The sequence below is a fragment of the Drosophila subpulchrella genome, unplaced genomic scaffold (assembly GCF_014743375.2).
Source record: "Drosophila subpulchrella strain 33 F10 #4 breed RU33 unplaced genomic scaffold, RU_Dsub_v1.1 Primary Assembly Seq43, whole genome shotgun sequence".
In the NCBI taxonomy this organism is placed as follows: domain Eukaryota; kingdom Metazoa; phylum Arthropoda; class Insecta; order Diptera; family Drosophilidae; genus Drosophila; species Drosophila subpulchrella.
The window spans coordinates 751,401-823,029 of record NW_023665646.1 but is presented as its reverse complement, the minus strand read 5'-3'; the positions used below and the strand labels follow the sequence as shown (position 1 = coordinate 823,029).

Genomic DNA, 71,629 nt, shown 5'->3' with positions numbered 1-71,629 from the left:
ATGACGAACCAATAGACTTTGATGCAGATGAAGAAAATAACGCTGCTGCACAAAGTTACCAAATGCTGGATGGGACTGGTAGAGTAAAAAGACGTAATCATGCCCTAATTCTTAGGTGGGTTCGCTTCAGTTTAAGCTCTTCTCCATCAGATTATATTAGAAAGCACGTAATGCTCTTTTTCCCATGGAGAAGTGAAGAGACGGAACTCATTTCAAACGACATTGCAGTGGACAAGTGGTGAAAAATCTAGACGAAAGGTCTCAATACATAAGTATTCCAATTCATTCACTGTTATTGGCAGTTTGGCTTTGGATAACAAGTATAGAATTCTTACGTTAAACTGTGGATCGTTGTTTATAGTCTTGGCCAAAGCTTCTGAAGTAATCATGGTGCACGGATATATATATATATTAATTATAAGAAACGAACCGTGTTCCGACGAACTTACCCTCCTTTTAATCCTGGGAGATGAGATCTCGACGCTCCGGATCCTGGGCTTTGGGAGATTTTAGAATTGGTTTATACATATATATACGTGCAAGACTTGATGGTGGCTTACAAAAACAAAACACAAAAATTACGTTACACAAAAAAAAATAACACTATCGCTGTATAGATATGTATGTACATATGTATGCATCGTATGAGAGTTCCACTGCGGCACACGTCAGTTCCAATGCTCGGGCTGGGGCTGGTCGGTGCAGCTCCAATTTCTTGTTCAGCGTATGTAATTGGGGATTCTGTTTACACTTGCATTCAGAAATGCATGTACTCGCAAATTGTTTTTGATTGTTTTGGCGATTCACTTTTTGTTTATTATTTTATTGTTTCTATTGTCTTTTTTCTACTTTTATTGTCTTTTTGTGGTTTCACTTCACTGTATCTGCTCGGCTTATGCTCCAATGTGGGTCACCACTTTCTCCAGGGCATGATGTTGGTCGTGGCGTCTCTGAACAGAGCGCTTGTACATCTTGACCACTTTAAGGATCACTATAACCAGTAGTAGTCCAACGATGAGCTTCATGGTCCTGTTGACATCTTGAATATCATCTTGGTGGTCAACGATCTCTACTGTGTTAATCACATTGGCGGTGCTGCCAGCAACTTTTGACGTTTTGCTACCCATCTTGGGGTCCTTAGGCCATTCACTTGGTTCACTAGTTCTTTTCGTCCTTCGGGATTTGGCAGGTTGACTTCCTCCAGACTGTGGTCGATCGCAGGACCGGTTATCGGGACTTTCTCCTGGGTGAGGTTGATCCTAGGGAAAGGTCTAGACATCCTTCTGGACACCAGCTTTCTTCCAGTCGTGGTCTGTGTCGATGGGAGTTGTACTTCTAGACCACCGTCAGGGAGAGATCAGAACAATTTCTGTCTGACTTCTTTATTTGGCTGGGGTCTTTTATACCGGACTAGAGCTTTCGCTAGCCCCCCATATTGGATGAATTAACTAGGTGTTCCCACCTAGGGGTACTGTTTCTCCATTTCCCCTATTTTAGGAGTCAATGGCCGGCTGGTGCACTTTGCCACCTTACTGGTGTACGGTTACGAGCAGGTCGATCGTTGTCGTTGTTCTGGCCACGCGACACCCATGAGTTGTCGAATTGTTTTTGCTGTTTTGCCTTTATCAATCGCAGTCATTACGGCCCCTACCCTCAACTTATGGCAGTTGTTTTGCCGGGGTTAATCTTGGTATGGGGGAGGGCGTACGTAACACATGTTTAATAATTTTGAATATTTTCTCAGCTATCTTGAAATTCCATAAGAGGAGTACAAGTTCGCCATTCGGTCTAGCTTAAAAAAGCCCAAAGTATTTCTTCGTCGCCAATTTTCTGAAAGGTTGCTAAATGCTTACAATAGAAATATTTTAGGCTTGCATAGAGCAAACATGGATATTCAATTCATTCTAAATGCTTACGCCTGTTGTAGTTATATAATTAACTACATAAATAAATCCAACCGTGGCGTGTCGCAACTGCTTCGAGAAGCAATGACAGAAATAAGCCATGGAAGTGTTTCCGTCAAAAGAAAATTGCAGCATTTAGGGAGCAAGTTTATTAACGCTACAGAAATATCTGCCTAAGAAGCTGCATACAACATTTTGCTAGTGAAGGGAATGTTTTTATTAACACTTGCCATCCAGATAAAAGGGTCCGGATAGTCCGATCTAACAGAGAATTAGAACAGCTTCCCGCAAACTCAACAAATATTTTTGAGCGAAATTTACTTGATCGATACGTGCAAAGACATGAACAACTAGAATCGTTATGTCTTGCGGAATTTGCGGCTTGGTTCAAATTCTCCAAGCTAAATGCACGATCAGAACAGTCAAACGAAGAATATGACGAACCAATAGACTTTGATGCAGATGAAGAAAATAACGTTGCTGCACAAAGTTACCAAATGCTGGATGGGACTGGTAGGGTAAAAAGACGTAATCATGCCCTAATTCTTAGGTGGGTTCGCTTCAGTTTAAGCTCTTCTCCATCAGATTATATTAGAAAGCACGTAATGCTCTTTTTCCCATGGAGAAGTGAAGAGACGGAACTCATTTCAAACGACAATAAAAGCACATTTATAAATAATTTTGAATTTATTAAACGCAATAAAGAGCAGTATGATGTGTTTGACGACATGGAGTTAGAGAGAGTTCTTCAAGATCTGCAACATGTGGATAGAGAAGAAAACGGCCCCCTTCCCGGAGGGCCAGCCTCTCAATACCTTGATGATACCTTCAGAGCTTTGGCAGTCCACGACGTCGGCCAAAACGTAAATGTACTCCAAGATGAAAATGATTCAAATGGCGAACTTCCTCTTATAAGAGTTCCTCCTATAGTATCTGACGATAACCTTTGCTCGCTTACCCGGTCTCTCAACTTTAAGCAACGCCAGTATTACGCCCACGTAATGTATAATGTTGCAGCCAAAAAAACATTTTATGAATATGTTGGTGGAGGGGCCGGAGTGGGAAAAAGCAGATTAATTTCTACAATATTTCAGTCTATAACTTGGCGAACAAATAAACTTCCTGGGGCAACAGATTCCGCAAAGGTTTTACTTTGTTGTCCTACTGGAAAAGCAGCTTTTGGGATTGGGGGACTAACGCTTCATTCAGTTTTCTCCCTTCCTGTTAATCAAACATCTGGTCCTTTAAGACCCTTAAGCAATGACACTTTAAATACAATGCATTGCAAGTTGATTGATATCCAATTAATTATTATAGATGAGATCTCGATGGTCGGATCAAAAATGCTTGGATACTTAGATCAAAGACTTTGTCAAATTTTTAGAAGTCAATATGTAAGTTTTGGGGGCAAGTCTATAATAGTGTTTGGAGATCTGAAGCAGCTTAGCCCAGTTGGAGATCGTTGGATATTCGCAGAAAATACATCTAATCCCTATAATATTCTGGCAGGAGCTAATCTTTGGAAAGACTTTAAGTTTTTCGAGCTAACGGAAATAATGCGGCAACGTGACGACCACGCTTTTGCTTTGGCTTTGAATAATATGTCTGAGGCCAACATGACAGATGCAGATATTGAGCTTTTCAGGACAAGAGTTCTTCCAGTAGCCGATGTTCCTGACGATGCAATTCACTTATTCTGTTCTAATGCTGACGTAAACCATTACAACTCCCTAAAACTTGCCCAAATTAGAACTGAAGAATTTGTGTCAACTGCAGTAGATACAGTTAAGTCAGCTAATATGTCTGAAAGAAGTCGAGAATCAACTCTTAGGCATGCCCAAAACATGAAGACCTCTGAAACTCAGGGTCTACCATATATTTTACACCTAAAGACTACTGCAAAATATATGGTTACCGTCAATATTGACACAAATGATGGACTTGTAAATGGGGCAACTGGTCAATTAATGCGAATTGACAACTGTATGGTTAACGGCTCATTATTAGTTACTGGACTGTGGATTAAGTTTACAGATGCCACTGTCAGTACTATAGCTAGGGCAAAAGTTCGATGAAATGATCACCCAGACTGGACTCCAATTTATAAAACATCCCGAGTATTCCAATGCGGAAATTCGGGACATTCTTCTATTGGTCGAAAACTATTTCCAGTTGTTCCTGCTGAGGCTATTACCATCCATAAGAGCCAGGGAGCAACCCATTAAGCGAGCTTCGTTGTACGTAGGTTGCAGCAGAGCAACTAGCGCATCGGGCCTTTTCCTTTTGGGAGACTTTGAGACCCGCCAACTAGATTTGGAGCTACAAATGTCCAAGTAGAACTTGAACGTTTAAGAGGGGAAAAGGCTTTGACTAAGCATTATGAATTTTTGGTCAATGAAAATGAGGATATCTCTTTATATTACCACAACGTGGAATCTCTTCGCGCTCATCGCGAAGATGTTGCCAACGACAACATTATTTATTCTGCCAACTTTTTATGTTTTGTTGAAACCTGGACTCTTCCACAAAAAGAGTACACTTTAAGGGATTTCGACATTATAAGAAGAATAGATTGCAATCGTTTGAATGGTATTGGGAAGAACGGAATACTTATTTATGCTAAACAAAACATTTCGCAAAATGTATTATTTCTGTTTAAGACAAAGAAGTCCACAAACACAAGGGCAACGTATCAATCGATTGCATTTAAATATCTTGACACGTCATTTATAATTGTTTATAGGAGTCCCGGATTTCTTATTGCAAGATTTCGAAATTAAATTAAAGCTGATGTGGAAAAAGTGCGTAGAATGGATAATACTAAAGTAGTATTAGGAGATTTTAATACTTGCAGATTTACAGGGACTGATATTCTGGAGGAACATTTGAATGCCTATAACCTCTTTTAAATCAATGATTCTCCCACAACAAAACAAATAACACAAATTGATTGGATATTTTCAGATTCTCGAATTCCACAAGCTCTTGCCATGTAGTAGGTAATATAATTAAATATATAAATTGTAAAAATTGTAATAGGTTAGAAAAAATTATTAATTGTATATAGCATATTGTATATATGTATTCTTATGGTATTATTAATTTATTTATTTCTATCTATCAACGTAGTTTTCAAAATTGTATATATATATAAATGATAATATTTTCCCCCTCGTGGATTGTGACCTTGACGTGGTGTGGGGGCTGAGTACGTGAAATTGTTTTAATATCACTGAAGCTAGCAACAATCCTTAAAATGTAACATAGTGTTACTAACATTGATTATTTCTTATAACTGCAAGGGTATTCAAACTTCGGCTTGCCGAAGTAAACTTCCTTTCTTGTTTTTGTTTCATATTATTTTCCCACCAATTTTACGATCGTTCCTATGGCAGCTATATGATATAGTCTTCCGCTTTTGATAAAACTTAATTTGAAATTCAAAACTTGTTAAAAAATTTTATTTCCAAGCTTAGGAGGTTATATGTTAAAAAACAACAAAGATATAATTTTTTTTTTCCGATTATTCGTATGGGAGCTATAAGATATAGTTGTCCGATCCGGCTGGTTCTGACTTATTTACTACCAGCAAAAGATATAAGACTTTTGGGAAAGTTTCAGCCCGATAGCTTTAAAACTGAGAGACTAATTTGCGTAGAAACGGACGGACAGACGGACATGGCTAGATCGACTCGTCTAGTGATGCTGATGAAGAATATATATACTTTATGGGGTCGGAAACGTCTCCTTCACTGCGTTGCAAACTTCTGACTGAAATCATTATACCCTCTGCATGGGTATAAAAAGCTAAAATGCAAATTCTCTCTCCTTATTCCAGGGAAACTGACAGTACTAATTCTGATTATGAAATTATTTATTTCTTGACCATTACTTTAAAATTACATTAAAATATATGTAAGTATGTGTATGTATATGTATATATATATATATATATTGGGTGGGCAAGAAAATCATGTCGTTTTTTTTAGTAATCGTTTTTAATCTAATTTATTTACGACTAATCGAGCACCAGGGTCACACTTTTTAGTATCGTTTTAAAGCTTATTGTCTTAGGTACTATCGACGAAAATTTGGTAATTATTCGATAACATTTGTGGAAGCTATAGCAAATTAAACATGGAGGACCAAAGTGAGCATTTTCGGCATATTTTGCTTTTTTACTTCCGAAAAGGAAAAAAAGCGGTCGAAGCTCGCGAAAAATTGTGCGAAGTGTATGGTAAAGATGCCATGAGTGATCGCCAATGTCAGCGCTGGTTTGCCAAATTCAGGCTTGGAGATTTTGGAGTTAAAGACGCCCCACGTTCTGGTCGACCATCGGCCGTTTTTGACGAACAAATTCAGGCTTTGCTGGATGAAAACCGGCGCTATTCAACGCGGGAGATGTCAGAGAAGCTCAGTGTGTCGCATACAACGGTTGAAAACCATTTGAAGAAACTTGGCTACGTAAGCAAGCTCGATGTTTGGGTTCCGCATAACTTAAAGGAAATTCACCTAACTAAGCGTATCAACATCTGCTATTCTCTGCTGCAACGGATTAAAAACGATCCTTTTTTGAAGCGGATCATTACTGGCGACGAAAAGTGGGTTGTTTACAATAATGTCCAACGAAAAAGATCATGGAGCAAGAAAGATGAGCCAGCCCAAGCCACATCAAAGGCCGATATCCATCAGAGGAAAGTTATGCTGTCTGTTTGGTGGAATTGGAAGGGTGTAGTGCACTTTGAGCTGCTGGGACGGAATGAAACCATCAATTCAGATGTGTACTGTCGCCAGCTATCCAATTTGGCGGAAAAAATTAAAGAAAAGGAGCCGGCACTAGCTAATCGCAAGGGTATAGTCTTTCACCATGACAACGCTAGGCCCCACACATCTTTGGTCACTCGGCAAAAATTAACGGAGCTGAATTGGGAAGTGCTACCACATCCACCTTATAGTCCGGACTTAGAACCTTCAGATTACCATTTGTTTCGCTCTCTTCAAAACTCTTTGAATGGTAAAAACTTTGATTCAGATGAGGCTGTCGAAAACCACTTGTCTCGATTCTTTGCTGGAAAAGACCAAAAGTTCTTCGAGCGCGGAATTATGCAGCTGCCCGAGAGATGGTCATTAGTGGTCGAACAAAACGGCCAATACATAATTGATTAATTATAAGTCCTGATATAAATAAATCATCTTTGAAAATATTGAAAAAAAACGACATGACTTTCTTGCCAACCCAATAACACGAAAACTAATTAAAAAATCTAAATTGGTGTAGTTACTCTGCCGCGAAGCTTTTCATCTCTAAATGCAAGCAAGAAAAACCAAATGCAATTTCAAGATCAACTCAACCGCTTACCCTCTAAGCTCAAGCGACCACATAAAGGTTCTTGGTTTAACCATAACCAAGAGATACAGATGGAAGGAACACATTGACTCACTGACAGACCAAATCTCCAAGCGTCTCAACATCATAAAATGGTTGGCAAGCCAGAAATACAACTGCGACTATTATAAGCCTCACAAATGCCCTAATAATGACCAAAATTGACTACTGCCTCCCATTCTACGGAAATTGCCCTGCATCGTACTTAAAAAAACTTAATGCCAATTACCATTCAGCCTTAAGGCTGGCGTTTGGAGCATTTCGCACCACCCCCATCAACAATCTCCTTTTCGAAGCCCAATTGATGCCAATAGAGCTAAGGTTTGAAATGAGCATAGCAAAGATGTGCATGGCATTACTGTTCTCAGCAAACACCCCAATCCAAACCATCCTACAAAAAATAAAGAAGTCTAAACGAAGACCCAGACTCCAATCAGTCTTACGTAAAGCATTCCAATGTTCCAAAGATAATGGCACATTTACGCCACCTATAAAACCATACAAACAAAAGACACCACCATAATTTTTCTCAAAAGACACGGTTAACCTTTCTCTGCACCATACAACAAAGGCAATCACTCCGCCAACAGTATACCAACAAAAATTTATATCTCTCAAGGAAAACTTTCATAACTACGGATTTATCTACACGGACGGTTTCAAATCAGCCCAAGGAGTATCCTATAGCGTCACGACAGAAACAACTGTAATTAAAACTGCCATTCTTCCGACACTCAGCTCAATTTATACAGCAGAGGTGGCAGCCATCTATGCTGCATGTAAATACGCTGACACACAAAAGAAAAAAGTGGTTATCTGCTCTGACTCCCTATCTGCTGTAACTTCAGTTACCAACACCAATAACCAATCTTCCTATACCGTTCGTATTCGAGAAATCCGCAACCGCCAACAACCAAAGATTATATTACTGTTTATTCCAGGCCATAACAATATTCCTGGTAACGACACTGCAGACCTAGCAGCAAAAGAAGCTCACAAATTCCCACAGGTTATGGAATGCAACTATAACTTTTCAGACACAAAGTCATTCATTAAAAGGACTTTCAAAAAACACATGGAATCGATCTGGCAAAACGCATCTGACCACTACAAATATTTCAACGAAAAAAAATTATTTATCAAAGATTAGGATTGAGGTTGATCCTAGGGAAACGTCAAGACATCCTTCTGGACACCAGCTTTCTTCCAGTCGTGGTCTGTGTCGATGGGAGTTGTACTTCTAGACCACCGTCAGGGAGAGATCAGAACAATTTCTGTCTGACTTCTTTATTTGGCTGGGGTCTTTTATACCGGACTAGAGCTTTCGCTAGCCCCCCATATTGGATGAATTAACTAGGTGTTCCCACCTAGGGGTACTGTTTCTCCATTTCCCCTATTTTAGGAGTCAATGGCCGGCTGGTGCACTTTGCCACCTTACTGGTGTACGGTTACGAGCAGGTCGATCGTTGTCGTTGTTCTGGCCACGCGACACCCATGAGTTGTCGAATTGTTTTTGCTGTTTTGCCTTTATCAATCGCAGTCATTACGGCCCCTACCCTCAACTTATGGCAGTTGTTTTGCCGGGGTTAATCTTGGTATGGGGGAGGGCGTACGTAACACATGTTTAATAATTTTGAATATTTTCTCAGCTATCTTGAAATTCCATAAGAGGAGTACAAGTTCGCCATTCGGTCTAGCTTAAAAAAGCTTAAAGTATTTCTTCGTCGCCAATTTTCTGAAAGGTTGCTAAATGCTTACAATAGAAATAAATTGCATAGAGCAAACATGGATATTCAATTCATTCTAAATGCTTACGCCTGTTGTAGTTATATAATTAACTACATAAATAAATCCAACCGTGGCGTGTCGCAACTGCTTCGAGAAGCAATGACAGAAATAAGCCATGGAAGTGTTTCCGTCAAAAGAAAATTGCAGCATTTAGGGAGCAAGTTTATTAACGCTACAGAAATATCTGCCTAAGAAGCTGCATACAACATTTTGCTAGTGAAGGGAATGTTTTTATTAACACTTGCCATCCAGATAAAAGGGTCCGGATAGTCCGATCTAACAGAGAATTAGAACAGCTTCCCGCAAACTCAACAAATATTTTTGAGCGAAATTTACTTGATCGATACGTGCAAAGACATGAACAACTAGAATCGTTATGTCTTGCGGAATTTGCGGCTTGGTTCAAATTCTCCAAGCTAAATGCACGATCAGAACAGTCAAACGAAGAATATGACGAACCAATAGACTTTGATGCAGATGAAGAAAATAACGTTGCTGCACAAAGTTACCAAATGCTGGATGGGACTGGTAGGGTAAAAAGACGTAATCATGCCCTAATTCTTAGGTGGGTTCGCTTCAGTTTAAGCTCTTCTCCATCAGATTATATTAGAAAGCACGTAATGCTCTTTTTCCCATGGAGAAGTGAAGATACGGAACTCATTTCAAACGACAATAAAAGCACATTTAGAAATAATTTTGAATTTATTAAACGCAATAAAGAGCAGTATGATGTGTTTGACGACATGGAGTTAGAGAGAGTTCTTCAAGATCTGCAACATGTGGATAGAGAAGAAAACGGCCCCCTTCCCGGAGGGCCAGCCTCTCAATACCTTGATGATACCTTCAGAGCTTTGGCAGTCCACGACGTCGGCCAAAACGTAAATGTACCCCAAGATGAAAATGATTCAAATGGCGAACTTCCTCTTATAAGAGTTCCTCCTATAGTATCTGACGATAGCCTTTGCTCGCTTACCCGGTCTCTCAACTTTAAGCAACCCCAGTATTACGCCCACGTAATGTATAATGTTGCAGCCAAAAAAACATTTTATGAATATGTTGGTGGAGGGGCCGGAGTGGGAAAAAGCAGATTAATTTCTACAATATTTCAGTCTATAACTTGGCGAGCAAATAAACTTCCTGGGGCAACAGATTCCGCAAAGGTTTTACTTTGTTGTCCTACTGGAAAAGCAGCTTTTGGGATTGGGGGACTAGCGCTTCATTCAGTTTTCTCCCTTCCTGTTAATCAAACATCTGGTCCTTTAAGACCCTTAAGCTATGACACTTTAAATACAATGCATTGTAAGTTGATTGATATCCAATTAATTATTATAGATGAGATCTCGATGGTCGGATCAAAAATGCTTGGATACTTAGATCAAAGACTTTGTCAAATTTTTAGAAGTCAATATGTAAGTTTTGGGGGCAAGTCTATAATAGTGTTTGGAGATCTGAAGCAGCTTAGCCCAGTTGGAGATCGTTGGATATTCGCAGAAAATACATCTAATCCCTATAATATTCTGGCAGGAGCTAATCTTTGGAAGAACTTTAAGTTTTTCGAGCTAACGGAAATAATGCGGCAACGTGACGACCACGCTTTTGCTTTGGCTTTGAATAATATGTCTGAAGCCAACATGACAGATGCTTTGAGCTTGAGCTTTTCAGGACAAGAGTTCTTCCAGTAACCGATGTTCCTGACGATGCAATTCACTTATTCTGTTCTAATGCTGACGTAAACCATTACAACTCTCTAAAACTTGCCCAAATTAGAACTGAGGAATTTGTGTTAACTGCAGTAGATACAGTTAAGTCAGCTAATATGTCTGAAAGAAGTCGAGAATCAACTCTTAGGCATGCCCAAAACATGAAGACCTCTGAAACTCAGGGTCTACCATATATTTTACACCTAAAGACTACTGCAAAATATATGGTTACCGTCAATATTGACACAAATGATGGACTTGTAAATGGGGCAACTGGTCAATTAATGCGAATTGACAACTGTATGGTTAACGGCTCATTATTAGTTACTGGACTGTGGATTAAGTTTACAGATGCCACTGTCAGTACTATAGCTAGGGCAAAAGTTCGATGAAATGATCACCCAGACTGGACTCCAATTTATAAAACATCCCGAGTATTCCAATGCGGAAATTCGGGACATTCTTCTATTGGTCGAAAACTATTTCCAGTTGTTCCTGCTGAGGCTATTACCATCCATAAGAGCCAGGGAGCAACCCATTAAGCGAGCTTCGTTGTACGTAGGTTGCAGCAGAGCAACTAGCGCATCGGGCCTTTTCCTTTTGGGAGACTTTGAGACCCTCCAACTAGATTTGGAGCTACAAATGTCCAAGTAGAACTTGAACGTTTAAGAGGGGAAAAGGCTTTGACTAAGCATTATGAATTTTTGGTCAATGAAAATGAGGATATCTCTTTATATTACCACAACGTGGAATCTCTTCGCGCTCATCGCGAAGATGTTGCCAACGACAACATTATTTATTCTGCCAACTTTTTATGTTTTGTTGAAACCTGGACTCTTCCACAAAAAGAGTACACTTTAAGGGATTTCGACATTATAAGAAGAATAGATTGCAATCGTTTGAATGGTATTGGGAAGAACGGAATACTTATTTATGCTAAACAAAACATTTCGCAAAATGTATTATTTCTGTTTAAGACAAAGAAGTCCACAAACACAAGGGCAACGTATCAATCGATTGCATTTAAATATCTTGACACGTCATTTATAATTTTTTATAGGAGTCCCGGATTTCCTATTGCAAGATTTCGAAATTAAATTAAAGCTGATGTGAAAAAAGTGCGTAGAATGGATAATACTAAAGTAGTATTAGGAGATTTTAATACTTGCAGATTTACAGGGACTGATATTCTGGAGGAACATTTGAATGCCTATAACCTCTTTTCAATCAATGATTCTCCCACAACAAAACAAATAACACAAATTGATTGGATATTTTCAGATTCTCGAATTCCACAAGCTCTTGCCATTACTTATGAGACACCATATAGCCACCACGATGGAATTTTTTTTAAGTATAGCTTGTAGTAGGTAATATAATTAAATATATAAATTGTAAAAATTGTAATAGGTTAGAAAAAATAATTAATTGTATATAGCATATTGTATATATGTATTCTTATGGTATTATTAATTTATTTATTTCTATCTATCAACGTAGTTTTCAAAATTGTATATATATATACACTGGTCGGCATATGTATTTTGACAAAATAAAAGTTAAGTATACTCATAACTTGAATTTACTTCTTGTAAACTATAGGCATCAATGGAAAGGTAATTTCAATGCCGTTTGAATGATACAATACATTTCTTTACCCATTCAGTACTTATTGAAAAGGACGAATTTGTGTAAATCAACTTTTAAATTTTTTTTAAAAACTTTTTTCCTCGTCTTGAAAACTTAAATTTTTTGATGCAAAAAGTTTCTTCAAACAAAAACAATAGTAACTGCAAAAAGAATTTTTCAAAAATCATTTTTCTTATATTTTTTATGAATTTTTGAAAATGCTTAAAAACAGGCATTTGAGCCATATTTTTGTCTTTTTCATACAAATTTTTTCCGACATTGTCACCTTCAAAAAATCATAAAAAATATAAGCAAAATGATTTTTGAAAAATTCTTTTTGCAGTTACTATTGTTTTTGTTTGAAGAAACTTTTTGCATCAAAAAATTTAAGTTTTCAAGACGAGGAAAAAAGTTTTTAAAAAAAATTTAAAAGTTGATTTACACAAATTCGTCCTTTTCAATAAGTACTGAATGGGTAAAGAAATGTATTGTATCATTCAAACGGCATTGAAATTACCTTTCCATTGATGCCTATAGTTTACAAGAAGTAAATTCAAGTTATGAGTATACTTAACTTTTATTTTGTCAAAATACATATGCCGACCACTGTATATAAATGATTATATTTTCCCCCTCGTGGATTGAGACCTTGACGTGGTGTGGGGGCTGAGTACGTGAAATTGTTTTAATATCACTGAAGCTAGCAACAATCCTTAAAATGTAACATAGTGTTACTAACATTGATTATTTCTTATAACTGCAAGGGTATTCAAACTTCGGCTTGCCGAAGTAAACTTCCTTTCTTGTTTTTGTTTCATGTTATTTTCCCACCAATTTTACGATCGTTCCTATGGCAGCTATATAATATAGTCTTCCGATTTTGATAAAACTTAATTTGAAATTCAAAACTTGTTAAAAAATTTTATTTCCAAGCTTAGGAGGTTATATGTTAAAAAACAACAAAGATATAATTTTTTTTTCCGATTATTCGTATGGGAGCTATAAGATATAGTTGTCCGATCCGGCTGGTTCTGACTTATTTACTACCAGCAAAAGATATAAGACTTTTGGGAAAGTTTCAGCCCGATAGCTTTAAAACTGAGAGACTAATTTGCGTAGAAACGGACGGACAGACGGACATGGCTAGATCGACTCGTCTAGTGATGCTGATGAAGAATATATATACTTTATGGGGTCGGAAACGTCTCCTTCACTGCGTTGCAAACTTCTGACTGAAATCATTATACCCTCTGCATGGGTATAAAAAGCTAAAATGCAAATTCTCTCTCCTTATTCCAGGGAAACTGACAGTACTAATTCTGATTATGAAATTATTTATTACTTGACCATTACTTTAAAATTACATTAAAATATATGTAAGTATGTATATGTATATATATATATATAACACGAAAACTAATTAAAAAATCTAAATTGGTGTAGTTACTCTGCCGCGAAGCTTTTCATCTCTAAATGCAAGCAAGAAAAACCAAATGCAATTTCAAGATCAACTCAACCGCTTACCCTCTAAGCTCAAGCGACCACATAAAGGTTCTTGGTTTAACCATAACCAAGAGATACAGATGGAAGGAACACATTGACTCACTGACAGACCAAATCTCCAAGCGTCTCAACATCATAAAATGGTTGGCAAGCCAGAAATACAACTGCGACTCTTATAAGCCTCACAAATGCCCTAATAATGACCAAAATTGACTACTGCCTCCCATTCTACGGAAATTGCCCTGCATCGTACTTAAAAAAACTTAATGCCAATTACCATTCAGCCTTAAGGCTGGCGTTTGGAGCATTTCGCACCACCCCCATCAACAATCTCCTTTTCGAAGCCCAATTGATGCCAATAGAGCTAAGGTTTGAAATGAGCATAGCAAAGATGTGCATGGCATTACTGTTCTCAGCAAACACCCCAATCCAAACCATCCTACAAAAAATAAAGAAGTCTAAACGAAGACCCAGACTCCAATCAGTCTTACGTAAAGCATTCCAATGTTCCAAAGATAATGGCACATTTACGCCACCTATAAAACCATACAAACAAAAGACACCACCATAATTTTTCTCAAAAGACACGGTTAACCTTTCTCTGCACCATACAACAAAGGCAATCACTCCGCCAACAGTATACCAACAAAAATTTATATCTCTCAAGGAAAACTTTCATAACTACGGATTTATCTACACGGACGGTTTCAAATCAGCCCAAGGAGTATCCTATAGCGTCACGACAGAAACAACTGTAATTAAAACTGCCATTCTTCCGACACTCAGCTCAATTTATACAGCAGAGGTGGCAGCCATCTATGCTGCATGTAAATACGCTGACACACAAAAGAAAAAAGTGGTTATCTGCTCTGACTCCCTATCTGCTGTAACTTCAGTTACCAACACCAATAACCAATCTTCCTATACCGTTCGTATTCGAGAAATCCGCAACCGCCAACAACCAAAGATTATATTACTGTATATTCCAGGCCATAACAATATTCCTGGTAACGACACAGCAGACCTAGCAGCAAAAGAAGCTCACAAATTCCCACAGGTTATGGAATGCAACTATAACTTTTCAGACACAAAGTCATTCATTAAAAGGACTTTCAAAAAACACATGGAATCGATCTGGCAAAACACATCTGACCACTACAAATATTTCAACGAAAAAAAATTATCTATCAAAGATTACACCATCTCATCCGAAGACAACATCAACCGCAGAGATCTCACAAAATTCTTAAGACTATGTTTTGGACATACAAGATACACCCATGAAGCATGTTCTTAATAAACAACCCACACACCAGTGCGAGCACTGCGGTACGCGAATCAGCATGCGGCACTTTTTCCTAGAGTGTACAGGCCATAAAAATACAAGAAGCAACACCCTCTCCATAAAGTCACCTGATGCCCTATCCCCAAAATCCATCAATATCGTCCGCTCCAATAATTTTACCAAGACCATACGCTTGTATAATAATATATAATTGGTTAATAACTATAAATAAATACACCTTTGCTGAAAATATGTAAATAACACCCTCCTAGCTTAGGGCCCAGTAGCTATAGCTAGAATAAGTGGTTGGTGGCAATTTGCAATTGTCTCAAAACCAGAATATAAATTAATAAGTAAATTTAAAAACGTACCAGACATTGCCTTAACATTGAGACAATTAAAACATGAAATCAAGGGAATTACTTCGTCATCGAGAAAAACGGGGATGAATTATCTTTGTATGGACAGCTCACAAATATCTATTTGAAACATTAACTGAAGATGATAAAAAAGAGTTGGAAGATAAACTACAAAACTTACAAGAAATAATAATTGAAAACATAGAATTTAATGATATAATTCAAATAATAAATGAACAATCCAAAGATATAAACAGACTTGTAAAAGATAAACAAGAAGAAGAGGCTTTGCACATTTTTAAACATTCCTTAAACACATTTCTAGAATACATTAAAGATTTAGAAATGAGTTTACCATTAACAAGAGTAGAGTAGTAGAGAAAATATTAAAACATGAAGAGTTAGAGAACTTAGACGAAGAAAGAATACTATCAATCAAAACTTCAGTTTGGTTAAGCCGTCAAACTAAAGACACTTTTATTTTAGCCCATATACCCACATCATTTAAAGAAACACAAAAATATAGAATTATTAAATACCCAGATAATATAGGCCGACAAATTGATATAAATGATAATTATGAATATTTTGTAAATGACGAAAAGAAAGTATTTTACGTTGAAAATTCACCAAATTCATTGGCAAATATATTAGACCAAAAATTTATAATCACTGATCCATTTGCAAATGTTATACAATTAAGTCAATGTACTTTAGAAATAAGAGATATAAAAATTACAACTTCAAGGAATAAACAAGGAAGAACGCTATATTCGAGTACCTCGACTATCAGATACTCGTTACTCAGCTAAAGGGACCAAAGGGAAATGGAGATATGCTAGCAGCAAAGCGAGATTAAAATGCGCCACCTACCGGCGGTAAACAGATTTAAGCGTTATGGGCGTTAGAGTTGGCGTGGAAAACTTTTTTTTGATCATTCGATAGGTATTGACGAGACCAATACATTTCAGTGAAAATTGTGGGCGTCATAGGCTTGGGCGGTTTGTGGGCGTAAGAGTGGGCGTGGCACTCTTCTGAAACAAACTTGAGCTGCGCAGAAATCTCAGGAATCTGCATGCCTAATCCCAGTATTGTAGCTCTTATAGTTTCCGAGATCTCAGCGTTCATACGGACAGACGGACATGGCTATATCGACTCGGCTAGTGATCCTGATCAAGAATATATATACTTTTTGGGGTCGGAAACGCTTTCTTCTGCCTGTTAAATACTTTCCGACGAATCTAGTATACCCTTTTACTCTACAAGTAACGGGTATAAAAATTATATTATCCAGAAGATGCGCAAACTTCAACACAAAGCTATAGAATATATTCGAATTTCGTGCAACGTATCTTCACTTCAATTCTTTGTAAATCTAAACGACCTAAAAAGGTATATATGTACATATGTATACTCTTGATCAGGATCACTAGCTGAGTCAATCTAGCCATGTCCGCCTGTCTGTACACATATTTTAGGACTTAAATTAAGTTTGCAATCGATATTAAAACAGACAGACAGACATACATGGCTGTATTGACTTCACTGTATAACAAGTTTCTAATTAAAATTGCCATTCCCTACTGAACAAGTCCCCGACCTCAATCGATGTCACAGATGAAGCTGATGAGTTGAAAGAAAACCTCAATCTTCTTTCCAAGAAATCGATGCATACAATACAAAGCCTGTAAATAAGACTACAAACATAGTGGCTTATTGGGAGAAAAAAAGGTTTATTTACTCTTATCCCAATGTTGAGCGCACATTTTCGCTGCTTAAAGTAGTGCTAACAGACCTTCGAAGCAATCTTTCACCAGATTCCATTAAAATCCTTTATTTTTAGTTATGAGTTTTACGTAATTGTTCTTCTATTCCGCCATTAACTCCAATACTTTGAATTAAACCGTTAATTATACCCGCTAAAGGTAAAAGGGAATATTGTCTTAGGGGAAAAGTATGTGTTGAGCTAATTAGCTAATTAGCTAAATGGAAGAATTGTGAAGTTCTTGACTTGGTTTATGTACTGGCTAACAATTTATTAGCGAAAGATTACAATCAGTACGGCAACTCGAGCAACGCCGTCTCCACCGGCCAGAAGCTCCACCACTCTTGCCAGGGGCCACTTCATGGGAGGCCAGTTTTCATCTTTGACCAGGACCAAGTCATGGACGATCAGGCCAATTTTTGGTGTGCGCCACTTGGAGCGCTGATCCTGCAGTGTTAAGTATTCTTCCTTCCATCGGACCCAGAAGATCCATCAAGGCGATTGAAGTTAAGGCTGGTCACATCAGGATCGACGAATGAGTAAGGTCGACCACCATTTAAAAAGTGAGCTGGGGCTAACACATCCAGATCAGCAGGATTCTCTGAAATCGAGACAGATGGTCAAGAATTAACTACTGCAGAAATATGGCACACAAGGGTCCGCAATTCATCAAAGGCTAGAACTGAAGGGGCAACAGCCCTGCTAAGCCAATTATGCTTAGCAATCTTCACAGCCGCATTCCAAAGACCACCTAAGTGCGATGACCTGGGAGGTAGAGCTGGAAATAACATCGGCGATGTATCGATACATCGATGTTTTCCAAAACTCGGGAAACATCGAGGTTTTCAATGTCGATGTTCGATGTTTCCTCTTTACCCATCACTACTTGGCAGGAAAGAATCTTGGTAAGCTAAGCACATTTTTGATCAATTAAGTAAAATAAACTAAAATATACGTTCAAATTGGTATAGATTTCGAGAAATATTGGTGTTGGCGGCGCTTCGATATGGAGAAGACTTTGAAAGAGCAGAACAGCAATGGTAATTAGAGTAATTAGAATATGAATGTATATGATTTGTAATGTTTTTTTTTTCCAGTAAGCGGAAGAAATATGGACAATCTTCTGTATGGAGCTATTTTGACAAATCGGCTGATGGCAAGACAGCCAAGCGCATAAAATGTGGTAAAACCTACCAAACAAGTGGCAATACGACAAACTTGTCTTGCCACTTAAAAGCCATTCATCCGACTTTAACAATAAGCGAATTGCCACAAAGACAGACGCCCTCAATTCTGTCATTCATTGACAAAAAATACGAACCGTCGTCGAACCGCAAATAAAAGTTGGACAGTGCCTTATGCTACTACGTTACCTCAGACTTGCGCCCTTTTTCAGTGGTGGAAAATAAAGGCTTCCGCAATTTTGTAAGCCTCCTTGAACCAAGGTATGAATTGCCTTCACGGACCACCTTAAGAAATGTTTCGATGGCAAATGCATACAATGAAAAGAAGGCCAAATTGTGCGCCTTTTTAAAAAACGTAAAGCACTGTGCAATCACTTCAGATTGCTGGACCTCCAGGGCCAACGAGTGCTACGTTACTGTGACGTGCCATTTTATAATAGAGGATTTCCAATTGCGCAACGCTGTTTTGTCCACTGAAAAGCTCCTCGACGAAACGAGCCATTCTTCTGAAAATATTGATAACTCTATACGCACAGTACTCGAGGAATGGAGAGTTTTAGGAAAGGTCACTGCAATGGTCACAGATAACGCCAAAAATATGATTAAAGCATGTGAGATACTGCAAATAAGACATATTCCATGCTTTGCGCATTCAATCAATTTGACTGTTTGGCTACAGAAAAAGTTAAGCCCATTCTTGAAAAGTGTAAGCGTTTAAAGAGGCCCAGGAACGCGAACGTCCTTATAGTTTAAAGCAAGAATGTCCTACAAGATGGAACAGCGCCTATTATATGGTGGACTGAATTTTTGGATACAAAGGTTGCCATCGCAAGTGTGCTACTAAACACGCCCAAATGGTTAATGCCCCTAACATCTGATGAAATATCCATTCTGGAGGATTTAAAGGCAATACTTTCACCTTTTGAGCATGCAACGGTACACACATCTTCGAGTACTTCTGTGACAGTGTCTTCAGTGATTCCGGTTGTTTGTGGCATTTTACACAATCTGACAGGCATGAAAACTAAACTCCAGACTAAGGTGGGTCAAGGTGTCTGTGATGACATACTTCAAGGGGTCAATAAAAGATTGGTCCCCTATGAAAATCGTACGGTAACACGAATGACCACAATTTTAGACCCTCGCTTCAAAAAGGAGGGATTTTGGAATCCATTTAATTTCTCCCAAGGGGTTAAATCGTTGGAGGATGATCTGTCGCTCATAAATGCTCCAACAAAATCCTCTGCATTTTCAAGCCCGCCAACACCAGAATCCACAGCAGAGTCCAACCTATTATTCAGTTTTTTACAAACTAATCAAACTCAAAAAATTCAAAGCGGTCGCGTGGATTCCATATTGGATTTGCGAAAATACTTGAATGCGATTAATTTGGACCCTGCCCAAAACCCTTTGGATTATTGGAAGGTTCAAAAAATAACAATTTAATTGGTAACCACCTTAAAATCCAATTTCTTCTGACAATAGATATCAAATGACGCCGGATTCAAAACATGCGTTTTTAAATACTTCTGCGTACCGGCCACCTCTACTGAAAGTGAGAGGATGTTCAGTAAAGCTGGACTAGTTGTTAGCGAGAAGAGAAGCTCGCTAAAACCAAAAATGTCAATATGATTTTATTTCTAAACAAAAATAATTGGATAATTTAGTTTTAGTTATGTTACTTTTTTCTTATTTTTTTGAGAAGAACTTGATATTGTTATTTATCTTATTTTTAATTGAATTGTGATTTAATTTTAATTTTTGTGTTGAACGAGTAGTTTAAGTTTCACCTTGAATTTGCAGGAAACAAAAACAGAAAACAATGGATCTCAAGTAAAGCATAATTTTTTTATAATGAACTTACACATTGGATTTATTTGTGGTATTCGTTTATAATCTAATATGGGGTAAAAACATTTTTCAAAATTACACCCAAAAAAAAATTCGATGTATCGATACATCGATGTTTTTTTCTGAAAAACATCGAAACATCGATGTAGGTAAACATCGATGATTTTCCAGCTCTACTGGGAGGAATACAACTCTAGTTAATGGACTCCGATTAATGGATCGTCGATGAGGTTGAATTGACAGACCAAATATGCTGGGGCATTTTTCTGGTGCATATAAATCGTTTAAGACCATGATGAAACGACGTCGTCGAGAGATCCTTGATCAGCTCAAAATTAATATCTTTCGTGGCAAAGTAAGGGAAGACGCAAACGCAGAATATACTGCAGACTTGTTTTACACTTCCGACTTGTAGAGGAATGGATCGCCAAAATCAATGCCAGTGACTTCAAATGCATGAGATCCATCAAGTCGCCCCTTTGGAAGATCCGCCATTACTTGCTCTACTAATCAGGGCTTCATTCCTACCCCCAATGGGCCAATATTGGGATCGAATTATACCAAGAAGTGCTCGGGGCCCAGTGTGCAGATTGCGTTCATAAAAGTGAGTAATGATGGCCCTAGTGACCGATCGACTCCGTGGTAATATAATTTGTTGACGGCCATTAAAATCTATGTCTTCGTATTAAGTCTTTAGTATCAGGATCCTTCGTCAAAACTCAAGTGTTGGCTTTTCAGCGTTGTATCTGGAGGGCTCGTCTCGAATCCGTGAAAGCGCAACAGCAGAGTCGAACCAGCAACAATCCCTTCCCTCGACTACATTAGCTCCAGATATTTCTGCCATGAGCCTAGCCAGAAGTTCCACAGTGCCACAGTGAGTGTTTTCAGAGGCGCTACCCTGGACTTTGAACAAAGCAAATGAGATTGTCCGTTGCAAACGATGTAGACACTGGCGCCACATGCTTTTATGTTGGCGTCACAAAATCCTCGAATCTCAGTCTAAACATTTGGAGAAGGAACCAAACGGGGAAATATTGCGTGTCTAATCTGACCAAAACTCTTGCATATAGCAATCCATTCCGTATTCTGAGATTCAGGAAGGCTTTCATCCCAAGATAACTTATTCTTGCTCAGTTGGTGAAGGAAAATTTTCGATTTTGAGATAACAGGCCCACTAACCCGAGTGGTTCGTAAAATCAAGAAAATGCACACAAGAACAATCGCCAGCAGAGGGTTGATGCTGAATGTAAGATCACAAAGGAGAACAGTAACTGGTCAGAAACAGGTTCCCAAGCGAGACCTAGCGTTTTGGTAAAATCAGCGCCATCATCAAACTTCAAATACGACTCCTTACCACCTTCATCAACTCCATCCAAAACAGCGGTCACATTCGACCACCTCTTTAAGTTTACAATATTTCCTGGCTAGAATATTGGGTGTCTTATCCATGATGATGACAGCCTCATCCTTAGATTTTTTTCAGCATCACTAGCCGAGTCGATCTAGCCATGTCCGTCTGTACGTGTGAATGCTGTGATTTCGGTATCTTACATCCTTAGTTTCGTACGCAGCGTAAGTTTATCACGCTTATGAGGACGCTCACTCTAACGCACACAAACCGCCCAAAACTATGGACCCCACAGATTTGATGCTAATACAAATTTTTACTGAAATGTATTGCTCTCGTCAGTACCTATCGATTGACCTAAAAAAAAAGTTTACTACGGCCAAAAATTTGTCATCCGCCCACTTAACCATTTATTGAAATCGCGTGTTGGTGGCGCTTAACAATCTCCCCCAGTTTGCTCAATTAAGCTGTGTAACGGGTATCTAATAGTCGAAGCACTCAACTATAGCGTTCTTTATTTTTCTTAGTAAGATTTATAATAATTAATTGCCGGTAATAGCCGTGGTCATAGCGACAGGAAAATCATTTTATAAAATTGATGGCAGAGAACTTCGTTGACGTACACACTGACTTTAGTTTAATCTTCCCAAGAACAGCCAAAAGACGAGTTTTTGTTTTATTTTTGATCGAAATAATAAAATCCAAGAAATAACTGCCATTTTTCAACTTTTATTGTAAAACTCAAAGAATAAAGGTTGCTTCAAACGAAAAGTATAACTGAAAGAATAATCTTTTATTGTAAAACTCAACGAGTTTTATTTTAAAACTAAAAATATAATCGTTATTTTTGATAAAAAAATAAAACTCAAAGTAATAAAAATTGTTTTATGAGTTTTATAAATAAGTAAAAATAACCTTTATTACTCAGCAAAAAAAAATAACAAATATAATGTATATTTCTGATTTTTAAATTTTTGATCAGAATATAACTCATTTTGAAACCAGTGCCGATTTTTGGAAATTTAATAGACCTAATAAAGGAAAGCATGGTTATATTGGCCTGCGGCATCATTGCAGATGATATTTTTGTTTTAGGCAGTAAAGCAAGTGCTTTTTACCTAACCATTTAGTGTATATGTTCATTTATCTATGTCTGTGGTAGTGTCACAAAATGTCACAGGTGGGGTGGGAATAAGTGTAACTTATGATCTGATCAAACAGATACAAATCAGAAATAAATATTATTTTTTATTTTAATTTAAAACTCAAAAATAATGATTATTGATATTGATATGATAGGATCATTATAAAAATACCAAATATGAATCTCATGATGAAAATGGATAGACAAGCCAAGGAGAATCACTATGAATCACGCGTAGGCCGATCCTAAGAGTTTATTTTTTAGATTAAAAAACAGATAACGTTAGAAGCCCGAAAAAAGTGTTAAAATATGATTATTAAAATAAGTCATACCAGCTTAGTAACTTCTTTAAATTTCAGGCCTCATAGAGTATTAAAAATTGTCAACCCTTTCAGACAGGTAACACTAACCAACTATTTGGCTTAGAAATATTTCCAATATTTTACGCACTACCTGCTTAAATGCATATTAAAAAAATTTAACAGCCACTTTTAATAGTACCGTAGTTATGCGTAAGCAATAGTTGTCAAAAGAGAGTCAAAAAATTGCGCAAAAAAAATTTTTAAATGCAACTTTTGGATTTTTCAAATTTGGGAAAATCGAAAGAGAAATATTTTTAAAAGTAGTTGGATAATTAAAATGTTTTAAAAGTTGGCAATATAAAGTCAAAAGATTGAACAAAAAAATTCATCTTTTTCGTTATTAGATATTTTAAAAACTGGACGTGGTCAAAAAACTAAACGGTTTCAAAGGTGGTCATATAGGGACAAACGATTTCCGTCCTCAAATTTGAAAAATATTCTACTCGACCCAGCTTTATTGAACTGGTTGATCCCCCTCTAAGTAAAATCTTCAAGGACTCTGTGTGGGGCATATCGCAGTTTGGGATCTAGACCGAATGTTCATTTAATTTAATTGAAAACTTTTAAACTTATCATAATTGTAAAACCCCGCTCGTACTTGACGTCCACCAAAAAAACGGCCATTTAGGTCCACCACAGCTGCAAAGTAAAGAAATAGATATTTTGTTCAAAAAATAAATGCAAGTATAACCTTTAATAGCGCTTTCGATGCGCTTAAACTCGACGAATATCTTAACGGCGTCTTCTGGCACAGTTCCAAACGTTTCGTGAATAATGACGCTGCTGACTTCCCCGTACTTTGTGTTGCACTCATCCTTTACCTCGGGTTCCAACTCTTCATCAACGTCCCCAGGTCCTACCATATTGCGGAGGAGAACAACCTTGCTTGGTGATTTCATAATCTCTGTGATGCTGGGCTCGATAACGCTGCTGCCAGTTAATGTTCCTGCCATCTGGTTATTTGTTATAGCCTTGTGGCTGGGACTTTGTCCAGTTGGAGATCCAATCGCAGGTGGAGACATTGATGGGTTCGGCTGAAAAACGTCTTTTTCGTGTATAATGCGGCCGCCCCGCTTGGAGGTCTTTTCCACCTGCAGGGCTATTGACATACCTTGCTCGGACTTTCCCAGGCCCTGACCATTCCTAAACCCGTATTTTGCCATAATTTTGGCGGCCACCGAGCTTGCAGAATACGGTATGGTAACGTGGGAGTATCCATCTCCACCATCAATGGATATTTCTTGGAGTGAAGGAGGAGGAGCGATGGCGGCACCCCCTCCCTGTTTAGCAACAGAGAGAGGGCGTGGTGAACTGTAACTGTTATCATCGTTTTGTCGTTGGCCGCTAAACTTTATATATTGCGGAGAGAAGTCTTCTCTATGGACTTCACGGCGACCGACGCGTCCGCGTTTCCGCTCCTTGTCTCTGTCGCTATCGTCTCGACTGCTTGCGCATCCATTGCCACCAATGCTAGCTCGGGACTTCTCACCACCTTTAGACTTATTTTTAAGTTTTTCGTATTCATTTGGCCACTGCGGGTCGTACTCATCCGAAAAGTCCCAGTCGTCCTTGAGAACGCTTTCTGGCATGGGCGGTAGGGCCTTTCCCGCAATTATGGGCTTGGCCATCACCGCAGCCATTGAATCACAAGAATGCACCTCTGACTCCGCAGGGCGCTTGGATCTTAGATTGACTACTGGCGTCATGAGCTGCAGTAAATAAATTTATGATGGAGGCTCGATGATATTCGCTGGAACCACTCACAGGTTTTTTGACGGCCTTCTTAACCGCCAACTGGGTTTGCAACATTTTTATGCCGGACGACCAGCCATCAATCTGGCTGGCTCGCGGCTTTGTGTCAATATCGTCGTAAAGATCCATTTATACAAATTTTAGAAAATGTCATCCCTTCTGTAAACGAGCGTGACGGCGGTGAAATCGATAAATTATGTATACCAACCAGTAGAGGTGTAAAAACATCGATGCATCGATGTTTTAAAAATTTTTAAAAACATCGATGTTTTTTGGACACAGTCGATGTTTTTGTCACATTACCAATTTAGATGTCGAATATATTTTCGTAACAATGATATTCTCTCTTTTAAAAAATATCAAAATGATATTTAATATATTACTTTGAAATATCGATATATCAACATAATTGATATTTTTCCCTTTTCCCAAAGAAAAATAGTACCGTGCCCGATAATAAAAACAAATAGACTATTTTAATGAATCATAACAATATATTCACAAGATTCCACTTTTATACAGAAAACACAAATATGAGACTCAACAATTTTTAAGATTATACATATTAAATATGAGATTCGAGTTTATTTAAAAGAATTATACATACAAATTTGAAATTTTTGGTTTTTAAAAGTAACATAAATTAGTGTCAATATTTTAGTGTCAATATTTGGGTTTTACAGATTTTAGAAATACGCGTTGCGTTATGTGAATGTCAGTCATTTGGTTGCGGGTATCACAAATTACGCATTTTATAGCGGACGCATGTCGCTCTGAAGGCACGAACTCCCAGGTGCTATGAAATACCTCAGTCCCGGCATAGCCGCCGTATAGGAGTTCCAGAATAATATTGGATTACTTTCCCATGATGATTGCGGCAAGCTAAGGTACAACTTTAGCTCACTGTCGGAACACATTAAAAGGCCTTTTAAAATTGACCTATTATGGGCTTCCATGAAGTCATCAGACAGGTCAACTGCGTTTTCGTCATCCGAAACCTGAAAAAACTTAAATATATTAATCAATTAATGTTTATTTAAGATATCGGAAGAATCAAAATTTTACAATATTGAACAAATTACTGTGAGTTGTTTTTAAAGTTAATACATAATTACAAACTCTAAAATTTGGCATACCGGTTTTTCTTCAGAAGATGTAGTCAGTTCATTTAACATATCATTAGTCGCCTCTTGTACCCCGGTTGGTGAGATGTACATCCTTTTAAATCTGGGATCAAGAAAGGAGGATTTCACTACTATTTTATTGGATTCAAGTGGCTTTAATCTTTTATCCAATAATTTACGAAGCGACTCTTTAGTAAAGCCTAGTACTCAGATCGACTAAGAGTTTCACTAGTGGAAAAATCGTATTCTTTGTAGTGTGACCAAAGTTTTCAAAGTTCACCCGCCTTGCATGTGGCATGATCTTACTGTCAAGCAGCTGGGCTTGTTGCCAAACGGAAAACAAATCAATTGGAACAATTTAAAAAAGAAGAGTCTGCTTGTGCACAAAGAAATTAAAGTAAAAATAAATGAAATTTTCAACGAATGTTTTTATTTATGTAAGTTAGAAGTTTAAGGCTTCCTTCTCGTCCCACGGATGCTTCGCCATCTCTCCCGCGCCATCTGTAGTCCAGCTCGTAGCTGGCCAATAATGGCTGGTGATGGCTCCTCCAGCTGTCCCTTAGCGGGCGACCTTATTTCCTCCTCCCTATAGAAGCCATCTCCGTCCTCCATCTCCGCTTTAGCTGTCAAGTAGCTGGTGGAGGTGGAGTCCTCAGAGCGGAGATCGAGCGATTTCCAATGTTCCTTCCCACTGGGATTCTCTAGTGGATCTCCTCCAGCGCTTCAACTATTCTGTGGATTCGCCCCGTTGTGGTATTGCTTCATGTCGGTCAAGTCATACAATAATGGGCAACAGCTTGGATTAGGCGTCCTTTTTCATCTGCACTGACCTCCTTTAGCCGTTTTGGATGTTTTTCTTCAATTTGTACGTTTTTAAATTCCCCACCGCTTCTGCACAAACACCGCCAAACATTAAATTTCTTATTCTTTGGCCGCGGCTAACGGGCGTTCATGGAAAATTCACTCGCGAAATCTGGTATTTTTTCTGGTATTTCCTTAGCTCATCTGAGTACCGCGCTGAAAAACAGACCCGACGAAAAGCTTTAGCCGCCTGTTTGCCTCTCGCTCACTCCTATGGTTAGCTCGCGGTTTTCGTCGATGTGAGTACTAGGCTTAAGGATGCCCTCATCAGATTCCACTTTAAAAGTCTATGTTTTTTTTATTAATTAAAATTAACGGGATCACCATACTTATAGTGACATACCGCTAATTTTGCTGGTTGCATTTTTGAATGGGCGCAAAGGTTACAAGAGTCACGGCAAGTGGTTTGCTCTGTAGTCGATAGCATTTCTGGTAATTCTTTGGAATGTTCGGCTCTTTTTATTAGAATGATTGCCACTCACAAATATCGTAAAATATCAAAGAACAATATTCCATATATAATATTCAATATTTTGGAAAACAAAAATAACGATACACAAAATATCATTAAAAAAATATGTATTGATATATAATCAACAACCCTTCGCGGAATGAAGGAGCTTTGTTTGTTGCTGCGTCCTTTTGATCAGCGACGAAAACTATTTCGGACGGAAAATATCGAACCATTTCTTTGGTGAGATACCATTGATTTGCGAGATGCAGAGCTACCTGACCTAAAAAACGAACTTATTTCCATTGAAGCTGTGCTTGTAATAATAGTGAGAATGCAGTATTCTCATAATTAGGTAGTAAGTGTTAATAATGATGTGCGTCAAATTAGCGTCGGCCTGTTAGCAATGAAAACGGGAACGGTGGAATATGGAACATGGGGGCTCTTTTTATTTTGAAATTTTCTCGCTATTTGGGGACCAAATCGAAAAATCTAAAATGCTAAATTGTTAAGAAAAAAAAGATCTATCGATCTAGGTAGGTATGGGACACATCCGAGACCTATTAATGTTTCAAAAATGCATTTGAAAAATCGCGTCTCCACAATTTTGTTAACTGCTCCCCTCTCAGAGGTTGTGCCAATATGCACGATAAGCCAAGCTATTGAGGGTTAATTCAAGCTCCTTGTCTGAAAGTTTCATCAAAATCAAACCCACAGTTTTCGAGAAAATAGCCTAACAGTGACGCAACCTCGGATTTTCCCCATACAAAAAAGGGGTGCAAAAATGAAATTACCTACTGCTCCACTCCAAGAGGTTGTGCCAACATGCACGGTATATGGGTAGATAGGGGATAATCTAAGGAGTGTTCTGTAAAAGTTTTATCAAAATCAAACCCACAGATTTTGAGAAAATTGCTTAACAGTTGGGGGTGTTAAAAAGGTTAATAAAAGGCCGTTTAATCCAGAAATGGAACCATTGGATACTAAGACATGAACCACAATGTAAATAGCTTAGCCATGACAATCATTCGACGCTAACTTTCTATAACTTTATACAACTCTCACAGAGGTTGTGCCAACTTGCACGGTATCGCATTCGAAGGGGCATCATTATAGCTAATTTCTGAATAAATTACAGGCAATTCAAACCCACAGTTTTCGAGAAATTCAAGTCTTTTCAATTATGGCTTTTGCCACGCGGTCACACTGTCCAGACCAGCGAGAAAGCGAATTCAGCCAAGACATTTACCACAAAAAGGTACTTATCGATATATCGCCAAGTTCCAGGCTACTTTTGGCCGCCAAATATTCAAAAATATATATTTTTAATATCAAATCTTCATTGTGATATGTATGCACCCCCTAATTGGTATTTATTTCCTGATTATTTTAATATATAATTCATCGAAATCGAGCCAGTGGCTTGGTAGAATTTAACATTTTATTGATTTTAGAAAAATATAAAAATTCCCTAGTTGCTATTGTGGAATCCTTGACTTCCTTTTGCGCTCTAATAAAGGAACATATTAAAAGACATTCAGCAAAATAGTTTTAATACGAATAACTTACACATGATGTAGCTATGATTTTAGTTTTATTATAAATTTTATCTTTTATTTTCCTTTCACTTTACTTCTCTGCACGAGCTTCTCATTCAAAGTAACGGGGATTCTATTCGGCAGTATGGCAACTCCACAATAGCAACTAGGGAACTTTTATATTTTTCTAAAATCAATAAAATGTTAAATTCTACCAAGCCACTGGCTCGATTTCGATGAATTATATATTAAAATAATCAGGAAATAAATACCAATTAGGGGGTGCATACATATCACAATGAAGATTTGATATTAAAAATATATATTTATTTTAATTTCAACGATTATTACAGTGCTCGCCTATGAAACTTTACACGCCAGGATGAAAAAACTATTCGGACATTATGAAACGCGCACGGTGCTCCGCATCGCAATCATTATTGATCCCCGCTTGGCAAAAGCCAATAATGGAAGGTGAATTTTGATCAGGTTATTTTCAGAAATTTTAAAGTACATGTTTTTGGTTTAGACGAGTGCAGACATCTACGAACCGCTTAAACAGGTTGCCTTTAAATACCTGTGCGTACCAGGGACTTCCTGTGAGTCCGAGAGGTGCTTTAGTAAAGCTAGAGAGATACTGTCGGATCGCCGCACAAGACTGAAACCGGATGTCGTAGATATGTTAGTGTTCATTACCAAAAATTAAAATATATTTTCGTAACTAAGCTATATATAACACTATTATATGAATGTGATCTCTTAGAATACTGATGCTTTTTTTTAAATATGTTTGCTGAATGAAGCCTTTATTTTTTGATTTAATGTGAACCGTAAAAGTCTTTAAGTTGCGCTATATTATTAAACTAATTTTTTTAAAGCGAAAAAGACAAGGAGAACGCTATAGTCGAATACCTCGACTATCAGGTACCCGTTACTTAGCTTAAAGCCTAGTACTCAGATCGGCTAAGAGTTTCACTAGTCGAAAAATCTTATTCTTTGTAGTGTGACCTAAGTTTTCAAAGTTCACCCGCAATGCATGAAGCATGGTCTTACTGTCAAGCGGCTGGGTTTGTTGCCAAACGGAAAACAAATCAATTGGAGCAATTTAAAAAAGAAAAGTCTGCTGGTGCACAAAGAAATTAAAATAACAATAAATGAAATGTTCAACGAATGTTTTTATTTATGTAAATTATAAGTTTAAGGCTTCCTTCTCGTCCCACGGATGTTTCGCCATCTTTCACGCGCCATCTGTAGTCCAGCTCCGAGTGCCAATAGGCTGGCCAATAATGGCTGGTGATGGATCCTCCAGCTGTCGCGGGTGACCTTATTTCCTCCTCCCTATAGAAGCCGGCGCATCCTCTATCTTCGCTCCTTCACCAGCTGCCAAGTAGCTGGTGAAGGAGGAGTCCTCAATGGAGAGCTCGTCGGAGATCGAGCGATGTCCCATGTTCCTTCCCACTGGCATTCTCTAGTGGATCTCCTCCAGCGCTTCAACTATTCTGCGGATTTGCCCCGTTGTGGTATTGCTTCCTGTCGGTCAAGTTCCACAATAATGGGCAACAGCTTTGATTAGGCGTCCTTTTTCATCTGCACTGACCTCCTTTAGCCGTTTTTGGTGTTTTTCTTCCATTTTTAATTTTTAAATTCCCCACCGCTTCTGCACGAACACCGCCAAAGATTAAATTTCTTATTCTTTGGGCCGCGGCTAACGGCGTTCATCGAAAATTCACTCGCGAAATCTGGTATTTTTACTGGTATTTCCTTAGCTCATCTGAGTACCGCGCTGAAAGACAGACCCGATGAAAAGCTTTAGCCGCCTGTTTGCCTCTCGCTCACTCCTATGGTTAGCTCGCGGTTTTCGTCGATGTGAGTACTAGGCTTAAGGGACCAAAGGGAAATGGAAATATGCAAGCAGCAAAATGAGATTTAAATGCGCCACGTACCGGTGGTAGACAGATTTAAGCGTTATGGGCGTTAGAGTGAGCGTGGCAAATTTTTGGATCAATCGATAGGTACTGACGAGACCAATATATTTCTGTTAAAATTTTTATCTAGCATGAAAATTGTGGACGCCACAGGCTTGGGCGGCTTGTGGGCGTTAGAGTGGGCGTGGCATATTCGCATAACAAACTTGCGCTGCGTACAAGGCTACGTCTTTGATAGTTTCCGAGATATCCACGTTCATACCTACGATTTTTTGAAGTTTTTAGGCGGTTTGTGGGCGTGGCAAACTTATTTTTGGGTCAATCGATAGGTATTGACGAGAGCAATACATTTCAGTTAAAATTGTTTCTCTATCATCAAAACTGTAGGAGTCACAGTTTTGGGCGGTTTGTGGGCATTACAGTGGGCGTGGCACTCTGCTGAAACAAACTTGCGCTGCGTAAGAAGCTGAGGAATCTGCACGCCAAATCTCAATAGCCTAGCTCTATAGTTTCTGAGATCTCAGCGTTCATCTGGACAGACGGACATGGCTAGATCGACTCGTCTGGTGATCTGCCTGTTACATACTTTCCGACGAATCTAGTATACCCTTTTATTCTACGTGTAACGGGTATAAAAATGCAGTGCAGATGAAAAAGGACGCCTAATCCAAGCTGTTGCCCATTATTGTGGGACTTGACCGACAGGAAGCAATACCACAACGGGGCAAATCCGCAGAATAGTTGAAGCGCTGGAGGAGATCCACTAGAGAATCCCAGTGGGAAGGAAAATGGGACATCGCTCGATCTTCGACAAGCTCTCCATTGAGGACTCCACCTCCACCATCTACTTGACAGCTAAAGCGGAGACGGAGGACGCGCCGGCTTCTATAGGGAGGAGGAAATAAGGTCGCCCGCTAAGGGACAGCTGGAGGAGCCACCACCAGTCATTATTGGCCAGCTACGAGCTGGACTACAGATGGCGCGGGAAAGATGGCGAAGCATCCGTGGGACGAGAAGGAAGCCTTAAACTTCTAACATTCATAAGTAAAAACATTTGTCGAAAATTTCATTTATTTTTACTTTAATTTCTTTGTGCACCAGCAGACTCTTCTTTTTTAAATTGCTCCAATTGATTTGTTTTCCGTTTGGCAACAAGCCCAGCTGCTTTGCGGGTGAACTTAGAAAACTTCGGTCACACTACAAAAAATAAGATTTTTCGACTAGTGAAACTCTCAGCCGATCTGAGTACTAGGCTTTAATTTAGAACCAAGGAATGAAAAAACCTTGGAAGGGTTGGGTTCAACTGGTGGTGTAGGCTCCATCGGCGGTATGGATTTTTTCCTTGGAGATTTCTCGATGGATCGACAATGGAGTTCCTGCGCCAAAGCTTTGGCCGCTTGCTCAGCATTATTGGGTGATTCAATCCCGTCTTTTTTGAAGCGAGGATCTATAATGGTTGGATCGTTTTTTTCATCCTGGCGTGTAACGTAGGTTGGCGATGGAAGCTTCAATGGAAACGAGTTCGTTTTTAGGTCAGGTAGCTTCAATAAATGGTATCACCAAAGAAAAGGTTGGATACTTTCCGCCCGAAATAGTTTTCGTCGCCTGGTCAAAAGGACGCAGCAACAAACAAAGCTCCTTCATTCCGCAAAGAGTTGTTGATAATATATCAAAATATCAATATATCGATATCGCCCATTAAAAATGAAACGTACAAAATTAGCGGTGAAAATTATGTCACTATAAGTATGGTGATCCCGATAATTTCACTATTAATAAAAAGAACAAATTTTTTCTGGTTTCGGATGACGAAAACGCAGTTGACCTGTCCGATGACTTCATGGAAGCCCATAATAGGTCAATTTTAAAAGGCCTTTTAATGTGTTCCGACAGTGAGCTAAAGTTTTACCTTAGCTTGCTGCAATCATCATGGGAAAGTAATCCAATAATTCCCAAAGTAATCCGAATTCCCATAAGGCAGCTATGCCGGGACTGTCTAAGCTCGCTCTGAGGTATATCATAACACCTGGGAGTTCAGTGCCTTCAGAGCGTCTTTAGTCCTCTATAAAATGCGTAATTTGTGATACCCGCATCCAAATGACTGACATTCACATAACGCAACGCGTATTTCTAAAATCTGTTAAAGCCACATATTGACACTAAAATATTAACACTAATTTATGTTACTTTTAAAAAACAAAAATTTCAAATTTGTATGTATAATTCTTAAAAAAAAACTCGAATCTCATATTTAATATGTATAATCTTAAAAATTGTTGAGTCTCATATTTATGTTTGCTGTATAAAAGTGGAATCTTTTGAATATATTGTTATGATTCATTAAAATATTCTAATTCTTTTTATATATCATTTGACATTTTTTTTAAAACGGGGAATATCATTCATACGATATTTTAAAAATATTCGACATCTAAATTGGTGATGTGACAAAAACATCGATTGTCTAAAAAAACATCGATGTTTCTAAAAAAATTTAAAACATCGATGCATCGATGTTTCGTGTAAGTATTAGTGAGTCGTGCCGAAAAAATTCCATCTCTACTCGAGTAAGTTGTCAGATTCTATGGTGATGAATACCCGACGGTAGAGCTGGAATCGATGTTTCGATGTTTTTCAGAAAAAAACATCGATGTATCGATACATCGAACTTTTTTTTGGGTGTAATTTTGAAAAATGTTTTTACCTCATATTATATTATAAACGAATACCACAAATAAATCCAATGTGTAAGTTCATTATAAAAAAATTATGCTTTACTTGAGATCCATTGTTTTCTGTTTTTGTTTCCTGCAAATTCAAGGTGAAACTTAAACTACTCGTTCAACACAAAAATTAAAATTAAATCACAATTCAATTAAAAATAAAATAAATAACAATATCAAGTTCTTCTCAAAAAAATAAGAAAAAAGTAACATAACTAAAACTAAATTATCCAATTATTTTTGTTTAGAAATAAAATCATATTGACATTTTTTGGTTTTAGCGAGCTTCTCTTCTCGCTAACAACTAGTCCAGCTTTACTGAACATCCTCTCACTTTCAGTAGAGGTGGCCGGTACGCAGAAGTATTTAAAAACGCATGTTTTGAATCCGGCGTCATTTGATATCTATTGTCAGAAGAAATTGGATTTTAAGGTGGTTACCAATTAAATTGTTATTTTTTGAACCTTCCAATAATCCAAAGGGTTTTGGGCAGGGTCCAAATTAATCGCATTCAAGTATTTTCGCAAATCCAATATGGAATCCACGCGACCGCTTTGAATTTTTTGAGTTTGATTAGTTTGTAAAAAACTGAATAATAGGTTGGACTCTGCTGTGGATTCTGGTGTTGGCGGGCTTGAAAATGCAGAGGATTTTGTTGGAGCATTTATGAGCGACAGATCATCCTCCAACGATTTAACCCCTTGGGAGAAATTAAATGGATTCCAAAATCCCTCCTTTTTGAAGCGAGGGTCTAAAATTGTGGTCATTCGTGTTACCGTACGATTTTCATAGGGGACCACTCTTTTATTGACCCCTTGAAGTATGTCATCACAGACATCTTGACACACCTTAGTCTGGAGTTTAGTTTTCATGCCTGTCAGATTGTGTAAAATGCCACAAACAACCGGAATCACTGAAGACACTGTCACAGAAGTACTCGAAGATGTGTGTACCGTTGCATGCTCAAAAGGTAAAGGTATTGCCTTTAAATCCTACAGAATGGATATTTCATCAGATGTTAGCGGCATTAACCATTTGGGCGTGTTTAGTAGCACACTTGCGATGGCAACCTTTGTATCCAAAAATTCAGTCCACCATATAATAGGCGCTGTTCCATCTTGTAGGACATTCTTGCTTTAAACTATAAGGACGTTCGCGTTCCTGGGCCTCTTTAAACTTGGCATACGCAATTGTGCTACTTTTAAAAAACGAAACAATGCGCTTACACTTTTCAAGAATGGGCTTAACTTTTTCTGTAGCCAAACAGTCCTGGACAGTCAAATTGATTGAATGCGCAAAGCATGGAATATGTCTTATTTGCAGTATCTCGGCGTTAGCGAGTGACCATTGCAGTGACCTTTCCTAAAACTCTCCATTCCTCGAGTACTGTGCGTATAGAGTTTGCAATATTTTCAGAAGAATGGCTCGTTTCGTCGAGGAGCTTTTCAGTGGACAAAACAGCGTTGCGCAATTGGAAATCCTCTATTATAAAATGGCACGTCACAGTAACGTAGCACTCGTTGGTCCTGGAGGTCCAGCAATCTGAAGTGATTGCACAGTGCTTTATGTTTTTTAAAAAGGCGCACAATTTGGCCTTCTTTTCATTGTATGCATTTGCCATCGAAACATTTCTTAAGGTGGTCCGTGAAGGCAATTCATACCTTGGTTCAAGGAGGCTTACAAAATTGCGGAAGCCTTTATTTTCCACCACTGAAAAAGGGCGCAAGTCTGAGGTAACGTAGTAGCATAAGGCACTGTCCAATTTTTATTTGCGGTTCGACGACGGTTCGTATTTTTAGTCAATGAATGACAGAATTGAGGGCGTCTGTCTTTGTGGCAATTCGCTTATTGTTAAAGTCGGATAAATGGCTTTTAAGTGGCAAGATAAGTTTGTCGTATTGCCGCTTGTTTGGTAGGTTTTACCACATTTTATGCACTTGGCTGTCTTGCCATCAGCCGATTTGTCAAAATAGTTCCATACAGAAGATTGTCCATATTTCTTCCGCTTATTTGGGACCGTACCTTCTTTCTTTTGACAGGCAACTATATTGGACAAAAAAAACATTACAAATCATATACATTCATATTCTAATTACTCTAATTACCATTGCTGTTCTGCTCTTTCAAAGTCTTCTCCATATCGAAGCGCCGCCAACACCAATATTTGTCGAAATCTATACCAATTTGAACATATATTTTAGTTTATTTTACTTAATTGATCAAAAATGTGCTTAGCTTACCAAGATTCTTTCCTGCCAAGTAGTGATGGGTAAAGAGGAAACATCGAACATCGACATTGAAAACCTCGATGTTTCCCGAGTTTTGGAAAACATCGATGTATCGATACATCGCCGATGTTATTTCCAGCTCTACCCGACGGTAGGCAAAGAAATACTAAGTATACCAAACCATGGTCCCAAACAAAACCCTACATTTGCCCACCTCTAGTTGCCTATGCAATACCTGTTTGAAAAGCTGGGTTAAGCCATAACACCATACTCCACTCTCCACATCTCACCTAAATAGGCTTTTAGCAAAGCATTGGTAGTACTAGAAGAAGACCACAAAAAGTTATAAGCTTCTATAAATCGATCGTTGGTCAATCCAATTGGGAGATATGAAGTATTGTTGTAAAAAACTAGTTTAAAAATAATATTTCTAAAACTGCCCCAAGAAGAATGATGGTAGACCTCGAAAAATAAGTCAAAAAAAAGTTATAAGATTTTAAAATTTTTTTAATTAAACTTGTTTCATATATCCGTGTCTTTAGTTATATATCCAGTTGCGCTTAACCAATTTAGGTGATACATGTTTTAGTACACAACTATAATGTCGCCTTTGAATTTTCGCAAAAAATTAATAAGCTACATTGAGTATATTGTTAGCTACAACTACATTTGGAGACACTAAGGCCTCTGATGATATAGGAAAAACTCAACACAAATCCCACGACATTTTTCCGTTTGTCAACAAACCCAGCTGCTTGACAGTAAGACCGTGCTTAAGCCTAGTACTCAGATCGGCTAAGAGTTTCACTAGGGTAACTTTAAATTGCTTGTGCAAGTATTCGAAGCCTTTAAAATTAGATTCTAAATTGGTGTAAAATTTTCAAAAATTAATAGTCTGTTTTTCCGTAACAATAGACATTTTCAATATGACTTCTGTTGGAATTTGCATGTTCAAATGTACAAAAGTCACATGGATACCCAGTCGTAAGTTGCGAAACGTGTTTTAAAAAAACATAGTTCTGGGTCGTACCTTTTTTACGCAAAACAGCACGCATGCAAATTTTCCAAGGCAAATGTGCGTGCTGGGTGCATTCTATTGCGGTGCCTTCTATAAGTGTTTCAGAATAATGCATCCAGAAGCATGCCCAAACACCCGTTTCGGGAACGTATTCCGAAACAAATAGTTCGGGGTCGTATCTTTTTTACGCAAAACAGCACGCAAGTTATCCAGCTCATGATCCCAGCCTCTTTACCCAATTTATAAACAAACTCTTCATATACAATTCTTAGCTGAGAACGCTTTCCAGCTCGAGCGCCCAGCCGCCTTACCCAAGTCGTAAACAATTTCTTATAAACAATTCTTAGCTGGGATCCCCTTACTCAGCGTTCCCACAGAATCCCAATTAGCTCCCCCACTTCAATCGAAGTTCATTATTAAGATTCAATTGCGCCGCAGTCCTCCTAACATAAACTAAGCTGGGTCCAGCTAATGTAAACACAAGCATCCGGTCAACACCCGGCGAGCCCCAAAACTGCAGCGTAATCCGTTTGGCAATTGAGCAGAGAATTAGATCATCCGATTTCCCGACTCTCTTGAGTCCAACCCTTGTCCAACTCTTAATGAGTTCCCCAATTCTCTTAAACCGAGGTTTGATTATCAGATAAGCGGCCCTTGGCCAGCAGTCCGTTTTTGCATCCGAGAAGATCGGTTGTATAAGAAGTTAATTGTGAACCGCCAAGAATAAAAGTCGATACTAAGGAAGTGTTGTGAAGTTTAAACTTAGTGAATAAAAAATGAAAATTAATTTTTTTTAAATAGTTCACGAGTGAAGTAATTAATTTGCATGCAAATTTAACTAGCAAATGTGCGTGCTGGGGGCAGTCTTTTGGGTGCCATCTGGGTGTATTTCAATATAGTGCATCCAGAAGCATGCCCAAACGGGATTTCGGGAACCTAAAAATAGTTCTGGATCGTATCTTTTTTACGCAAAACAGCACGCATGCAAATTTAACTAGCAAATGTGCGTGCTGGGGGCAGTCTTTTGGGTGCCATCTGGGTGTATTTCAATATAGTGCATCCAGGTGTATTTTAGAGGGAATGTAAAAAAACCAAACTCAAACCCGAAGCCCATTTTTTTACAATCGTCTTTTTTCGGTACTGTTCTCTTGACAAACAAATAATAAAGACAAAAGGGAACACGCAAGGAAGCGCGCGGTTTTTCTTGTCTCTTGCATTTCTCGTCAGTTGCATTTTTAGTTCTGAAAAGTGAAGTTCGTGCCTCGTGTTTTGAAAAAGTTTGTTGCTTTCTGCCACCAATTTTACATCAATATTTTCACAGGTAAGCAAAGTGTAGATAATTTAGTTCAATATGAGCACAACACAGTTCAATATGAACATAACAGAGTACATGTACATTGAACATTCAAACTAAAAACAAATTAAATTAATAAAATAATAATTATTTGAATGTAAATCGTACAAACAACAGTGTTAATGTGACAAAATAAATATATTGTATATTTGTAATATATATACACATGTTTCAAAATATATAATATTAAATTTCCTTTATATCTTTCAGAATCGCAAGAAATGAATGGGCACACCAAGGACTGAACTGCGTAAATGATAAAAGTACATCAACAAGAAGGAAGCAGCAAAGCCCCGTACAGAAGGAGAGTGACTCCGATCAAAAATTAGTTGAGTTCTTGAATATTGAAATAAAAAATAAATATGAAATAGAAATCCTGTCTTATGTATTCCTGGGGAAAACTTCCAGATATTTGATTTTTGAATGCTTCTAGGTGCATTCCTGGGTACATGTTACAGGTGCATTAAAAAAGAGTACACCCAGAAGGAGTTTAGTATGTTGCTTCCAGGTGCATTAAAAAAGAGTGCACCCAGAATGTGTTTAGATTGTTGCTTCCTGGTGCATTAAAAAAGAGTACACCCAAAAGGTGTTTAGTATGTTGCCTCCAGGTGCATTAAAAAAGAGTGCACCCAGAATATGTTTAGTTTGTTACTTCCTGGTACATTCCAGGTATATGCTTCTAGAAGCATGCAACGGGTGCATTCTTTTTTGTCCCGCACCCTTGTAAAAAGAATGGACAGACTCATCACTTCCGGAACACTTTTTTGATGCCATTTCATAATGAAAGAACGCATGCTGGAATGCTGTCACTTACGACTGGGTAGACGCACAATCCGATGGACCAAGCTTTTGTCTTGGTTTCCTTGGAAACCCAGTCGTAAATGACAGCATTCCAGCATGCGTTCTTTCATTATGAAATGGCATCAAAAAGGTGTTCCGGAAGTGATGAGTCTGTCCATTCTTTTTACACGGGTGCGGGACAAAAAAGAATGCACCCGTTGCATGCTTCTGGAAGCATATATCTGGAATGCACCTGGAAGTAACAAACTAAACACATTCTGGGTGTACTCTTTTTTAATGCACCTGGAAGCAACAAACTAAACACATTCTGGGTGAGTTCTTTTTTAATGCACCTGGAAGCAACATACTAAACTCCTTCTGGGTGTACTCTTTTTTAATGCACCTGTAACATGTACCCAGGAATGCACATAGAAGCATTCAAAAATCAAATATCTGGAAGTTTTCCCCAGGAATACATAAGACTGGATTTCAATTTCATATTTATTTTTTATTTCAATATTCAAGAACTCAACTAATTTTTGATCGGAGTCACTCTCCTTCTGTACGCGGCTTTGCTGCTTCCTTCTTGTTGATGTACTTTTATCATTTACGCAGTTCAGTCCTTGGTGTGCCCATTCATTTCTTGCGATTCTGAAAGATATAAAGGAAATTTAATATTATATATTTTGAAACATGTGTATATATATTACAAATATATAATATATTTATTTTGTCACATTAACACTGTTGTTTCTACGATTTACATTCAAATAATTATTATTTTATTAATTTAATTTGTTTTTAGTTTGAATGTTTAATGTACATGTACTCTGTTATGTTCATATTGAACTAAATTATCTACACTTTGCTTACCTGTGAAAATATTGATGTTAAATTGGTGGCAGAAAGCAACAAACTTTTTCAAAACACGAGGCACGAACTTCACTTTTCAGAACTAAAAATGCAACTGACGAGAAATGCAAGAGACAAGAAAAACCGCGCGCTTCCTTGCATATTCCCTTTTGTCTTTATTATTTGTTTGTCAAGAGAACAGTACCGAAAAAAGACGATTGTAAAAAAATGGGCATCGGCAACCTTCGGGTTTGAGTTTGGTTTTTTTACATTCCCACTAAAATACACCTGGATGCACTATATTGAAATACACCCAGATGGCACCCAAAAGGCTGCCCCCAGCACGCACATTTGCTAGTTAAATTTGCATGCGTGCTGTTTTGCGTAAAAAAGATACGACCCAGAACTATTTGTTTCGGAATACGATCCCGAAACGGGTGTTTGGGCATGCTTCTGGATGCATTATTCTGAAACACTTCTAGAAGGCACCGCAATAGAATGCACCCAGCACCCACATTTGCCTTGGAAAATTTGCATGCGTGCTGTTTTGCGTAAAAAAGGTGCGACCCAGAACTATGTTTTTTTAAAACACGTTCCGCAACTTACGACTGGGAACCGCTAAGGGTAACGGGACCATCGTGCTTCTTCTTCTCATCTTCTCGTCGTCCTTTTGATCTCTCGATATTCTCGTTCACTTCTGTTCTGGCAGCCAGAATAGAATATTCTCGTTCACTTATATTCTGGCAGCCAGAATAGAAGTGAACGAGAATATCGAGAGATCAAAAGAACGACGAGAAGGTGAGAAGAAGGTGAAGAAATTAAAAAATCCACCAAACGATACAACAAAGTGACAGTGATCGTTAACAACAATTAAGTTTAATTTAATAAATGAAATAATCCATTTAAAGGTGAATTTAAAATAAAGGTGGACCGAAATCTTAAACCAAACAAGGAAGAACGCTATAGTCGAGTACCTCGACTATCAGATACCCGTTACTCAGCTAAAGGGACCAAAGGAAAATGGAAATATGCAAGCAGCAGAGCGAGATTGAAATGCGCCACCTACCGGCGGTAGACAGATTTAAGCGTTGTGGGCGTTAGAGTGGGCGTGGCAAAGTTTTTCTTGGATCAATCGATAGGTATTGACAAGACCAATACATTTCAGTTAAAGTTTTTTATCTAGCATGAAATTTGTGGGCGCCACAGGCTTGGGCGGTTTGTGGGCGTTAGAGTGGGCGTGGCACATTCGCGTGACAAACTTGCGCTGCGCTCAAGCCTACGGAATCTAAATCTGAAATCCCATTTCTCTATCTTTGATATTTTCCGAGATATCCGCGATCATATTTACGATTTTTTGAAGTTTGTGGGCGGTTTGTGGGCGTTCAAGTGGGCGTGGCAAACTTTTTTTTAGGTCAATCGATAGGTATTGATGAGAACAATACATTTCAGTTAAACTTTTTATTCTAGCATGAAAACTGTAGGAGCCACAGTTTTGGGCGGTTTGTGGACGTGGCACTCTGCTGAAACAAACTTACGCTGCGTAAGAAGCTCAGGAATCTGCACGCCTAATCTCAATAGCCTAGCTCTTATAGTTTCCAAGATCTCAGCGTTCATCCGGACGGACAGACAGACGGACAGACAGACGGACAGACAGACGGACAGACAGACGGACAGACGGACAGACGGACATGGCTAGATCGACTCGGCTAGTGATCCTGATCAAGAATATATATACTTTATGGGGTCGGAAACGCTTCCTTCTGCCTGTTACATACTTTCCGACGAATCTAGTATACCCTTTTACTCTACGAGTAACGGGTATAAAAAGATACAAGAACACAAAATAAAGCAAAACCAGAAGCTATAATTTGTTTCATATTATTTTCCCACCAATTTTCCGATCGTTCCTATAGCAGCTATATGATGTAGTCGTCCGATTTTGATAAAACTTAATTCGAAATTCAAAACTAATTAAAAAAAATGTCATTTCCAAGCTTAAGAGGTTTCATGTTAAAAAAAACACCGAAGCTATAATTTGTTTCATATTATTTTCCCACCAATTTTCCGATCGTCCCTATGGCAGCTATATGATATAGTCGTCCGATTTTGATAAAATTAAATTCAAAAAAAATTCAGAGCTAGCACGAAAATTGTGGGCGCCACAGGCTTGGGCGGTTTGTGGGCGTTAGAGTGGGCGTGGCAAACTTTTTTTTAGATCAATCGATAGGTATTGACAAGACCAATACATTTCAGTTAAAATTTTTTATCTAGCATGAAAATCGTGGGCGCCACAGACTTGGGCGGTTTGTGGGCGTTAGAGTGGGCGTGGCATATTCGCGTAACAAACTTGCGCTGCGCTCAAGCCTAGGGAATCTAAATCTGAAATCCCGTTTCTCTATCTTTGATATTTTCCGAGATACCCGTGTTCATACTTACGATTTTTTGAAGTTTGTGGGCGGTTTGTGGGCGTTAAAGTGGGCGCGGCAAACTTTTTTTAGGTCAATCGGTAGGGAACAACACATTTCAGTTAAAATTTTTGTTCTAGCATCAAAACTGTAGGAGCCACAGCTTTGGGCGGTTTGTGGGCGTTGGAGTGGGCGTGGCACTCTTCTGAAACAAACTTGCGCTACGCAGGAATCTCAGGAATCTGCATGCCTAATCCCAGTATTGTAGCTCTTATAGTTTCCGAGATCTCAGCGTTCATACGGACAGACGGACATGGCTAGATCGACTCGGCTAGTGATCCTGATCAAGAATATATATACTTTATGGGGTCGGAAACGCTTCCTTCTGCCTGTTACATACTTTCCGACGAATCTAGTATACCCTTTTACTCTACGAGTAACGGGTATAATCACCGAAGCTATAATTTGTTTCATATTATTTTCCCACCAATTTTCCGATCGTTCCTATAGCAGCTATATGATGTAGTCGTCCGATTTTGATAAAACTTAATTCGAAATTCAAAACTAATTTAAAAAAATGTCATTTCCAAGCTTAAGAGGTTTTATGTTAAAAAAACACCGAAGCTATAATTTGTTTCATATTATTTTCCCACCAATTTTCCTATCGTCCCTATGGCAGCTATATGATATAGTCGTCCGATTTTGATAAAATTAAATTCAAAAAAAATTCAGAGCTAATTAAAAATTTTATTTCCAATTTTACGATCGTTCCTTTGGCCGCTATATGATATAGTCGTCCGATTTTGATAAAATTAAATTCGAAATTCAGAATGAATTAAAAAATGTTATTTACAAGCGTAGGAGGTTGTATGTGAAAAAACACAGAAGTTATAATTTGTTTCATATTATTTTCCCACCGATTTTACAATCGTTCCTATGGCAGCTATATGATATAGTCGTCCGATTTTGATAAAATTTAATTCGAAATTCAGAACTAATTAAAAAATGTTATTTCCAAGCGTAGGAGGTTATATGTTAAGGAACACCGAAGCTATAATTTGTTTCATATTATTTTCCCACCAATTTTACGATCGTTCCTATGGCAGCTATATGATATAGTCGTCCGATTTTGATAAAATTAAATTTGAAATTCAGAACTTATTAAAAGATGTTATTTCCAAGCGTAGGAGGTTATATGTTAAGGAACACCGAAGCTAGAATTTGTTTCATATTATTTTCCCACCAATTTTACGATCGTTCCTATGGCAGCTATATGATATAGTCTTCCGATTTTGATAAAATTTAATACGAAATTCAAGACTAATTAAAAAATGTTACTTCCAAGGAAAGGAGGTAATATGTTAAAAAACACCAAAGATATAATTTTTTAACATTTTTTTTCCGATTATTCCTATGGGAGCTATAAGATATAGTTGTCCGATCCGGCTGGTTCCGACTTATATACTACCTGCAAAAGATATAAGACTTTTGGGAAAGTTTCAGCGCGATAGCTTTAAAACTGAGAGACTAGTTTGCGTAGAAACGGACGGACAGACGGACAGACGGACATGGCTAGATCGACTCGTCTAGTGATGCTGATCAAGAATATATATACTTTATGGGGTCGGAAACGTCTCCTTCACTGCGTTGCAAACTTTTGACTGAAATCATTATACCCTCTGCAAGGGTATAACAAGAAAGGAAGTTAGCTTTGGCAAGCCGAAGCTTATATACCCTTGCAGCTATAATTATTAAATTTAAAATCACAAAAAATTATATTCCCAACAGTATAAGATAATATGTCAAAAAACACCGAAGCTATAATTTGTTTCATATTATTTTCCTACCAATTTTCCGATCGTTCCTATGGCAGCTATATGATATAGTCGTCCGATTTTGATAAAACTTAATTCGAAATTCAGAACTAATTAAAAACAAGGAAGAACGCTATAGTCGAGTACCTCGACTATCAGATACCCGTTACTCAGCTAAAGGGACCAAAGGAAAATGGGTTATGCAAGCAGCAAATGCGCCACCTACCGGCGGTAGACAGATTTAAGCGTTGTGGGCGTTAGAGTGGGCGTGGCAAAGTTTTTTTTAAATCAATCGATAGGTATTGACGAGACCAATACATTTCAGTTAAAATTTTTTATCTAGCATGAAAATCGTGGGCGCCACAGATTTGGACGGTTTGTGGGCGTTAGAGTGGGCGTGGCACTCTTCTGAAACAAACATGCGCTGCGCAGGAATCTCAGGAATCTGCATGCCTAATCCCAGTATTGTAGCTCTTATAGTTTCCGAGATCTCAGCGTTCATACGGACAGACGGACAGACGGACATGGCTAGATCGACTCGGCTAGTGATCCTGATCAAGAATATATATACTTTATGGGGTCGGAAACGCTTCCTTCTGCCTGTTACATACTTTCCGACGAATCTAGTATACCCTTTTACTCTAGGAGTAACGGGTATAATCACCGAAGCTATAATTTGTTTCATATTATTTTCCCACCAATTTTCCGATCGTTCCTATAGCAGCTATATGATGTAGTCGTCCGATTTTGATAAAACTTAATTCGAAATTCAAAACTAATTAAAAAAAATGTCATTTCCAAGCTTAAGAGGTTTTATGTTAAAAAAAACACCGAAGCTATAATTTGTTTCATATTATTTTCCCACCAATTTTCCGATCGTCCCTATGGCAGCTATATGATATAGTCGTCCGATTTTGATAAAATTAAATTCAAAAAAAATTCAGAGCTAATTAAAAATTTTATTTCCAATTTTACGATCGTTCCTTTGGCCGCTATATGATATAGTCGTCCGATTTTGATAAAATTAAATTCGAAATTCAGAATGAATTAAAAAATGTTATTTACAAGCGTAGGAGGTTGTATGTGAAAAAACACAGAAGTTATAATTTGTTTCATATTATTTTCCCACCGATTTTACAATCGTTCCTATGGCAGCTATATGATATAGTCGTCCGATTTTGATAAAATTTAATTCGAAATTCAGAACTAATTAAAAAATGTTATTTCCAAGCGTAGGAGGTTATATGTTAAGGAACACCGAAGCTATAATTTGTTTCATATTATTTTCCCACCAATTTTACGATCGTTCCTATGGCAGCTATATGATATAGTCGTCCGATTTTGATAAAATTAAATTTGAAATTCAGAACTTATTAAAAGATGTTATTTCCAAGCGTAGGAGGTTATATGTTAAGGAACACCGAAGCTAGAATTTGTTTCATATTATTTTCCCACCAATTTTACGATCGTTCCTATGGCAGCTATATGATATAGTCTTCCGATTTTGATAAAATTTAATACGAAATTCAAGACTAATTAAAAAATGTTACTTCCAAGGAAAGGAGGTAATATGTTAAAAAACACCAAAGAAATAATTTTTTAACATTTTTTTTCCGATTATTCCTATGGGAGCTATAAGATATAGTTGTCCGATCCGGCTGGTTCCGACTTATATACTACCTGCAAAAGATATAAGACTTTTGGGAAAGTTTCAGCCCGATAGCTTTAAAACTGAGAGACTAGTTTGCGTAGAAACGGACGGACAGACGGACATGGCTAGATCGAATCGTCTAGTCATGCTGATCAAGAATATATATACTTTATGGGGTCGGAAACGTCTCCTTCACTGCGTTGCAAACTTCTGACAGAAATCAATATACCCTCTGCAAGGGTATAATGACTCTACTAATAAACAAAACGATAATGACATACGGAAAGGACAGCGTAATTACCAAGGAAACAAACAAAACAATAAGGAACAATGCTTTACGAATATTTATATCCGGGCTAATGGATCTATCTCAGAAACTCTTTTCTCATTAAATCCACCAAATCTGGTGGATGCTTTGGCAAAGGTCCAAGAATTAGAATCAAACAATTTCCGTGCTCAATTTGCAAACAGGTTTAATGGATTTAAAAATGAAAATAAATATCAGGGAAACAACTTACGATTTTATCAAAAACGACAGAACAATAATACTAATAAAATGGGAAATAATTGGAGTAATAACCAGAATTATAATTGGCCACAAAAGGGAAATTTTTGGCAAAACGATAATCAAAACAAGGGACAACGCTATAGTCGAGTACCTCGACTATCAGATATCCGTTACTCAGCTTAAGGAACCAAAGGGAAATGGAGATATGAAAGCAGCAAAGCGAGATTTAAATGCGCCACCTACCGGCGGAAGACAGATTTAAGCGTTAGGGTAGGCGTGAAAAATTAATTATTCAATACAATAAGTTAGCCGCGTACTTTGCTCTCTCTGAGCGCCGGCAGTGCCATTTTCTTTGCCGCTAAGTTCGGCCGGCAACTATTTACATACACACACATACACGCGTAGAAACATTTCGCCTTGTCTGGCTCTGACGTCATAGCCTTTTTTCTTGGGAGGTTTGTGGGCGTTAGAGTGGGCGTAGCAAAAGACTAATACATTTCAGTTAAAATTTTCTATCTAGCATCAACAACGTAGGAGCCACAGTTTTGGGCGGTTTGTGGGCGTTAGAGTGGGCGTGGCAGTCTACTGAAACAAACTTGCGCTGCGTAAGAAGCTCAGCTTTCATAGTTTCCGAGATCTCAGCGTTCATCCGGACAGACGGACATGGCTAGATCGACTCGGCTAGTGATCCTGATCAAGAATATATATACTTTATGGGGTCGGAAACGCTTCCTTCTGCCTGTTACATACTTTCCGACGAATCTAGTATACCCTTTTACTCTACGAGTAACGGGTATAATAACAATCAAAAGCAACAAGTCGTCGAGCCAATGGATGTTGATCCATCGATTCAACTCCAGAATAAACCTAGTTACAATCGGCATCCGAATAATAATTGGCAGGCAAATAATAATCGAGGTAGATACAATAATAATTATTATCAAAATAATAATCGATCAAATTACTATCGCGCTAATCAAAATAGAGAGCAAACTCAAGCTCAGAAAAGGGAACCAAGTGGAACACTAAATCAGCCAGCTAATAAAGTAACCAGATTAAATAATATCAATGAAGATAATTTTTTAGACCAGATTCCTACAGTGGAATGCCTTATTTAAATAGGATAGACCGAAAAACCAAGAAGCAGTTAAAGATTTTAATAGATACAGGAGCCACTGGTTGTTATATAAAAAATTGCATTTTCGAAAATAAAAACAAGGAAGAACGCTATAGTCGAGTACCTCAACTATCAGATACGCGTTACTCAGCTAAAGGGACCAAAGGAAAATGGAGATATGCAAGCAGCAAATGCGCCACCTACCGGCGGTAGACAGATTTAAGCGTTGTGGGCGTTAGAGTGGGCGTGGCAAAGTTTTTTTTAAATCAATCGATAGGTATTGACGAGACCAATACATTTCAGTTAAAATTTTTTATCTAGCACGAAAATTGTGGGCGCCACAGGCTTGGGCGGTTTGTGGGCGTTAGAGTGGGCGTGGCAAACTTTTTTTTAGATCAATCGATAGGTATTGACAAGACCAATACATTTCAGTTAAAATTTTTTATCTAGCATGAAAATCGTGGGCGCCACAGATTTGGACGGTTTGTGGGCGTTAGAGTGGGCGTGGCACTCTTCTGAAACAAACATGCGCTGCGCAGGAATCTCAGGAATCTGCATGCCTAATCCCAGTATTCTAGCTCTTATAGTTTCCGAGATCTCAGCGTTCATACGGACAGACGGACAGACGGACATGGCTAGATCGACTCGGCTAGTGATCCTGATCAAGAATATATATACTTTATGGGGTCGGAAACGCTTCCTTCTGCCTGTTACATACTTTCCGACGAATCTAGTATACCCTTTTACTCTACGAGTAACGGGTATAATCACCGAAGCTATAATTTGTTTCATATTATTTTCCCACCAATTTTCCGATCGTTCCTATAGCAGCTATATGATGTAGTCGTCCGATTTTGATAAAACTTAATTCGAAATTCAAAACTAATTAAAAAAAATGTCATTTCCAAGCTTAAGAGGTTTTATGTTAAAACAAAAAAGGAAGTTAGCTTCGGAAAGCCGAAGCCTATATACCCTTGCAGCTATAATTATTAAATTTAAAAACACAAAAAGTGATATTCCCAATAGTATAAGATAATATGTCAAAAAACACCGAAGCTATAATTTGTTTCATATTATTTTCCCACCAATTTTACGATCGTTCCTATGGCAGCTATATGATATAGTCGTCCGATTTTGATAAAATTAAATTTGAAATTCAGAACTAATTAAAAAATGTTATTTCCAAGCGTAGGAGCTTATATGTTAAGGAACACCGAAGCTAGAATTTGTTTCATATTATTTTCCCACCAATTTTACGATCGTTCCTATGGCAGCTATATGATATAGTCTTCCGATTTTGATAAAATTTAATACGAAATTCAAGACTAATTAAAAAATGTTACTTCCAAGGAAAGGAGGTAATATGTTAAAAAACACCAAAGATATAATTTTTTAACATTTTTTTTTCCGATTATTCCTATGGGAGCTATAAGATATAGTTGTCCGATCCGGCTGGTTCCGACTTATATACTACCTGCAAAAGATATAAGATTTTTGGGAAAGTTTCAGACCTATAGCTTTAAAACTGAGAGACTAGTTTGCGTAGAAACGGACGGACAGACGGACATTGCTAGATCGACTCGTCTAGTGATGCTGATCAAGAATATATATACTTTATGGGGTCGGAAACGTCTCCTTCACTGCGTTGCAAACTTCTGACTGAAATCATTATACCCTCTGCAAGGGTATAACAAGAAAGGAAGTTAGCTTTGGCAAGCCGAAGCTTATATACCCTTGCAGCTATAATTATTAAATTTAAAATCACAAAAAATTATATTCCCAACAGTATAAGATAATATGTCAAAAAACACCGAAGCTATAATTTGTTTCATATTATTTTCCTACCAATTTTCCGATCGTTCCTATGGCAGCTATATGATATAGTCGTCCGATTTTGATAAAACTTAATTCGAAATTCAGAACTAATTAAACAAGAAAGGAAGTTAGCTTCGGCAAACCGAAGCTTATATACCCTTGCAGCTATAATTATTAAATTTAAAAACACAAAAAATGATATTCCCAATAGTATAAGATAATATGTCAAAAAACACCGAAGCTATAATTTGTTTCATATTATTTTCCTACCAATTTTCCGATCGTTCCTATGGCAGCTATATGATATAGTCGTCCGATTTTGATAAAATTAAATTCGAAATTCAGAACTAATTAAAAAATGTTATTTCCAAGCGTAGGAGGTTATATGTTAAAAAACACCGAAGCTATAATTTGTTTCATATTATTTTCCTACCAATTTTGCGATCGTTCCTATGGCAGCTATATGACATAGTCGTCCGATTTTGATAAAATTTAATTCGAAATTCAGAACTAATTAAAAAATGTTATTTCCAAGCGTTGGAGGTTATATGTTGAAAAACACCGAAGCTATAATTTTTTTCATATTATTTTTCCACAAATTTTCCGATCGTTCCCATGGCAGCTATATGATATAGTCGTCCGATTTCGATAAAATTTAATTCAAAATTCAAAATTATTTAAAAATTGTTATTTCCAAGCTTAGGAGTTTATATGCTAAAAAACACCAAAGATATAATTTTTTTTCATTTTTTTGTCCGATTATTCCTATGGGAGCTATAAGATATAGTTGTCCGATCCGGCTGGTTCCGACTTATATACTACCTGCAAAAGATATAAGACTTTTGGGAAAGTTTCAGCCCGATAGCTTTAAAACTGAGAGACTAGTTTGCGTAGAAACGGACGGACAGACGGACAGACGGACAGACGGACAGACGGACATGGCTAGATCGACTCGTCTAGTCATGCTGATCAAGAATATATATACTTTATGGGGTCGGAAACGTCTCCTTCACTGCGTTGCAAACTTCTGACTGAAATCAATATACCCTCTGCAAGGGTATAAAAATGTTATTTCCAAGCGTAGGAGGTTATATGTTAAAAAACACCGAAGCTATAATTTGTTTCATATTATTTTCCTACCAATTTTCCGATCGTTCCTATGGCAGCTATATGATGTAGTCGTCCGATTTTGATAAAATTAAATTCGAAATTCAGAACTAATTAAAAAATGTTATTTCCAAGCGTTGGAGGTTATATGTTGAAAAACACCGAATCCATAATTTTCTTAAATTTTTTTTCCTATAATTCCTATGGGAGCTGTAAGATATAGTTGTCCGATCCGGCTGGTTCTACCTGCAAAAGATATAAGACTTTTGGGAAAGTTTCAGCCCGATAGCTTTAAAACTGAGATACTAGTTTGCGTAGAAACGGACGGACAGACGGATATGGCTAGATCGACTCGTCTAGTCATGCTGATCAAGAATATATATACTTTATGGGGTCGGAAACGTCTCCTTCACTGTGTTGCAAACTTCTGACTGAAATCAATATACCCTCTGCAAGGGTATAATGACTCTACTAATAAACAAAACCATAATGACATACGGAAAGGACAGCGTAATTACCAAGGAAACAAACAAAACTGTTCACGTCAAAAGGGCGTTTAATTTCAGGAGGCAGTGTCGAGCGGCAGTTTTATCCAGATGTCTACATCTCGCGCGCTTGCACTGCCGTCCGCTCTCCCTCTCCATCTCTCCCCTAAGTCTCCGCTCTGCTCTGGAGCGCTTAAGTTAAGTTAGGCTTAGGCAGTTCATGTTTCAAAGTGTACTAATAAACACCTACGCTCGTCGCGTAAAAACCCCAAAAGTACTCCCGTGTTTTTTGGGTACCATTCAGTCTTGGGGCTTCAACTATTTTCATCGATCAAGCCGCACCGCCCCAACAATTTGGTCCAGTCGAAGCCGGATTTCAAAATTTTTGGATTTTCCTCTCCTGGAGTTTTCTTTGATTTTGTCCCAGCAGGCTTGAACCGCTCCAGATAAGTTCCACTTACTATAATTGCCGGTCATACGCCAGTTTTTCGAACCCTATTTCGACTAACTTTCTGTATGATATATTGTCTAAGTCCAAAAGTGATTAATCCGACGCAACGGCATTTAACATATGTATTTCGATTCCGTTACTTGTGCCCGACAATATTCCAGTTATTTCAGTGCTACTATTCAACAAAAATATTTCTCAAATATATTTATACCCGTTACTCGTAGAGTAAAAGGGTATACTAGATTCGTCGGAAAGTATGTAACAGGCAGAAGGAAGCGTTTCCGACCCCATAAAGTATATATATTCTTGATCAGGATCACTAGCCGAGTCGATCTAGCCATGTCCGTCTGTCCGTCTGTCCGTCTGTCCGTCTGTCCGTCTGTCCGTCTGTCCGTCTGTCCGTCTGTCCGTATGAACGCTGAGATCTCGAAAACTATAAGAGCTACAATACTGGGATTTGGCATGCAGATTCCTGAGATTCCTGCGCAGCGCAAGTTTATTTCAAAAGAGTGCCACGCCCACTCTTACGCCCATAAACTGCCCAAAACTGTGGATCCTACAGTTTTGATGCTAGAATAACAATTTTAACTGAAATGTATTGTTCTCATCAATACCTACCGATTGACCCAAAAAAAAGTTTGCCACGCCCACTATAACGCCCACAAACTTCAAAAAATCGTAAATATGAACGCGGATATCTCGGAAAATATCAAAGATAGAGAAACGGGATTTCAGATTTAGATTCCGTAGGCTTAAGCGCAGCGCAAGTTTGTCACGCGAATATGCCACGCCCACTCTAACGCCCACGAACCGCCCAAATCTGTGGCGCCCACAATTTTTATGCTAGATAAAAAATGTTAACTGAAATGTATTGGTCTCGTCAATACCTATCGATTGATCTAAAAAAAGTTTGCCACGCCCACTCTAACGCCCACAAACCGCCCAAGCCTGAGGCGCCCACAATTTTCGTGCTAGATAAAAAATTTAAACTGAAATGTATTGGTCTCGTCAATACCTATCGATTGATTTAAAAAAAACTTTGGCACGCCCACTCTAACGCCCACAACGCTTAAATCTGTCTACCGCCGGTAGGTGGCGCATTTGCTGCTTGCATATCTCCATTTTCCTTTGGTCCCTTTAGCTGAGTAACGGGTATCTGATAGTCGAGGTACTCGACTATAGCGTTCTTCCTTGTTTTTTACTGTGTTCCAGCTGCATGTGTATACTTACAAAAACAATCTAATACAGTCCACTCGAACTACTTTTTTCTAATACAGTCCACTCCAACTACTTTTCTCGACCTACAAATACGGCTAAACTTTTTCTAAAATTAAAAACAAAGTGACAATATCCACAAATTTACTCCAGCAAATCGTTTGCAATTTAGTTGTGCAGGTGACAAACAAACGCACCGACATACAAACATAAGCGAAGTCTTTCCAATTCCCGCAACGTTATTCCGCTATTCGCACCCCACATATGTACATACCCTTCAGTTCCAAAAAAAAAGTTTCACTTGTGAATCACCTGGGACATGTCCTCGTGCACAAGTGAAGAACAAGTGACGCTCCATATAGAAAATTGTATGGGATGTCCGCATTTTCACAAGTGAAAATTCAAATGAAAATTTTTCGAAGTCCTACGGGATTTCACTTGTTCCTTATACTCATTTTTCGTATGGCCTGTCACGTGCCGGTGACTCGTCCCAAGTGAATCACTTGGGAAAATCAGAATTTTTCCTTCAGTTTTCACTTGTGAAATCACTTGCAAGGGACACGTCCCAAGTGAATCACTTGTGAAAATCAGAATTTTTCCTTGAGTTTTCAATAAAAACAAGGAAGAACGCTATAGTCGAGTACCTCGACTATCAGATACCCGTTACTCAGCTAAAGGGACCAAAGGAAAATGGAGATATGCAAGCAGCAAATGCGCCACCTACCGGCGGTAGACAGATTTAAGCGTTGTGGGCATTAGAGTGGGCGTGGAAAAGTTTTTTTTAAATCAATCGATAGGTATTGACGAGACCAATACATTTAAGTTAAAATTTTTTATCTAGCACGAAAATTGTGGGCACCACAGGCTTGGGCGGTTTGTGGGCGTTAGAGTGGGCGTGGCAAACTTTTTTTTAAATCAATCGATAGGTATTGACGAGACCAATACATTTCAGTTTAAATTTTTTATCTACCATGAAAATTGTGGGCGCCACAGACTTGGGCGGTTTGTGGGCGTTGGAGTGGGCGTGGCATATTCGCGTAATAAACTTGCGCTGCGCTCAAGCCTACGGAATCTAAATCTGAAAACTCGTTTTTCTATCTTTGATATTTTCCGAGATATCCGCGTTCATATTTACGATTTTTTGAAGTTTGTGGGCGGTTTGTGGGCGTTATAGTGGGCGTGGCAAACTTTTTTTTAGGTCAGTCGGTAGGTATTGATGAGAACAATACATTTCAGTTAAAATTTTTGTTCTAGCATCAAAACTGTAGGAGCCACAGTTTTGGGCGGTTTGTGGGCGTTAGAGTGGGCGTGGCACTCTTTTGAAACAAACTTGCGCTGCGCAGGAATCTCAGGAATCTGCATGCCTAATCCCAGTATTGTAGCTCTTATAGTTTCCAAGATCTCAGCGTTCATACGGACAGACGGACTGACGGACAGACGGACAGACGGACATGGCTAGATCGACTCGGCTAGTGATCCTGATCAAGAATATATATACTTTATGGGGTCGGAAACGCTTCCTTCTGCCTGTTACATACTTTCCGACGAATCTAGTATACCCTTTTACTCTACGAGTAACGGGTATAAAAACCGGACCAGCCGAAATTTGTCTCTGCGAGCGCGGAGTCCAGGCAGATTATAAGACAAGAAGGAGAGGTAAATATCCGAATATCTGCCTCTCTTTGTTGCACGATCGTTTTCGTGGGCAGTCTTCTACGCTGCGCCGACTGCTCTGCTGACGTCAACAGCGGCACAGCGTTTTAGGCACAAAAAAAAAACAAAAAAAGCTTTTTGCCTTGAGCCATGTCACCGCGTCCCTACTGCAGAACTGAAGGGTATGTACAGTGTGCATACATACGTATATCGCCAGTGCACAGTGGGTCAAGAGCTCACAAAAAGTGTTCCTTTTAAACAAACAATATTAAAGTCCGTAATTCCTTACATAAGTCCGACCATCCGATATAGTAAATATTTATTGCCTATCCGACAGTGTGACCGTATATATTTACAATCTTAATTGGTTCCTAAATTCCAATTTGATTCCAATCCGTTTCCTTACATCTGAATTAAAATTCTAAATTATTTAACGTCATGGCAACATCAGTAAAATCCGCTTTAACCCGATTTATGGCCACAGCTGACTGTCTGATCCACTTTGAGGCCACTGTGAACGCTCCAGGTGCTCCTACACCAACGTTATCCGCCTGTAACATCCGTCGCGATCACCTCAATTCCTTGTGGCAAACGGTAAAGGCAGCATACGACATATGCTCCGACAGCATTATATCTGCAGGCGAGAGCGCCGCAGACACAAAATCCATACTAAAGTCCACGTATTACCAAACGTACTCCACTTACGAAATATTTGCCGCGCAGCTGATGGAACAAATCCAAAAAGGCTCCTCCCAAATACCTCAAGCTCCAGTAACTCCGTCCCGAAATTCCACGTCTTATGGCTGTCGGCTCCCTCCTATCGACACAGAGGTTTTCTCTGGCGACTATCTTCGCTGGCCGACTTTCCGGGACCTTTTCACGGCAATATACATAGACAATCCGAGTCTAACGTCCGTTGAAAAATTATTCCACTTAAATTCAAAAACAAGTGGCGAAGCTCATTCCATAGTTTCAAGATCCCCACTTACCAATGATGGCTTTCGCTCAGCCTGGAATAACCTAACTGAGCGTTTCGAAAATAAGCGATTGCAGGTAAACAGTCACCTGAAAACACTTTTCAATGTGCAATCCATAGCACAGGAGTCGGGAGCAGCCTTAAAGGAACTTCAACGCACTTTTCAAGGTTGCTTAACTTCCTTAAAATTTTCCGGTGTTAATATTGAGAATTGGGACCCTATCCTGGTTTATATGTGCTCGACAAAACTACCAAAGCTCACTCTCTCATTATGGGAGCAATCCATCCAAAATAAAGCCGAAATTCCTACGTGGCTTGAGCTTGATTCATATTTGACAGATCGCCATCGAACTCTTGAGGCCGTCGATAGCTTCCGATCTGCCAATTTCCACCCCGTCCAGTCCAAGGACACAAATCGAGTGGCAGAATTTCCAAAAATAAATTCCTTCAACACAAGGTTAGTTCCGATACCCAAGGGCTGCGATCTGTGTTCCAAGAAGAACCACCCCGTGCGTATATGTCCACGCTTCCTACAGATGACGGTAGACGATCGCCTAGTCTATATTCAAAGGAAGCAGTTGTGCTCCAATTGCTTTGCAAGTAGCCATCAATTCCGGGATTGCACAAGCGCTCACAACTGTCTCACTTGCCAAGATCGGCATCACACATTGCTGCATCGAAACAGCGGCCCTACTACTCCGACGATTCCATCCGACCCTCCAAGGCCAGTAACCGCCTCAGTTCCACACATCATTTCGTCCTATTCAGCGCAAGTTTCCGTACAAAAAGTCTCTCCTAAGAATACTCCATCCGAGTATTGGGTTCCATACCCATCCTTGGATGGCAGACGTACTCGAGGTATTAAATCCTACCAATGCCGAGTCTGCCAAAAGATCCATCCTCTACGGAAGTGCCACCACTTTCTACGGCTAAGCCCCCAGAATCGGCTCCAGGAAGTACATATCCAGAAGTACTGCTCCAATTACTTGGCCCACAATCATACCTAGGACTCCTGCCGCAGTGGTCATCACTGCCACAAGTGTTTAAAGGACCACCACACTCTCCTACATACGGACGACCGATCTACACTTCCAACGTATTCCTGAGCCTACTATCCTGAGGTTCTTGCTACGGGTGTCCTCGTAAGGGGGGGGGAGAATGTTCACGTCAAAAGGGCGTTTAATTTCAGGAGGCAGTGTCGAGCGGCAGTTTTATCCAGATGTCTACATCTCGCGCGCTCGCACTGCCGTCCGCTCTCCCTCTCCATCTCTCCCCTAAGTCTCCGCTCTGCTCTGGAGCGCTTAAGTTAAGTTAGGCTTAGGCAGTTCATGTTTCAAAGTGTACTAATAAACACCTACGCTCGTCGCGTAAAAACCCCAAAAGTACTCCCGTGTTTTTTGGGTACCATTCAGTCTTGGGGCTTCAACTATTTTCATCGATCAAGCCGCACCGCCCCAACAAAAACAATAAGGAGCAATGCTTTACGAATATTTATATCCGGCCTAAATGGATCTATCTCAGAAACTCTTTTCTCATTAAATCCACCAAATCTGGTGGATGCTTTGGCAAAGGTCCAAGAATTAGAATCAAACAATTTCCGTGCTCAATTTGCAAACAGGTTTAATGGATTTAAAAATTAAAATAAATATCAGGGAAACAACTTACGATTTGATCAAAAACGACAGAACAATAATTCTAATAAAATGGGAAATAATTGGAGTAATAACCAGAATTATAATTGGCCACAAAAGGGAAATTTTTGGCAAAACGATAATCAAAACAAGGGACAACGCTATAGTCGAGTACCTCGACTATCAGATATCCGTTACTTAGCTTAAGGAACCAAAGGGAAATGGAGATATGAAAGCAGCAAAGCGAGATTTAAATGCGCCACCTACCGGCGGAAGACAGATTTAAGCGTTAGGGTAGGCGTGAAAAATTAATTATTCAATACAATAAGTTAGCCGCGAACTTTGCTCTCTCTGAGCGCCGGCAGTGCCATTTTCTTTGCCGCTAAGTTCGGCCGGCAACTATTTACATACACACACATACACGCGTAAAAACATTTCGGCTTGTCTGGCTCTGACGTCATAGCCTTTTTTCTTGGGAGGTTTGTGGGCGTTAGAGTGGGCGTAGCAAAAGACTAATACATTTCAGTTAAAATTTTCTATCTAGCATCAAAACTGTAGGAGCCACAGTTTTGGGCGGTTTGTGGGCGTTAGAGTGGGCGTGGCAGTCTACTGAAACAAACTAGCGCTGCGCAGGAATCTCAGGAATCTGCATGCCTAATCCCAGTACTGTAGCTCTTATAGTTTCCGAGATCTCAGCGTTCATACGGACAGACGGACAGACGGACAGACGGACATGGCTAGATCGACTCGGCTAGTGATCCTGATCAAGAATATATATACTTTATGGGGTCGGAAACGCTTCCTTCTGCCTGTTACATACTTTCCGACGAATCTAGTATACCCTTTTACTCTACGAGTAACGGGTATAATCACCGAAGCTATAACTTGTTTCATATTATTTTCCCACCAATTTTCCGATCGTTCCTATAGCAGCTATATGATGTAGTCGTCCGATTTTGATAAAACTTAATTCGAAATTCAAAACTAATTAAAAAAAATGTAATTTCCAAGCTTAAGAGGTTTTATGTTAAAAAAAACACCGAAGCTATAATTTGTTTCATATTATTTTCCCACCAATTTTCCGATCGTCCCTATGGCAGCTATATGATATAGTCGTCCGATTTTGATAAAATTAAATTCAAAAAAAATTCAGAGCTAATTAAAAATTTTATTTCCAATTTTACGATCGTTCCTTTGGCAGCTATGTGATATAGTCGTCCGATTTTGATAAAATTAAATTCGAAATTCAGAATGAATTAAAAAATGTTATTTACAAGCGTAGGAGGTTATATGTGAAAAAACACAGAAGTTATAATTTGTTTCATATTATTTTCCCACCGATTTTACGATCGTTCCTATGGCAGCTATATGATATAGTCGTCCGATTTTGATAAAATTTAATTCGAAATTCAGAACTAATTAAAAAATTTTATTTCCAAGCGTAGGAGGTTATATGTTAAGGAACACCGAAGCTATAATTTGTTTCATATTATTTTCCTACCAATTTTCCGATCGTTCCTATGGCAGCTATATGATATAGTCGTCCGATTTTGATAAAATTTAATTCGAAATTCAGAACTAATTAAAAAATTTTATTTCCAAGCGTAGGAGGTTATATGTTAAGGAACACCGAAGCTATAATTTGTTTCATATTATTTTCCTACTAATTTTCCGATCGTCCCTATGGCAGCTATATGATATAGTCGTCCGATTTTGATAAAATTAAATTCAAAAAAAATTCAGAGCTAATTAAAAATTTTATTTCCAATTTTACGATCGTTCCTTTGGCAGCTATGTGATATAGTCGTCCGATTTTGATAAAATTAAATTCGAAATTCAGAATGAATTAAAAAATGTTATTTACAAGCGTAGGAGGTTATATGTGAAAAAACACAGAAGTTATAATTTGTTTCATATTATTTTCCCACCGATTTTACGATCGTTCCTATGGCAGCTATATGATATAGTCGTCCGATTTTGATAAAATTTAATTCGAAATTCAGAACTAATTAAAAAATTTTATTTCCAAGCGTAGGAGGTTATATGTTAAGGAACACCGAAGCTATAATTTGTTTCATATTATTTTCCTACCAATTTTCCGATCGTTCCTATGGCAGCTATATGATATAGTCGTCCGATTTTGATAAAACTTAATTCGAAATTCAAAATTAATTAAAAACAAGGAAGAACGCTATAGTCGAGTACCTCGACTATCAGATACCCGTTACTCAGCTAAAGGGACCAAAGGAAAATGGGTTATGCAAGCAGCAAATGCGCCACCTACCGGCGGTAGACAGATTTAAGCGTTGTGGGCGTTAGAGTGGGCGTGGCAAAGTTTTTTTTAAATCAATCGATAGGTATTGACGAGACCAATACATTTCAGTTAAAATTTTTTATCTAGCACGAAAATTGTGGGCGCCACAGGCTTGGGTGGTTTGTGGGCGTTAGAGTGGGCGTGGCAAACTTTTTTTAGATCAATCGATAGGTATTGACGAGACCAATACATTTCAGTTAACATTTTTTATCTAGCATAAGAATTGTGGGCGCCACAGATTTGGGCGGTTTGTGGGCGTTAGAGTGGGCGTGGCATATTCGCGTGACAAACTTGCGCTGCGCTTAAGCCTACGGAATCTAAATCTGAAATCCCGTTTCTCTATCTTTGATATTTTCCGAGATATCCGCGTTCATATTTACGATTTTTTGAAGTTTGTGGGCGGTTTGTGGGCGTTATAGTGGGCGTGGCAAACTTTTTTTTGGGTCAATCGGTAGGTATTGATGAGAACAAAACATTTCAGTTAAAATTGTTATTCTAGCATCAAAACTGTAGGATCCACGGTTTTGGGCGGTTTGTGGGCGTTAGAGTGGGCGTGGCACTCTTTTGAAACAAACTTGCGCTGCGCAGAAATCTCAGGAATCTGCATGCCTAATCCCAGTATTGTAGCTCTTATAGTTTCCGAGATCTCAGCATTCATACGGACAGACGGACATGGCTAGATCGACTCGGCTAGTGATCCTGATCAAGAATATATATACTTTATGGGGTCGGAAACGCTTCCTTCTGCCTGTTACATACTTTCCGACGAATCTAGTATACCCTTTTACTCTACGAGTAACGGGTATAATCACCGAAGCAATAATTTGTTTCATATTATTTTCCCACCAATTTTCCGATCGTCCCTATGGCAGCTATATGATATAGTCGTCCGATCTTGATAAAATTAAATTAAAACAAGGAAGAACGCTATAGTCGAGTACCTCGACTATCAGATACCCGTTACTCAGCTAAAGGGACCAAAGGAAAATGGAGATATGCAAGCAGCAAATGCGCCACCTACCGGCGGTAGACAGATTTAAGCGTTGTGGGCATTAGAGTGGGCGTGGAAAAGTTTTTTTTAAATCAATCGATAGGTATTGACGAGACCAATACATTTAAGTTAAAATTTTTTATCTAGCACGAAAATTGTGGGCACCACAGGCTTGGGCGGTTTGTGGGCGTTAGAGTGGGCGTTGCAAACTTTTTTTTAAATCAATCGATAGGTATTGACGAGACCAATACATTTCAGTTTAAATTTTTTATCTACCATGAAAATTGTGGGCGCCACAGACTTGGGCGGTTTGTGGGCGTTGGAGTGGGCGTGGCATATTCGCGTAATAAACTTGCGCTGCGCTCAAGCCTACGGAATCTAAATCTGAAAACTCGTTTCTCTATCTTTGATATTTTCCGAGATATCCGCGTTCATATTTACGATTTTTTGAAGTTTGTGGGCGGTTTGTGGGCGTTAAAGTGGGCGTGGCAAACTTTTTTTTAGGTCAGTCGGTAGGTATTGATGAGAACAATACATTTCAGTTAAAATTTTTGTTCTAGCATCAAAACTGTAGGAGCCACAGTTTTGGGCGGTTTGTGGGCGTTAGAGTGGGCGTGGCACTCTTTTGAAACAAACTTGCGCTGCGCAGGAATCTCAGGAATCTGCATGCCTAATCCCAGTATTGTAGCTCTTATAGTTTCCAAGATCTCAGCGTTCATACGGACAGACGGACAGACGGACAGACGGACAGACGGACATGGCTAGATCGACTCGGCTAGTGATCCTGATCAAGAATATATATACTTTATGGGGTCGGAAACGCTTCCTTCTGCCTGTTACATACTTTCCGATGAATCTAGTATACCCTTTTACTCTACGAGTAACGGGTATAAAAAAATTCAGAGCTAATTAAAAATTTTATTTCCAATTTTACGATCGTTCCTTTGGCAGCTATATGATATAGTCGTCCGATTTTGATAAAATTAAATTTGAAATTCAGAACTAATTAAAAAATGTTATTTACAAGCGTAGGAGGTTATATGTTAAGGAACACCGAAGCTATAATTTGTTTCATATTATTTTCCCACCAATTTTACGATCGTTCCTATGGCAGCTATATGATATAGTCGTCCGATTTTGATAAAATTTAATTCGAAATTCAGAACTAATTAAAAAATGTTATTTCCAAGCGTAGGAGGTTATATGTTAAGGAACACCGAAGCTATAATTTGTTTCATATTATTTTCCCACCAATTTTACGATCGTTCCTATGGCAGCTATATGATATAGTCGTCCGATTTTGATAAAATTAAATTTGAAATTCAGAACTAATTAAAAAATGTTATTTACAAGCGTAGGAGGTTATATGTTAAGGAACACCGAAGCTATAATTTGTTTCATATTATTTTCCCACCAATTTTACGATCGTTCCTATGGCAGCTATATGATATAGTCGTCCGATTTTGATAAAATTTAATTCGAAATTCAGAACTAATTAAAAAATGTTATTTCCAAGCGTAGGAGGTTATATGTTAAGGAACACCGAAGCTATAATTTGTTTCATATTATTTTCCCACCAATTTTACGATCGTTCCTATGGCAGCTATATGATATAGTCTTCCGATTTTGATAAAATTTAATACGAAATTCAAGACTAATTAAAAAATGTTACTTCCAAGGAAAGGAGGTAATATGTTAAAAAACACCAAAGATATAATTTTTTAACATTTTTTTTTCCGATTATTATTATGGGAGCTATAAGATATAGTTGTCCGATCCGGCTGGTTCCGACTTATATACTACCTGCAAAAGATATAAGACTTTTGGGAAAGTTTCAGCCCGATAGCTTTAAAACTGAGATACTAGTTTGCGTAGAAACGGACGGACAGACGGACATGGCTAGATCGACTCGGCTAGTGATCCTGATCAAGAAAATATATACTTTATGGGGTCGGAAACGCTTCCTTCTGCCTGTTACATACTTTCCGACGAATCTAGTATACCCTTTTACTCTACGAGTAACGGGTATAATCACCGAAGCTATAATTTGTTTCATTTTATTTTCCCACCAATTTTTCGATCGTTCCTATAGCAGCTATATGATGTTGTCGGCCGATTTTGATAAAACTTAATTTGAAATTCAAAACTAATTAAAAAAAATGTCATTTCCAAGCTTAACAGGTTTTATGTTAAAAAAAAAACACCGAAGCTATAATTTGTTTCATATTATTTTCCCACCAATTTTCCGATCGTCCCTATGGCAGCTATACGATATAGTCGTCCGATTTTGATAAAATTAAATTCAAAAAAAATTCAGAGCTAATTAAAAATTTTATTTCCAATTTTACGATCGTTCCTTTGGCAGCTATATGATATAGTCGTTCGATTTTGATAAAATTAAATTCGAAATTCAGAATGAATTAAAAAATGTTATTTACAAGCGTAGGAGGTTATATGTATGTGAAAAAACACAGAAGTTATAATTTGTTTCATATTATTTTCCCACCGATTTTACGATCGTTCCTATGGCAGCTATATGATATAGTCGTCCGATTTTGATAAAATTTAATTCGAAGTTCAGAACTAATTAAAAAATGTTATTTCCAAGCGTAGGAGGTTATATGTTAAGGAACACCGAAGCTATAATTTGTTTCATATTATTTTCCCACCAATTTTACGATCGTTCCTATGGCAGCTATATGATATAGTCGTCCGATTTTGATAAAATTAAATTTAAAATTCAGAACTAATTAATCGTTGCATGAGATTAACTTAAATTCTTAAAGCATACAAATTTTCATAAGTAAAGTATTCAGTTTCTAGCCGAACCATTTAACATTGAAAGTGGTCAAAAACTTTTGGGTAATAAGAAATATGAGTATGTGGTGAGCAACTGAAAATGCTATAATTCGCTTAGAACAATTTGTTCGATAATATGTACATATCGATGGGTAACGTTAATAGGAATCAAAATATATTATAGTTGTCGCATGTCATCTTAGTCTTCTACTATAGATGTAATTCATAAATAAAGTAAATGCAGTTGACTAACTTGAGATTCAATGAAGTGTCAATGTTGAGCTGTTAGATTTCGTCCGCTCCTGGCGGGATTTTCTTCGTTAGGGACTGTTCCTCGTACAGCTCCTCCAGCAACTTGCGGAACATCTCCGGGCTGATGTTGTTGCCCGCGCGCATTAGCACGAACCAATCGCCAAAACTGCAATTGCGCAGTGCCACCTGCAGGTGCAACTTGGGCATAAAACGAGCCCTGGCACGCAGCAATTGCAATCGCATTCCGGGGTACAAAGCGGTGGCAAGGCGGTACAGAAATTTCAGGGAAACCAGTGCAGCCACCAGAATGAACCACATCCATAGGAAGGCAAATATCTTCTCGTTCAAAATATTTAGGGGCAGCAGGCACAGATGGTCGTATATGGTGGGAGATCCGCTGGGGCCGCCCTTGTAGACTTCGCACTTGGCACACTTGGGGAAGACCTGCATTGTGATACTGTTCCAATTGTTAAAGTCGCCATCAGATAGGGCCACCAAGGCATGCCAGTAGCGGGCCCAGAAACCGCCAAAAAATAAGTCCAGGAGAATGAAGTTTATAATACTGACGCTCAGGTTGAGGATCTCGCAAAAGACGTAGCTGGCGAAGTAGCGGAAGTGGGTCTCCTTGTAGTCGCTGGAGAAGTACTTGACCAGCACGCGGAGATGGGTCCTGCTCTTGTCCTTGCAAACGGCGATCTTGTGGAAGTCGTCGCAAAGGTGCTTCAGCCGACCGCCCTCCCAAATCTTCCAGAGGAAGGCGGGCAAATAGAACACAAAGGACTCGAGGAGCAGGACCAGAACCACCCACTGGTAGTAGATGATGTAGCGGCGCTTCTCCATGGGAACAGTACCCATCGTATCTGGTCGGCACTGCGCTGCTCCATTTTTAAGAGGCTCCAGGGATGTATTGCCGTGCACATAGGCCCCGTAAATCCAGCAGAAGGCGTGCACAAAGTCCTTGTCCTTGTTTCCCAAACACTGGATGGGATCCCCGAAATATTGTTTCGAGGAAAGCAGAAAAGTGCAGGCCAAAAGCAAGGCCACCGTGACCTTCGAGTGCAGCGTGAAAATGGCATCGTAGATGTGCACCGACTTGAACTGCAGATATTTGGAGAGCGGCTTCACTGCTGCGTACATTTTGGCGTGTTAAATTTAATCACTTGGGGGATAAAACATGTATTTTTGGGAGATTGTAAGTTTCAGTCTTTTTGCGAATTCCAAAATTGGAAATGTTATTTCCAAGCGTAGGAGGTTATATGTTAAGAAACACCGAAGCTATAATTTGTTTCATATTATTTTCCCACCAATTTTACGATCGTTCCTATGGCAGCTATATGATATAGTCTTCCGATTTTTATAAAATTTAATTCGAAATTCAAGACTAATTAAAAAATTTTACTTCCAAGGAAAGGAGGTAATATGTTAAAAAACACCAAAGATATAATTTTTTAACATTTTTTTTCCGAATATTCCCATGGGAGCTATAATATATAGTTGTCCGATCCGGCTGGTTCCAACTTATATACTACCTGCAAAAGATATACGACTTTTGGGAAAGTTTCAGCCCGATAGCTTTAAAACTGAGAGACTAGTTTGCGTAGAAGCGGACGGACAGACGGACATGGCTAGATCGACTCGTCTAGTGATGCTGATCAAGAATATATATACTTTATGGGGTCGGAAACGTCTCCTTCACTGCGTTGCAAACTTCTGACTGAAATCATTATACCCTCTGCAAGGGTATAAAAATGTAGTTGTAAAAGGTCTGAAGGTGGAAAAAAACTGCAAATTGGCTGTAAAAACTCTGATTCAAGAGAAACTACAATTAAAAGGTTCAAGGGTTTCCGAAGTGCGAAAGCTTAATGAGCGGGATGGCAAAATGATGGTTCTAGTGGCATGTGAATCTCAAGGAGAAGCGGAGAATATTTTGAAGAGTGGCCATACATTTCGCGGAAGTCAGGTGTTCCTTGACAAGGATTTGACATTGGAAAAACAGGCGAATAAAATGGCTCTTTCTCTTTGTGCTTAGATGGGTGCCCGCCATCCAAACTAGCGCAAGAGGACGAGCAAGTGGTGGAATGCTATTTGGAATAAAAAAAGAACTTCACGACCGGAATATAATCAGATTCATAAATGTAGATGGGAACACTATTATCCAACTGAGGACTGTAGAAAATGAAAACCTGCACCTGCTGCCAGTGTATATTAACTGCAATCATTGGGAAAGAGATTCTGGGAAGTTATATGAGGTTTTAAACCATGCTCGACTAAATGAAAGTGCACTGATCATAGGAGATTGTAACGCAAGGCTGGGTGGCAAGGCTGGGCTCAACTTCATGGATTCGACCAACAGTTAGTCACAAGCTCCCTCAATGAAGCCCGTAATGCCAAGGACAAAGTAACAGACGCCAATGGCCGGCACCTAATGGACTTGGTCGAGCTGTTTGGCTTCACGGTGGTCAATGGAAGGTCGGCGAGCGATCCTTTGGGCGATTACACTTTTATGAGAGGTGAAGCTCGGTCAACCATCGACCTATGTATGGCACGCGGTACATGGATAGAAACTATCAAGGACTTCCAAGTGAGCAGTCAAATATTCTCTGACCATCTCCCGTTGGAAGTTACAGTCATACTCTCCACAACATCGGACGCAAGCACAGCGCCGCTCGGACTTTTACAACAACAAATTGTGTGGCAGATTTGATAACCCCTGACGAAATTGAAGGATTTCTTACAGAGTGCATTACCAAGGCCGCTAATAATCGAGGACGAAGAAAGCCCAGAGACTTTAAGCAAGAGTGGTACACGGAGCAGTGTGAGGCAGCTTGAATACTTTCCTTCAACTTGCTAAGACAGGCCAAATCAACTAACGCAGCAAGTGCAGCGGTAATGTATCATGAAGCAAACGCCGCATACAAGTTAACTTGTCATAACGCTCGGACGCAATTTTACATTAACCTAGCGAGATCATTGGATTCCATAACAGATAGCAGGGCATATTGGAGTACTATTAGGAAACTCAATGGAAACTCATTTGTAAAATCAAAGGAAGTAAATGCAGATGTTCTAGGAAAACATTTCCGTGATCTTCTAGCGCCTCCAGATTGGACGCTATCGCTGCACTTTGCAATGCCGTGGGTAAAGAATCAGTCTTTAGATGGATGTGTGACAGGACTAGAAGTGGAAAATGTACTTTCAATGTTAAAAGAAAGAAAAGCACCCGGGCCTGACAGAATACCATCGGAATTCATAAAGTACGCTACTCCTCAATTTAAAGCCAGCCTTGTCACTGCCTTTAACAAGTTCTTGGGATCCGAAACAGTCCCAAAGAGCTTTCAAAAAGCTATAATTTTCCCCATCTTTAAGAAAGGCGACCCGAAAGTGACAACTAACTACAGAGGCATCTCTTTTCAAAATGCGTTAGCTAAAGTATTCTCTGCGTTGCTACTCGAGCGGCTTAAAAACTGGGTAAAAAACAACAATATTCTTACTGAATTCCAAGCCGGTTTTAGAAAAGGATATTCGACAGTAGACAACATTTTCAATCTTACAAGTATAGCAAGGTCATATATCGATAGCGGGAAAAAGTTATACGCGTTCTTTGTAGATTTCAGAGCTGCCTTTGACTCTATAGACAGAAGAACCCTAAACTACAAGCTCAGCAATATCGGCATATCATCGGCATTTTTGAACGTCCTACAAAGCTTGTACACGGATAACCTGGCGACAGTATGGGATGGAGAACAACTATCCGAGTGGCTTACCACGGAAGCTGGAGTAAAGCAAGGATGTCTACTCAGCCCCCTCCTGTTTACCCTTTTTTTAAACGACATAACGGATAGCCTGCCTTGCGGTATTCAAATATGCGGATGCTCGATCAAGGCTCTGCTGTATGCAGATGACATTGTGATCCTCGCCGAATCCCCCGTTGAACTGCAAACAATGATTAATGCTCTGCACAAATACTGTTTGTTATGGGGATTGTTAGTAAACACCGAGAAGTCGAAAGTTCTGATTTTCAAGAGGCATTGGAGAAGGCTAGCACAAAACGAAAAGTGGAATTTAGGGTCTATTCAGCTAGAAATTGTCAAGTTGTATAAGTATCTGGGAGTCTGGATTTACCACAACGGTCTTGTTTATATAAAAATTTGTGAATCTTTTTAATTGTACACTTGAAATGCCGTTTGTTCAATGTTTTTTTATAAATAAAGAATACTACTACTACTAGAAGTAATCGAATTAATTTTATCACAATTAATATAAACTAGATCAAAAAGGGGGATAAATGAGATAGGCACTGTGTGGAAATGGTTAGCTGGAACTGCAAATCATGATGATTTGATTAAAATTCAGAATAAAATCGATGAATTAATTGAAAATAATAATAGCCAATTTATTATAATTTCCAAATTGTTCAAAGAAATAGAATCTCTTTCTGATGATTTTAAAAATGTTTTTATTGACCAAGATTTACCACTGCGAAAACAGCGCTTACGATTATTAACATTTGATCTGCAAAATTTAATTGACACAATCACACTAGCAAAAATTGACGTTTTTAATACCAAAATATTAAACAATGATGACATCATGGAAATATTAAAACATGAACAAAAACCAGTAATTATCGCTGACTTAATGGACATCTCTGTTTTTAAAATGGCACTGCATAAAGAACTTTTAATAATTTATATAAAATACCCAATAATAAAAAACAGATGCGAAATATATCACTTTAGAGCGATTTCCCAAATCGATGGAAAACTAGTATTAAGCAATCAAGTCGCAAAATGCGCAAATATGTTTTATGAAATGTCTAACTTTAAGAACGAACTTTTTAATAATTATTGCATTATAAATAATGAAAAAACTTGTTTTACCCGCTTATTAAATGGTGAGAAATCCACTTGTAAAAAATAAGAGAAAAAAATAAAAAAATAGACATTATACAAGATGGTGCCATTCTTATAAGTGGTAACAATATTGTTAACAACTCCCATTTAAACGGTTCATTTTTGATAACATTTAATGGTACAACCGAAATTAATAAAATTCATATACCAATTTGGAAAACAAAATTCTTAACTACTTAACTACGAACCACTACAAAAATTATGAAATATTACATATTATCAAATAACTCAAAACTTTCTTTAGATAATATAAACATTTTAAATCCTTTCATTAAAATTAATAATACTAAAATATCACTTACCTTTATATTATTATTTTTAGTCATTATATATTTGATTTTTTTACTCATTATAAAATACAAAATTGCTATATTATTTGTAACCAAAAAAAAACGGCCAGAACCAGAAAAATCTATTAACCAAGAAAATTTTTTTAACAGAATTAAGAGATCAATTAAATGAATTTCATATTGAATCGGGACGATCCATTTTAGAAGGGGGAGAGTTATCCAACCCGTGAAACTGTTCCACTTATGGAATTTATAAACAAATTTTTGAATTTAATCTCAGCTATGTTGCCCTTGCCTTCAGCGACATTGCCTTTGCCTTTGTTTAAGATTCTGCCTTTGCCTTTTCCATTAACTTCGAGGGCCGCGCTTGACCGTCCTGCTAAGATAAATAAACCAATCGTAAAGTGAACACAAGCTTCCGTTCGAAGCCCAAACTCTTTCGTTCGAAGTCCACAGCATTGCGTTCTAGAATTAAGAAGTCAGTCCTATTTTGTCCGAGACCGCGATCGGTTCACTAGTATTTAAAGTGTCTTGTATTAATTAAGAATTAGGAATAATGGCTTAACACCCGAGTTTTAAAACTAAAAAATAAATTTTTTTAAATCTTCTTAAAACAACGAATTTAATTTCCACAATTATCCATGTGACTTTTGTACATTTAAACATGCAAATTCCAACACGCCGCCTCAAAAGTTACATTGATTATCACTTCAATTATTAACATGAGTTTGTGCTTTAGTTTTAATTTGTTTCTTCATTTCATTTCTTTTCGTTTTCAATTCTGGGGATACATTAGATCCAGCATTTGATGCAAGAGTTGGGGAAACCCAATAAAACCCAACTAGATCCATACAAAAAAATTAACAACAATATTCTTACTGAATTCCAAGCCGGTTTTAGAAAAGGATATTCGACAGTAGACAACATTTTCAATCTTACAAGTATAGCAAGGTCATATATCGATAGCGGGAAAAAGTTATACGCGTTCTTTGTAGATTTCAGAGCTGCCTTTCACTCTATAGACAAGCTCAGCAATATCGGCATATCATCGGCATTTTTGAACGTCCTACAAAGCTTGTACACGGATAACCTGGCGACAGTATGGGATGGAGAACAACTATCCGAGTGGCTTACCACGGAAGCTGGAGTAAAGCAAGGATGTCTACTCAGCCCCCTCCTGTTTACCCTTTTTTTAAACGACATAACGGATAGCCTGCCTTGCGGTATTCAAATATGCGGATGCTCGATCAAGGCTCTGCTGTATGCAGATGACATTGTGATCCTCGCCGAATCCCCCGTTGAACTGCAAACAATGATTAATGCTCTGCACAAATACTGTTTGTTATGGGGATTGTTAGTAAACACCGAGAAGTCGAAAGTTCTGATTTTCAAGAGGCATTGGAGAAGGCTAGCACAAAACGAAAAGTGGAATTTAGGGTCTATTCAGCTAGAAATTGTCAAGTCGTATAAGTATCTGGGAGTCTGGATTTACCACAACGGTCTTGTTTATATAAAAATTTGTGAATCTTTTTAATTGTATTCTTGAAATGCCGTTTGTTCAATGTTTTTTTATAAATAAAGAATACTACTACTACTAGAAGTAATCGAATTAATTTTATCACAATTAATATAAACTAGATCAAAAAGGGGGATAAATGAGATAGGCACTGTGTGGAAATGGTTAGCTGGAACTGCAAATCATGATGATTTGATTAAAATTCGGAATAAAATCGATGAATTAATTGAAAATAATAATAGCCAATTTATTATCATTTCCAAATTGTTCAAAGAAATAGAATCTCTTTCTGATGATTTTAAAAATGTTTTTATTGACCAAGATTTACCACTGCGAAAACAGCGCTTACGATTATTAACATTTGATCTGCAAAATTTAATTGACACAATCACACTAGCAAAAATTGACGTTTTTAATACCAAAATATTAAACAATGATGACATCATGGAAATATTAAAACATGAACAAAAACCAGTAATTATCGCTGACTTAATGGACATCTCTGTTTTTAAAATGGCACTGCATAAAGAACTTTTAATAATTTATATAAAATACCCAATAATAAAAAACAGATGCGAAATATATCACTTTAGAGCGATTTCCCAAATCGATGGAAAACTAGTATTAAGCAATCAAGTCGCAAAATGCGCAAATATGTTTTATGAAATGTCTAACTTTAAGAACGAACTTTTTAATAATTATTGCATTATAAATAATGAAAAAACTTGTTTTACCCGCTTATTAAATGGTGAGAAATCCACTTGTAAACAAGGAAGAACGCTATAGTCGAGTACCTCGACTATCAGATACCCGTTACTCAGCTAAAGGGACCAAAGGAAAATGGAGATATGCAAGCAGCAAATGCGCCACCTACCGGCGGTAGACAGATTTAAGCGTTGTGGGCATTAGAGTGGGCGTGGAAAAGTTTTTTTTAAATCAATCGATAGGTATTGACGAGACCAATACATTTAAGTTAAAATTTTTTATCTAGCACGAAAATTGTGGGCACCACAGGCTTGGGCGGTTTGTGGGCGTTAGAGTGGACGTGGCAAACTTTTTTTTAAATCAATCGATAGGTATTGACGAGACCAATACATTTCAGTTTAAATTTTTTATCTACCATGAAAATTGTGGGCGCCACAGACTTGGGCGGTTTGTGGGCGTTGGAGTGGGCGTGGCATATTCGCGTAATAAACTTGCGCTGCGCTCAAGCCTACGGAATCTAAATCTGAAAACTCGTTTCTCTATCTTTGATATTTTCCGAGATATCCGCGTTCATATTTACGATTTTTTGAAGTTTGTGGGCGGTTTGTGGGCGTTAAAGTGGGCGTGTCAAACTTTTTTTTAGGTCAGTCGGTAGGTATTGATGAGAACAATACATTTCAGTTAAAATTTTTGTTCTAGCATCAAAACTGTAGGAGCCACAGTTTTGGGCGGTTTGTGGGCGTTAGAGTGGGCGTGGCACTCTTTTGAAACAAACTTGCGCTGCGCAGGAATCTCAGGAATCTGCATGCCTAATCCCAGTATTGTAGCTCTTATAGTTTCCAAGATCTCAGCGTTCATACGGACAGACGGACAGACGGACAGACGGACAGACGGACAGACGGACAGACGGACATGGCTAGATCGACTCGGCTAGTGATCCTGATCAAGAATATATATACTTTATGGGGTCGGAAACGCTTCCTTCTGCCTGTTACATACTTTCCGACGAATCTAGTATACCCTTTTACTCTACGAGTAACGGGTATAAAAATAAGAGAAAAAAATAAAAAAAATAGACATTATACAAGATGGTGCCATTCTTATAAGTGGTAACAATATTGTTAACAACTCCCATTTAAACGGTTCATTTTTGATAACATTTAATGATACAACCGAAATTAATAAAATTCATATACCAATTCATATA

At 38.3% G+C, this 71,629-nt stretch overlaps 5 protein-coding genes across 11 annotated transcripts; 1 reads left to right on the top strand and 4 right to left on the bottom strand.

Annotated features, from left to right (window-relative positions):
- The first annotated feature begins 18,196 nt into the window (after nucleotides 1-18,196).
- On the top strand, nucleotides 18,197-20,362 carry LOC119562366. Of its 2 annotated transcripts, none has more exons than XR_005221812.1 (3): nucleotides 18,197-18,224; nucleotides 18,291-18,359; nucleotides 18,417-20,362. XR_005221812.1 is itself a non-coding variant. In XM_037875530.1 (3 exons), exons 2-3 carry the CDS (start codon nucleotides 19,365-19,367, stop codon nucleotides 20,133-20,135), a joined length of 711 nt encoding a protein of 236 aa, XP_037731458.1. In that variant the 5' UTR covers nucleotides 18,292-18,359; nucleotides 18,421-19,364; the 3' UTR covers nucleotides 20,136-20,362. The 2 variants fall into 2 exon arrangements, 1 of the variants encoding a protein (XP_037731458.1); XM_037875530.1 differs by lacking the exon at nucleotides 18,197-18,224 and having other exon boundaries at nucleotides 18,292-18,359; nucleotides 18,421-19,928; nucleotides 19,989-20,362.
- A 2,049-nt stretch (nucleotides 20,363-22,411) lies between these two features.
- On the bottom strand, nucleotides 22,412-25,155 carry LOC119562365 (splicing factor 45). Of its 3 annotated transcripts, XM_037875528.1 has the most exons (4): nucleotides 24,973-25,154; nucleotides 24,320-24,917; nucleotides 23,900-24,253; nucleotides 22,412-23,847 (listed from the first exon to the last, which is right to left on the bottom strand). In XM_037875528.1, the coding sequence occupies exons 1-4, from the start codon at nucleotides 25,087-25,089 to the stop codon at nucleotides 23,753-23,755; spliced, it is 1,164 nt and encodes a 387-aa protein (XP_037731456.1). In that variant the 5' UTR covers nucleotides 25,090-25,154; the 3' UTR covers nucleotides 22,412-23,752. The 3 variants fall into 3 exon arrangements, with proteins under 3 accessions (XP_037731456.1, XP_037731455.1, XP_037731457.1); XM_037875527.1 differs by having other exon boundaries at nucleotides 23,900-24,917; XM_037875529.1 differs by lacking the exon at nucleotides 22,412-23,847 and having other exon boundaries at nucleotides 24,024-24,242; nucleotides 24,973-25,155.
- Nucleotides 25,156-25,432: 277 nt separating this feature from the next.
- Nucleotides 25,433-29,693, bottom strand: LOC119562368. 3 transcript variants are annotated; one of them, XM_037875533.1, is made up of 3 exons: nucleotides 29,512-29,693; nucleotides 26,097-26,187; nucleotides 25,433-25,958 (listed from the first exon to the last, which is right to left on the bottom strand). In XM_037875533.1, exons 1-3 carry the CDS (start codon nucleotides 29,625-29,627, stop codon nucleotides 25,713-25,715), a joined length of 453 nt encoding a protein of 150 aa, XP_037731461.1. In that variant the 5' UTR covers nucleotides 29,628-29,693; the 3' UTR covers nucleotides 25,433-25,712. The 3 variants fall into 3 exon arrangements, with proteins under 3 accessions (XP_037731461.1, XP_037731460.1, XP_037731462.1); XM_037875532.1 differs by having other exon boundaries at nucleotides 25,433-25,967; nucleotides 29,512-29,689; XM_037875534.1 differs by having other exon boundaries at nucleotides 25,433-25,967; nucleotides 29,522-29,678.
- Nucleotides 29,694-33,611: 3,918 nt separating this feature from the next.
- LOC119562375 lies at nucleotides 33,612-35,867 on the bottom strand. Of its 2 annotated transcripts, XR_005221817.1 has the most exons (4): nucleotides 35,823-35,867; nucleotides 35,688-35,756; nucleotides 34,047-35,625; nucleotides 33,612-33,986 (listed from the first exon to the last, which is right to left on the bottom strand). XR_005221817.1 is itself a non-coding variant. In XM_037875537.1 (2 exons), the coding sequence occupies exons 1-2, from the start codon at nucleotides 34,452-34,454 to the stop codon at nucleotides 33,804-33,806; spliced, it is 591 nt and encodes a 196-aa protein (XP_037731465.1). In that variant the 5' UTR covers nucleotides 34,455-34,571; the 3' UTR covers nucleotides 33,612-33,803. The 2 variants fall into 2 exon arrangements, 1 of the variants encoding a protein (XP_037731465.1); XM_037875537.1 differs by lacking the exons at nucleotides 35,688-35,756; nucleotides 35,823-35,867 and having other exon boundaries at nucleotides 34,047-34,571.
- Nucleotides 35,868-62,779: 26,912 nt separating this feature from the next.
- LOC119562376 (innexin inx4-like) lies at nucleotides 62,780-64,135 on the bottom strand. Its single transcript, XM_037875538.1, has one exon. The coding sequence runs from the start codon at nucleotides 64,133-64,135 to the stop codon at nucleotides 63,032-63,034; it is 1,104 nt and encodes a 367-aa protein (XP_037731466.1). The 3' UTR covers nucleotides 62,780-63,031.
- Between the last annotated feature and the right edge of the window lie 7,494 nt (nucleotides 64,136-71,629).

Bases quoted from the DNA above. Each gene is read 5' to 3' on its own strand.
- LOC119562366 (XM_037875530.1), top strand. From the start codon at position 19,365: ATGCCCCTAACATCTGATGAAATATCCATTCTGGAGGATTTAAAGGCA. The intron at 19,929-19,988 runs GTTCAAAAAATA...TTCTGACAATAG, and splicing joins ACCCTTTGGATTATTGGAAG to ATATCAAATGACGCCGGATT.
- LOC119562365 (XM_037875527.1), bottom strand. From the start codon at position 25,089: ATGGATCTTTACGACGATATTGACACAAAGCCGCGAGCCAGCCAGATT. The intron at 24,918-24,972 runs GTGAGTGGTTCC...TATTTACTGCAG, and splicing joins AGAAGGCCGTCAAAAAACCT to CTCATGACGCCAGTAGTCAA. The intron at 23,848-23,899 runs GTTATACTTGCA...TTTACTTTGCAG, and splicing joins CATCGAAAGCGCTATTAAAG to CTGTGGTGGACCTAAATGGC.
- LOC119562368 (XM_037875532.1), bottom strand. From the start codon at position 29,627: ATGAACACTAACATATCTACGACATCCGGTTTCAGTCTTGTGCGGCGA. The intron at 26,188-29,511 runs GTATTTAAAGGC...TCTTGATCCCAG, and splicing joins GAAGTCCCTGGTACGCACAG to ATTTAAAAGGATGTACATCT. The intron at 25,968-26,096 runs GTATGCCAAATT...AATATATTTAAG, and splicing joins CATCTTCTGAAGAAAAACCG to TTTTTTCAGGTTTCGGATGA.
- LOC119562375 (XM_037875537.1), bottom strand. From the start codon at position 34,454: ATGAAAACTAAACTCCAGACTAAGGTGTGTCAAGATGTCTGTGATGAC. The intron at 33,987-34,046 runs GTTCAAAAAATA...TTCTGACAATAG, and splicing joins ACCCTTTGGATTATTGGAAG to ATATCAAATGACGCCGGATT.
- LOC119562376 (XM_037875538.1), bottom strand. From the start codon at position 64,135: ATGTACGCAGCAGTGAAGCCGCTCTCCAAATATCTGCAGTTCAAGTCG.